Source organism: Arachis hypogaea, chromosome 4 (assembly GCF_003086295.3).
Source record: "Arachis hypogaea cultivar Tifrunner chromosome 4, arahy.Tifrunner.gnm2.J5K5, whole genome shotgun sequence".
NCBI lineage: Eukaryota > Viridiplantae > Streptophyta > Magnoliopsida > Fabales > Fabaceae > Arachis > Arachis hypogaea.
In genome coordinates this window covers 51,401,803-51,473,891 of record NC_092039.1, presented here as the reverse complement: position 1 = coordinate 51,473,891, position 72,089 = coordinate 51,401,803, and the positions used below count along the sequence as shown (strand labels likewise).

The window sequence follows — 72,089 nt, the reverse complement described above, 5'->3', positions numbered from 1 at the left end:
TTCTTCCAAGCCGAGTTTGTCGAAAGCAGTTTTGAATAAGATATCGGCGGAGCTCCCCTGGTCTATCAACGTGCGGTAAAGATTTTCGTTTGCCAGTATAATAGTGATGACCATGGGATCGTCATGCCCTGATGCGACGCCGAATCTTCCTTGGTAAAAGTGATCGCCGGGATGTCGGGTGCTTCCTCCTGTCCTACGACGTGATATACGTCTTTGAGATGTCTTTTGTGAGATGATTTGGAGATTCCTCCCCCGACAAATCTGCCGTGTGTCATGTGGACATGTCTTTCTGGCGTTCGAGATGATCGCGCGGTTGGTCCGACATCTTCTGCTCTTCTTCTTTTTCTTTGTTCATCATCATGGGTGGCCAGATATCGATCTAGCTTTCCTTCTTGTACGAGCTTTTCTATGACTTTTTTAAGTCGAAACACCCATTGGTGGAGTGTCCACAGATCCGATGGTATTCGCAATATTCAGCCCGGATTCCTCCTTTTTTGCCTTTGAGTGGCCGAGCTGGTGGTATTTTTTCCGTGTTGCAAACCTCTCTGTATACATCCACAAGAGACACACGAAGAGGGGTGTAATTGTGGTATTTATTTATTTTCTCTCCATGTCGATCTTCTTTCTTTCTGGAATCTTTGTCTTTTTCCCGGGGGGTGAACCCGGCCTTTGAGGTCTCTCCTAATCGGGAGTTTTCCTCCATGTTGATGTACTTTTCCGCTCGTTCCTGCACCTCGTTCAGAGATGTGGGGTACTTCTTTGATATAGATTGACTAAAGGGCCCTTCGCGTAAGCCATTAATGAGGCCCATAATAGCGACTTCTATTGGCAGGTTCTGTATATCCATGCATGTCTTCTTGAATCTTTCCATGTAGTTACGCAGGGTTTCCCGTTCTCATTGTCTAATTTCCAGTAAGCTCGGAGCATGTTTAGCTTTGTCCTTTTGGATGGAGAATCTGGCCAAGAATTTCTAAGCCATGTCGTTGAAACTTGAGATGGACCTAGGAGGGAGGTTGTCGAACCATCTAATTGCTGTTTTTGTTAAAGTAGTTGGAAAGGCTTTGCAACGAACTGCATCTGAGGCGTCTGTGAGATACATTCTGCTTCTGAAGTTGCTGAGATGATGGCCGGGATCTGTAGTGCCGTTGTATAAGGTCATGTCTTGGAGTTTAAAGTCCTTTGGGAATTTTGTCTTCATGATCTCCTTGGAGAATAGGTCTTGCTCCTTGCGGGCGCTATCTTCAGGAGTGGATCGGCTCCCTTTATTCTTGACATCGGCTTCAAGTTTTAGGAGTTTGTTCTCCAATTTCCGGCGTCGCCTTATTTCCCTTTGTAGGTCCTTCTCGGCCTCTCGTTGACGTAGGGCATCTTTTTCAAGTTGTTTTAACCGGTCTTGAAATGCATCCATGGCTCCCTCGTTTGGGGAGTTCTTCTTGTTGTCGATTTGGGAAGTATCTTTTGGTGTCATATCAGCATTTTTATACGATGTTCTTTCCTCTAGATCTGAGGTGTGGTCGTTGTCATGGTCGTCCGCTATGGTGATGGGATGACTTTCAGGTCCCCGGCAACAGCGCCAATGTTCCGAGGGTTACCTGAAACTATAGGTCGATCGCGGATGAGATTTTCTGTAATGGTCAGAGTTGCTATGTTCGACTTGCTGGACTTGGTGGCGGTGCTGATTCCTCCGTCCCCAGAGGGCGGGGGGGTACCTGCAAGGGACTCCGATGCTTAAGTTAGCAAGGGTATTAAACAGGTATTGAGTAGAATCAGAGTATGAGTTATACTTGGGTGCTCCAGTGTATTTATAATGGTGTAGAGTGGCCTTTACAGATAAGCTAAGTTGGTTATCTTATCTTATCTTTATCTTTATCTTTCATGGGAACCGCCCTTATCTCTATAGGCTTGGGCTGCCTTTGGATTGGGGTCGTGTTCCTCTATTTGGACCATTTATTGGGCTTTCCTGTGACTTGGCCGAACTCTTTGAGAAGAGGTCGGGTCATCCTGAGCTGAAGAGGTCGGTCGCTTTGTCTGTAGAACATCCCGGGTCGGACAGCTCGACCCAGGGTATGAACACTATCTTTTCAAAATCTTTTTCAAAAATCAAAACTTTTTCATTTTTCTTCTTATTTTTTGAAAATTTTAAAATTTATTTTCAAAATCTTTTTCTTATCTTTATTTCATGATTTTCGAAAACTTTACAAACAATTAATGTGATTGATTCAAAAATTTGAAGTCTGTTACTTTCTTGTTAAGAAAGGTTCAATCTTTAAATTCTAGAATCATATCTTTTAGTTTCTTGTTAGTCAAGTAATCAATTTTAATTTTATAAATCAAATCTTTTTAATTTCTTTTTCAAATCTTTTTCAAAATAAATTTCAATCATATCTTTTTAATCATATCTTTTTCAAAATCAATTTAAAAAATCTTTTCTAACTTCTTATCTTTTCAAAAATTGATTTTCAAATCTTTTTCAACTAACTAATTAACTCTTTGTTTATTTCTTATCTTTTTCAGAACCACCTAACCACTTTTCTGTTTCTAATTTTCGAAAATCACCTCCCTCTTTTTCAAAATTCTTTTTAATTAACTAATTGTTTCAAATTTTAATTTTGATTTAATTTTCGAAAATCACTAACCATTTTTCAAAAAAAAATTTAGAAAACTCCTATCTCTCACCTCCTTCTATTTATTTATTCATTTACTAACTCTTCTCTTCATCTAAAAATTCGAACCCTCTCTTCTCCTCTATGTTTGAATTTTTCTCATCCTTCTTCTATTCTTTTCTTCTTCTACTCACATAAAAGAATCTCTATACTGTAACATAGAGGATTTCTCTTCCTTTTCTGTTCTCTTCTTTTTCATATGAGCAGGAGCAAGGACAAGGACATTCTTGTTGAATCAGATCCTGAACCTAAAAGGACTCTGAAGAAGAAACTAAGAGAAGCTAAAGCACAACAATCCAGAGAAAACCTTACAGAGAATCTCGAAAAAGAAAGAGACATGGCCGAACCTAATAACAATGGTGGAGGCACAAGGAGGATGCTTAGTGATTATACTACACACACTTCCAATTTTTATGGAAGAAGTATCTCAATCCCTGCCATTGGAGCAAACAATTTTGAGCTGAAGCCTCAACTAGTTGCTCTAATGCAACAGAACTGCAAGTTTCATGGACTTCCATCAGAAGATCCCTATCAGTTTTTAACTGAATTCTTGTAGATCTGTGATATTGTTAAGTCTAATGGAGTAGATCTTGAAATCTACAGGCTCATGCTTTTTCCTTTTGCTGTAAGAGACAGAGCTAGAACATGGTTAGACTCACAACCTAAAGATAGCCAGGACTCTTGGGATAAGCTGGTCACGGCCTTCTTGGCCAAGTTCTTTCCTTCTCAAAAGCTGAGCAAGCTTAGAGTGGATGTTCAGACCTTCAAGCAAAAAGATGGCGAATCCCTCTATGAAGCTTGGGAAAGATACAAGTAGTTAACCAAAAAGTGTCCTTCTGACATGCTTTCAGAGTGGACATTTTGGATATATTATACGATGGTCTATCTGAGTTCTCTAAGATGTCATTGGACCATTCTGCAGGTGGATCCATTCACCTAAAGAAAACACCTGCAGAAGCTCAAGAACTCATTGACATGGTTGCAAATAACCAATTCATGTACACCTCTGAGAGGAATCCTGTGAGTAATGGGACACTTCAGAGGAAGGAAGTTCTTGAAATTGATGCTCTGAATGCCATATTGGCTCAGAACAAAATGTTGACTCAGCAAGTTAACATGATTTCTCAGAGTCTGAATGGATTGAAAAATGCATCCAACAGTACTAAAGAAGCATCTTCTGAAGAAGAAACTTATGATCCTGAGAACCCTGCAATGGCAGAGGTGAATTACATGGGTGAAGCCTATGGAAACACCTATAATTCCTCATGGAGAAATCATTCAAATTTCTCATGGAAGGATCAACAAAAGCCCCAACAAGGCTTTAATAATGGTGGAAGAAACAGGTTTAGCAATAGCAAGCCTTTTCCATCATCTTCTCAGCAACAGACAGAGAATTCTGAGCAGAGCCCCTCTAGCTTAGAAAATATAGTCTCTGATCTATCTAAGGACACTTTAAGTTTCATGAATGAAACAAGGTCCTCCATTAGAAACTTGGAGGCACAAGTGGGTCAGGTGAGTAAGAAAATCACTGAAACTCCTCCTAGTACTCTCCCAAGTAATACATAAGAGAATCCAAAAAGAGAGTGCAAGGCCCTTGATATAATCAAAATGGCCGAATCCAAAGAGGAAGGGGAGGACGTGAATCCCAATAAGGAAGACCTCATGGGACGTCCTCCAGACAGAAAGGAGTTCCCTATTGAAAACCTAAAGGAATCTGAGGTCATATAGAGACCATAGAGATTCCATTAAACTTCCTTCTGCCATTCATGAGCTCTGAGAACTATTCTTCCTCTGAAGAGGATGAAGATGTAACTGAAGAGCAAGTTGCTCAATATCTAGGAGCTATCATGAAGCTGAATGCCAAGTTGTTTGATAATGAGACTTGGAAAGATGAACCTCCCTTGCTCATTAGTGAACTAAATACATGGGTTTAGCAAACTTTACCTCAAAGGAAACAAGATCCTGGTAAATTCTTAATACCATGTACCATAGGCACCATGACCTTTGAGAAGGCTTTGTGTGACCTGGGGTCAGGTATAAATATTATGCCACTCTCTGTAATGGAGAAACTAGGGATCTTTGAGGTACAAGCTGCAAGAATCTTATTAGAGATGGCAGACAAGTCAATAAAACAAGCTTATGGATTGGTAGAGGACGTGTTAGTAAAGGTTAAAGGCCTTTACATCCCTGCTGATTTCATAATCTTGGACACTGGAAAGGATGAGAATGAATCCATCATTCTTGGAAGACCCTTCCTAGCCACAGCAGGAGCTGTGATTGATGTTGACAGAGGAGAGCTAGTCCTTCAATTGAATTGGGGCTACCTTATGTTTAAAGCTCAAGGATCTTCCTCTGCAACCATAAAAAAGAGGCACGATAAGCTTCTCTCAATACAAAGTCAAACAAAACCCCCACAATCAAACTCTAAGTTTGGTGTTGGGAGGCCACAACCAAACTCTAAGTTTGGTGTTGAACCCCCACATTCAAACTCTAAGTTTGGTGTTGGGAGGTCCCAACAATGCTCTGAACATCTGTGAAGCTCCATGAGAGCTCACTGTCAAGCTATTGACATTAAAGAAGCGCTTATTGGGAGGCAACCCAATTTTTATTTATCTATATTTCTATTGTTCTTTTATGTTTAATTAGGTTTATGATCATGTGGAGTCACAAAATAATTACAAAAATTAAAAACAGAATAAACAAACAGCAGAAGAAAAAGCACACCCTGGAGGAAGAGATGTCTGGCGTTTAAACGCCAAAAACAAGCATCTATCTGGCGTTTAATGCCAGAACAAGCACCAAGCTGGCGTTAAACGCCAGAAACATGATACATTTTGGCGTTTAACGCCAGAAACAAGCTGCAATCTGGCATTAAATGCCAGGATTGCATACAGAGGGCGTTTTACACGCCTAAAAGGTGTAGGGATGAGAAATCCTTGACACCTCAAGATCTGTAGACCCCACAGGATCACCTCAGGATCTGCGGACCCCACAAGATCCCCACCTACCCCATTTCTCTCTTCTTCACACAATCCAATAACACTATACCCTTCACCAATCAACTCAATCTCTATTCCCCATTACTCCTTCACCAATCACATCCACCACTCTTCCCCATAAACCCCACCTACCTTTAAAATTCAAAATCTCTTTCCCACCCAAACCCATCCTAAATAGCCAAAACCAAACCCCTCTCCCTCCACTATATAAACCCCTCCATCCTTCTTCATTTTCACAAAACACTACCCTCTCTTCTCAATGGTGCCAACAACTTGGTACGCACAATTGTAATATCACTCTTCACAACTTCGCACAACTAACCAGCAAGTGCACTGGGTCGTCCAAGTAATACCTTACGTGAGTAAGGGTCAATCCCACGGAGATTGTCGGTATAAAGCAAGCTATGGTTGATGACAGGTCATCATATACCCATTTTTCAAGCTAATTTCACTTGTTTCATTAGTCTTTATGCACTTTCTTGCATCCTAAGTAAGTAATTTGGAATGAAAATGCATAACTTCTTTAAATCAAACAACCACCATTAAATTGAGGCTAAATCATGAGGTTTGGGCAAAAATTAATTGATTTTTAATGAATTATAAACCTTATGAGTTTAGAGATACTTTGATTGGTTGTTTTGGTTTCTTGAAGGTGAAGAAAGGAAGAAAAGAAGTCAAACGTGGCTTAAGAAACCGTGGCCCAAGGAAAAAAGAATGTGGCGCATGGAAGGGAGGAAGCTACACTGCCCTCCAGGAGTACACACTGCCCTCCAGGAGAGCAGCATATTGAACCAAGCCTTGAAAAGCATCACTGCCCTGCCCACAACAAGGGCGGAGCACAATTTGATGCCAAGGACCGAAGGAAGCAAAAACTCTGCACTGCCCTTCTCAAGAGCAATATCGGGCTTCATCCAAGAATAATTCAAAGGAAATTGCTTCCTAGTGCTTCCTATGGGTTTCGAACCCAAGAACAAGGAGGAAAGGAGTAGCGCTCAAGCACAAGGAAAACAAGCAAAAATTGGCTTACTTTCAATCTCCCAGGATCGAACACGGCACCAGGAGGAAGCAAGGAATTAAGCATTACTTTGGTGCCAAGAAAACCAAGGAAAAGGAGCAGCATGTGCCTCCACCGAGTTTCGAACGCGGGACTTCACCATTGGCAACATTGCCCTGCCCTCCACAAGGGCAGGGCAGCATTTTGTGGTGCATGGCCAGCGCACAAAATTGGCACGCATGGGCAGCATCCTGCAGCATCCTAACGCACCAAGCACGCACGCAACGAGGGCTGCACACACCATTTCCTGCTCTGCCCTCCAGAAGGGCAGGGCAGCCTCCTGGAAGCTACTTTCTCATGGGCTGAAAATTGGATTAAAAATCCAATTTAATTCATTTCTTCACCAAATCAAAAGCCCATTCAAATTCCAAAATCCAAGAATAGAAAGTGTATAAATAGGAGATAGTTTGATGTAATTAGGATCTTTTTTTTGGACTTTTTACCCTTCTTTTGATTTTAGAATTTTTACATTTTGAAACTTCATTTTCTCTGAGAGCTTTGAACTGAGAATTGAGAGAATTGGGAAGGAGAATTGATCTCTCTTCTTCCTCGTTCTTGCTTGAGCATTTTTACTTTTCTTGTTTGAGTCTTGGGTGTGAAGAATTGAGGAATTTCTGTCTCAATCTTCATTCAAGATCTCTTTAATTTCTCTTCTGCATAATTGAGTTCAATTTCATTTCCTTTACTGCTTCTTCTTTAATTTCTTGTTAATTGCTTTGTGAGTTTGGATCTGGGAAGGCAATTGAGATCTAGACTTTGCTATCTAGTCTCTGGAGTCCTGAGATCCCATTCCCCCTTTTGGTTCTTCTGTGAACCCCTGCTGCAATTTAATTTCCCTTTCTGTTTGAGATCTAACCGAATTCAAATCATCTCTTGCTTTGATAATTGTTGCAACTTAATTTCCCTTGCTTGAATTCTGAAAACCCAGTCCTTAAATCCCTTTTCCATTCAAGCAATTTATATTTCTTGCACTTTAAGTTACTGCAATTTACATTTCTTGCACTTTAAGTTTCAGTCATTTAATTTCTTGTTCTTTAAGATTTAGCTCTTTTACTTTCAGTTCTTTTTAATTTCTGCAATTCACCCCTCTCCCTTTACATTTTCTGCTATTTACTTACTGTTGGATACAACATCACTCAACCAATACTTGATTCGCTTGACTAAATCAACCACCGAACTAAAATTTCTCAATCCTTCAATCCCTGTGGGATCGACCTCACTCCCGTGAGTTTTATTACTTGATGCGGCCTGGTACACTTGCCAGTGAGTTTTGTGTTGGATCGTTTTCCACACATCAATGGTCATCCTGTAAATCTTAGTCAGGCGGATTCAAATGGTTATAATGGTTTTCAAATATAATGATAAATAAAGCATAAAATAGAGATAAAGATACTTCTGTAATTCATTGGTTGGAATTTCAGATAAGTGCATGAAGATATTGTGTTCCTTCTAAATCTCTGATTTCCTATTGCTTTCATCCAATCATTCTTACTCCTTTTTATTGCAAGCTGTATGTTCAGGTTTTACCAGCGTCAATGGTTACCTCCCATCCTCTGAGTAAAAATGGTCCAAATGCTCTGTCACAGCACGGCTAATCATCTGTCGGTTCTCGATCATATTGGAATAGAATCCAGTGATTCTTTTGCGTCTGTCACTATGCCCAACACTCGCGAGTTTGAAGCTCGTCACAGTCATCCCATATCAGATCCTACTCAGAAAACCACAGACAAGGTTTAGACTTTCTGGATCTTAGGAATGGCCGCTAATAATTCTAGTTTATACCACGAAGACTCCAATCTTTCGGAATAGAGGCTAAGAGATAGGCGCTCGATCTAAGGTAGAACGGAAGTGGTTGTCAGGCACGCGTTCATAGGTGAGAATGATGATGAGTGTCACGGATCATCACATTCATCATGTTGAAGTGCAGTGGATATCTTAGAATAAGAATAAGTTGAATTGAATAGAAGAACAATAGTAATTGCATTAATACTCGAGGGACAGCAGAGCTCCACACCTTAATCTATGGTGTGTAGAAACTCCACCATTAAAAATACATAAGTGATAAAGGTCGAGGCATGGCCGAATGGGCAGCCCCCAAAGTCTAAGAACTAAACGTCCAAATATAGATACCAAGATGTCTAATACAATAGTAAAATGTTCTATTTATATTAAAATAGTTACTAGGGTTTACAGAAATAAGTCTTAGTACAGAAATCCACTTCTGGGGCCCACTTTGGTGTGTGATTGGGATGAGCTTGAGCTTTACACGTGCAGAGGCTTCTCTTGGGGTTAAACACCAAGTTGTAACATGTTTTTGGCGTTTAACTCTGGTTTGTGACGTGTTTCTGGCGTTTTACTCCAGAATGCAGCATGGAACTGGCGTTGAACGCTAGTTTGGTTTCAGCCATTTAGGGTGGGTTTGGGTGGGAAAGAAATTTAGATTTTGAAGGTAGATGGGGTTTATGGGGAAGAGTGGATGGATGTGATTGGTGAAAGGGGTAATGGGGATGAGATATTGAGGTGATTGGTGAAGGGTATAGTGTTATTGGATTGTGTGAAGAAGAGAGAAGTGGGGTAGGTGGGGATCCTGTGGGGTCCACAGATCCTGAGGTGATCCTGTGGGATACATAGATCTTGAGGTGTCAAGGATTTCTCAACCCTGCACCTTTTAGGCGTGTAAAACGCCCTCTGTATGCAATCCTGGCGTTTAACGCTAGACTACAACTTGTTTCTGGCGTTAAACGCCCAAATGTAGCCTATTTCTGGTGTTTAACGCCAGCTTGGTACTTGTTTCTGGCGTTAAACGCCAGACAGATGCTTGTTTCTGGCGTTTAAATGCCAGACATCTCTACCAATCCCTAAGCTTATTTTATTGACTTGTCTGCCATCTCTAATGAGATTCTTGCAGCTTGTACATCAAAGATCCCCAGTTTCTCCATTACAGAGAGTGGCATAAGATTTATACATGACCCCAGGTCACACAGAGCCTTCTCAAAGGTCATGGTGCCTATGGTACAGGGTATTAAGAATTTACCAGGATCTTGTTTCTTTTGAGGTAAAGTTTGCTGAACCCATGTATTTAGTTCACTAATGAGCAAGGGACGTTCATCTTCCCAAGTCTCATTACAAAACAACTTGGCATTCAGCTTTATGATAGCTCCTAGATATTGAGCAACTTGCTCTTCATTTACATCTTCATCCTCTTCAAAGAAAGCATAGTTCTCAGAGCTCATGAATGGCAGAAGGGAGTTTAATGGAATCTCTATGGTCTCTATATGAGCCTCAGATTCCTTTAGGTCCTCAATAGGGAACTCCTTTCTGTCTGGAAGACGTACCATGAGGTCTTCCTCATTGGGATTCACGTCCTCCCCTTCCTCTTTGGATTCGGCCATTTTAATTATATCAATGGCCTTGCACTCTCTTTTTGTATTCTCTTATGTATACTCTGCTCACCCACTTGTGCCTACAAGTTTCTAATGGAGGACCTTGTTTCATTCATGAAACTTAAAGTGGCCTTAGATAGATCAGAGACTATGTTTGCTAAGCTAGAAGGGCTCTGCTCAGAATTCTCTGTTTGTTGCTGAGAAGATGATGGAAAAGGCTTGCTATTGCTAAACCTGTTTCTTCCACCATTATTAAAGCCTTGTTGGGGCTTTTGTTGATCCTTCCATGAGAAATTTAGATGATTTCTCCATGAGGGATTATAGGTTTTTCCATAGGCTTCACCCTTGTAATTCACCTCTGCCATTGCAGGGTTCTCAGGATCATAAGCTTCTTCTTCAGAAGATGCTTCTTTAGTACTATTGGATGCATTTTGCAATCCATTCAGACTCTGAGAAATCATGTTGACTTGCTGAGTCAACATTTTGTTCTGAGCCAACATGGCATTCAGAGCATTAATTTCAAGAACTTCCTTCCTCTGAGGCATCCCATTACTCACAGGATTCCTCTCAGAGGTGTACATGAATTAGTTATTTGCAACCATGTCAATGAGTTCTTGAGCTTCTGCAGGCATTTTCTTTAGCTGAATGGATCCACCTATAGAATGGTCCAGTGACATCTTAGAGAACTTAGATAGACCATCATAGAATATATCCAAAATGGTCCACTCTGAAAGCATGTCAGAAGGACATTTTTTGGTCAACTGCTTGTATCTTTCCCAAGCTTCATAGAGGGATTCACCATCTTTTTGCTTGAAGGTCTGAACATCCACTCTAAGCTTGCTCAGCTTTTGAGGAGGAAAAAACTTGGCCAAGAAGGCCGTGACCAGCTTATCCCAAGAGTCCAGGCTATCTTTAAGTTGTGAGTCCAACCATGTTCTAGCTCTGTCTCTTACAGCGAAAGGAAAAGCATGAGCCTGTAGACTTTAGGATCTACTCCATTAGTCTTAACAGTATCACAGATTTGCGAGAATTCAGTTAAAAACTGATAGGGATCTTCTGATGGAAGTCCATGAAACTTGCAGTTCTGTTGCATTAGAGCAACTAGTTGAGGCTTCAGCTCAAAATTGTTTGCTCCAATGGCAGGGATTGAGATGCTTCTTCCATAAAAATTAGAAGTAGGTGTAGTATAATCACCAAGCATCCTCCTTGCGCCTCCACCATTGTTATTAGGTTCGGCCATGTCTCTTTCTTTTTCGAGATTCTCTGTAAGGTTTTCTCTGGATTGTTGTGCTTTAGCTTCTCTTAGTTTCTTCTTCAGAGTCCTTTCAGGTTCAAGATCTGCTTCAATAAGAATGTCCTTGTCCTTGCTCCTACTCATATGAAAAAGAAGAGAACAGAAAAGGAAGACGAATCCTCTATGTCACAGTATAGAGATTCCTTTATGTGAGTAGAAGAAGAAAAGAATAGAAGAAGGATGAGAAAAATTTGAACATAGAGGAGAAGAGAGGGTTCAAATTTTTAGATGAAGAGAATAGTTAGTAAATGAATAAATAAATAGAAGGAGGTGAGAGAGAGGAGTTTTCGAAAATTGTTTTTGAAAAATGGTTAGTGATTTTCAAAAATTAAATCAAAATTAAAATTTGAAACAATTAGTTAATTAAAAAGAATTTTGTAAAAGATGGATGGTGATTTTCGAAAATTAGAAAGAGAAAAGTGGTTAGGTGGTTTTGAAAAAGTTAAGAAATAAAAAAGAGTTAATTAGTTAGTTGAAAAAGATTTGAAAATCAATTTTTGAAAAGATAAGAAGTTAGAAAATATTTTTGAAATTGATTTTGAAAAAGATATGATTTGAAAAAGATATGATTAAAAAGATATGATTGAAATTTATTTTGAAAAAGATTTGAAAAATAAATTAAAAAGATTTGATTTTTAAAATTAAAATTGATTACTTGACTAACAAGAAACTAAAAGATATGATTCTAGAATTTAAAGATTAAACCTTTCTTAACAAGAAAGTAACAAACTTCAAATTTTTGAATCAATCACATTAATTGTTAGTAAAGTTTTCGAAAATCATGAAATAAAGATAAGAAAAAGATTTTGAAAATCAATTTTAAAATTTTTGAAAAATAAGAAGAAAAATGAAAAAGATTTGATTTTTGAAAAAGATTTTGAAAAGATAGGATTTTTAAAAATTGAAATCTTGACTTGACTTACAAGAAACAACTTATTTTAAAAATTTTTGACTAAGTCAACCCAAAGAGTTCGAAATTTATGAGAGATATAAGTAAAAGATATTTTTTTGAATTTTTAATGATGAGAAAGAAAAACACAAAAATTGACTCACAACATGAAAATTATGAATCAAAACACATGATGCATGCAAGAACACTATGAATGTCAAGATGAACACCAAGAACACTTTGAAGATCATGATGAACATCAAGAACTTATTTTTGAAAATTTTCAAGAAAAGAAAAACATGCAAGACACCAAACTTAGAAATTTTTCATGTTTAGACACTATGAATACAAAAAATGCATATGAAAAACAACAAAAAAAAACACAAAACAAGAAAATATGAAGATCAAACAAGAAGACTTGTCAAGAACAACTTGAAGATCATGAAGAACATCATGCATGAAATTTTCGAAAAAATGCACAATTTTTTTAAAACATGCAATTGACACCAAACTTAAAAATTGACACTAGACTCAAACAAGAAACATAAAATATTTTTGATTTTTATGATTTTATTATATATATATATATATATATTGGTTTTTTCAAAAATTTCTTTTTTTGGAAAAACGATAATAAAATAAAAATTTTTGAAAGATTTTTTTGAAAACTTTTTGAAAAGAAAATTACCTAATTTGAGCAACAAGATGAACCGTCAGTTGTCCAAACTCGAACAATCCCCGGCAACGGCGCCATAAACTTGGTGCAAGAAATTGTGATCTCAATGGCGCCAACAACTTGGTACGCACAATTGTAATATCACTCCTTACAACTTCGCACAACTAACCAGCAAGTGAACTGGGTCGTCCAATTAATACCTTACGTGAGTAAGGGTCGATCCCACGGAGATTGTCGGTATAAAGCAAGCTATGGTCATCTTGTAAGTCTCAGTCAGGCAGATTCAAATGGTTATAATGGTTTTCGATTATAAAGATAAATAAAGCATAAAATAGAGATAAAGATACTTATTTAATTCATTGGTGGGAATTTCAGATAAGCGCATGAAGATACTGTGTTCTTGCTGAATCTCTGCTTTCCTACTGCTTTCATCCAATCATTCTTACTCCTTTCTATGGAAAAGCTGTATGTTTGGGTTTCATCAGCGTCAATGGCTAACTCCCATCCTCTCAGTGAAAATGGTCCAAATGCTCTGTCACAGCATGGCTAACCATCTGTCGGTTCTCGATCATATTGGAATAGAATCCAGTGATTCTTTTGCGTATGTCACTACGCCCAACACTCGCGAGTTAGAAGCTCATCACAGTCATCCCATCTCAGATTCTACTCGGAATACCACAGACAAAGTTTAGACTTTCTGGATCTTAGGAATGGCCGCCAATAATTCTAGCTTATACCACGAAGTCTCCGATCTTTCGGAATGGAGGCTAAGAGATACGCACTCGATCTAAGGTAGAACGGAAGTGGTTGTCAGGCACGCGTTCATAGGTGAGAATGATGATGAGTGTCACGGATCATCACATTAATCATGTTGAAGTCTAGCGGATATCTTAGAATAAGAATAAGTTGAATTGAACAGAAGAACAATAGTAATTACATTAATACTCGAGGGACAGCAGAGCTCCACACCTTAATCTATGGTGTGTAGAAACTCCACCGTTGAAAATACATAAGTGATAAAGGTCCAGGCATGGCCGAATGGCCAGTCCCCAAAGTCTAAGAACTAAACGTCCAAATATAGATTCCAAGATGTCTAATACAATAGTAAAAAGTTCTATTTATATTAAACTAGTTAATAGGCTTTACAGAAATAAGTCTTAGTGCAGAAATCCACTTCCGGGGCCTACTTTGGTGTGTGCTTGGGCTTAGCTTCAGCTTTACACGTGCAGAGACTTCTCTTGCGATTAAACACCAAGTTGTAACATGTTTTTGGCGTTTAACTCTGGTTTGTGATGTGTTTCTGGCGTTTTACTCCAGAATGCAGCATGGAACTGGCGTTGAACGCCAGTTTGTGTCGTCTAAACTCGAATAAAGTATGGACTATTATATATTGCTGGAAAGCCCTGGATGTATACTTTCCAAAGCAGTTGAGAGGGCGCCATTTGAAGTTTTGTCACTCCAGAAAATCCGTTTCGAGTGCAGGGAGGTCAGAATCCAACAGCATCAATAGTCCTTTTTTAGCCTGAATCAGATTTTTGCTCAGGTCCCTCAATTTCAGCCAGAAAATGCTTGAAATCACAGAAAAACACACAAACTCATAGTAAAGTCCAAAAATGTGTATTTTGCATAAAAACTAATAAAAACCTCCCTAAAAGTAGCTAGATCCTACTAAAAACTACCTAAAAATAATGCCAAAAAGCGTATATATTATCCGCTCATCACAACACCAAACTTAAATTGTTGCTTGTCCCCAAGCAACTGAAAATCAAATAAGATAAAAAGAAGAGAATATACTATAAATCTCAAAATATCAATGAATATTAGTTCTAATTAGATGAGCCGAACTTGTAGCTTTTTGCTTCTGAACAGTTTTAGCATCTCACTTTATCCTTAGAAGTTTAGAATGATTGGCATCCATAGGAACTCAGAGTTCAGATAGTGTTATTGATTCTCCTAGTTAAGTATGTTGATTCTTGAAGACAACTAGGTGAATTTTTAGATGAAGAGAAGTGTTAGTAAATAAATAAATAAATAGAATGAGGTGAGAGAGATGAGTTTTCGAAAATTGTTTTGAAAAAATGGTTAGTGATTTTCGAAAATTAAGAGAAGAAATAAAATTAAAATTAAAATTTGGAACAATTAGTTAATTAAAAAGAATTTTGAAAAAGAGTGAGGAATTTTCGAAAATTAGAAAGAGAAAAGTGGTTAGGTGGTTTTGAAAAAGATAAGAAATAAATAAAAAGTTAATTAGTTAGTTGAAAAAGATTTGAAAATCAATTTTGAAAAGATAAGGAGTTAGAAAAGATTTTTGAAATTGATTTTGAAAAAGATATGATTTGAAAAAGATATGTTTGAAAAAGATTTGATTTTTTTTAAAATTAAAATTGATTACTTGACTAACAAGAAACTTAAAGATATGATTCTAGAATTTAAAGATTGAACCTTTCTTAACAAGAAAGTAACAAACTTCAAATTTTTGAATCAATCACATTAATTGTTAGTAAGGTTTTCGAAATTTTGAAATGAAATTAAGAAAAATATTTTGAAATCACTTTTTAAAATTTTCGAAAAATAATAAGAAAAATGAAAAAGATTTGATTTTTGAAAAAGATTTTGAAAAGATAGGATTTTTAAAATTGAAATTTTGACTTGACTAACAAGAAACAACTTATTTTAAAATTTTTTGACTAAGTCAACCCAAAGATTTCGAAATTTATGAGTAAAATAAGAGAAAGATAATTTTTTTATTTTAGAATTTTTAATGAGGAGAGAGAAAAACACAAAAATGACTCACAACATGAAAATTATAAATCAAAACACATGATGCATGCAAGAACACTATGAATGTCAAGATGAACACCAAGAACACTTTGAAGATCAAGATGAACATCAAGACTTATCTTTGAAAAATTTTCAAGACAAGAAAAACATGCAAGACACCAAACTTAGAAATTTTTAATGTTTAGACTCTAAGAATTCAAAAATGCATATGAAAAACAACAAAAGACACAAAACAAAAAAATATGAAGATCAAACAAGAAGACTTACCAAGAACAACTTGAAGATCATGAAGAACACCATGCATGAATTTTTCAAAAAAAAATGCATAAATTTTAAAAACATGCAATTGACACCAAACTTAAAAATTGACTCAAGACTCAAACATGAAACACAAAATATTTTTGGTTTTTATGATTTTATTAATTTTTTTGGGTTTTTCGAATATTTCTTTTTGGAAAAACGAAAACAAATAAAAATTTTTGAAAGATTTTTGAAAACTTTTTGAAAAGAGAATTACCTAATGTGATCAACAAGATGAACCGTCAGTTGTCCAAACTCGAACAATCCCCGGCAATGGCACCATAAACTTGGTGCACGAAATTGTGATCTCAATGGCGACAACAACTTGGTACGCACAATTGTAATATCACTCTTCACAACTTCGCACAACTAACCAGCAAGTGCACTGGGTCGTCCAAGTAATACATTACGTGAGTAAGGGTCGATCCCACGAAGATTGTCGGTATGAAGCAAGCTATGGTCATCTTATAAATCTCAGTCAGGCGGATTCAAATGCTTATAACGGTTTTCGAATATAGAGATAAATAAAACATAAAATAGAGATAAAGATACTTATGTAATTTATTGGTGGGAATTTTAGATAAAGGTCCAGGCATGGCCGAGTGGCCAACCCCAAAGTCTAAGAACTAAATGTCCAAAGATAGATACCAAGATGTCTAATACAATAGTAAAAAGTTCTATTTATATTAAACTGGTTACTAGGGTTTACAGAAATAAGTCTTAGTGTAGAAATCCACTTCCGGGGCCTACTTTGGTGTGTGTTTAGGCTGAGCTTAAGCTTTACACGTGTAGAGGCTTCTCTTGGGGTTAAACGCCAAGTTGTAACATCTTTTTGGCATTTAACTCTGGTTTGTGACGTGTTTTTGGCGTTTTACTCTAGAATACAGCATGGAACTGGCGTTGAACGCCAGTTTGCGTTGTCTAAACTCGAATAAAGTATGGACTATTATATGTTGCTGGAAAGCCCTAGATGTCTACTTTTCCAACGCAGTTAAGAGCGCACCATTTGGAGTTTTGTAGATCCAGAAAATCGATTTTTAGTGCAGGGAGGTCAGAATCCAACAGCATCAGCAGTCTTTTTTCAGCCTGAATCAGATTTTTGCTCAGGTCCCTCAATTTCAGCCAGAAAACACATGAAATCACAGAAAAACACACAAACTCATAGTAAAGTCCAGAAATGTGAATTTTGCATAAAAACTAATAAAAACATTCCTAAAAGTAGCTAGATCCTATTAAAAACTACCTAAAAACAACGCCAAAAAGCGTATAAATTATCCGCTCATTAGTGACCCACGTATTTTAACATTTTCACTCACCCACTCATATGTACTATCCTTTACAAATGACTGCACTTTTTCTTTCTTTTTCATTACCCATTTCTTTCTCAGAACAGAAAACAAGAGTAGAAGAAGAAAGCGAAATAAGGTAAACCAAATAGCAGGAAACACTTACCACTCTTACTCATGACTTTAACAGTATCATTTCCAACACGTTTTGGTAGAAGGGAAGCAAAATTTATGAAAATTATTTATATTCCAAAACAAAAACCACTTGCAAGTTAAAGAAACTGTTTCAGTTCCATACCAGAGATCCCCAGCATTAAATCCCATCAGAACAACGGTCCAGATGGCATTGATAGGTGGGAAAGGTAAAGCACCCTATTTAATGATGTCACCAATTCTCTCTCACTATGTATTTATTCAACTCATTAAATCACTTTGTTTGGATTTTTCTTTTGCTTTCCATTTTAATAAAGTATCTTGACCTGGGGGCCCCAGACCTATTACGTATAAGCTGAGTTATACATCGTCATTTTAAAGCTCAACCTACTTTATTAAAATCTCACTAGGCTCATCTTGGGGCTATGATATGACCGTTATAAGTCGATTATGAAAAGCTCGGCATATATGTTATAGGTCGGTTATTAAAATCACAACGACAAATCAAAACGTTATGATCTACATACGTTACCACCATAATTCGATAACAAACAAACTCGGAACATAAACTACCAATATAAAAGAGAAGGAGGAACTCATTTGGGGGGTAAGTTGAATATTTCTTAAAAATAAAATTACAAAAAAATGACTTGAGCATCAGAGTGCCTTTTGCAGGTACTTTCCCCTATTTTTTGTTTTCTCTTCGTCAAGGTGTGCCTCTCTTGGAAGAGAAGAAGCTTGGAACAGAGATAAAGAAGCTCGAAGTAAAAACTCAACAAGGGCGAGTTATACCTCAACCATCAAGTAAGAATCATAATCAATATAAAGTAGTATAAATTAATTTAATTGGTGGAAATTAAATTGTTAGGTTTTATGTGTCGTGCAAAAATTTGGCACGAAAAATTGAGTTATAAAGAGACTTAAAATAATCAATAAAATCAATTACTATGAATATATGATAGAACAAAGAAAGTCTCAAAAGTATAAGGTAACATCGATGTTTGGATCAAAGATGTGTGCATGTGAAGTAAAGGTAGGTAGTGGGTAAATTAAAAATCTAAGTATATTTGTGTTGTACATATTTTTTGCAATTAAAAGAAATGATCAATCATAAACCATAAGAATAGTTTGAATTTTAATATCTCATAGTGAAACTTACTCCATTTTGTGGATATCAATTTTATAGGCATCAAAATCTTTTATTTTGTCAATACATATTGATGGACGGAAAATCGTATCCGCACAAACTACCGACTACTATATCGGGTCGCATCAAGTAGTAAAACTCACGAGAGTGAGGTCGATCCCACGAGGATTGATGGATCAATCAACTTTAGTTGAGTGATGAGTCTAGTCAAACTAATAGTGAAAAGAGTTTGGTGAAATTGAATCAGCAAGGGATTTAAAGTACTGAAAGTAAATTGATAGAATCTTAAATAGCAAGAAAAGTAAAGAGTTGAATCTTAAAAAGCAAGAAATTAAAAGAGCTAAATGTAAATGACAACAGAATGTGAATTGCATCAAATGTAAAGGGGCTGAATCTTAAATTGCAAGAAAGTAAAAGTACAGAATCTGAATGGCATGAAACTTAAATTACAGGAATTGTAAATGGAAATTGGGTGCTGGGAATTAAGAAAGCAGTGAACACTTGCAATTAAGGTAGATTCAGAGTGATTTAAATTGAAGAAAATCAAAGAGAAAGATTCATCAGGGATTGGAGATATCATAATCCATCATGAACCAAATGGGTCTCAACTCCTTTCTCAATCATATGAGTAGACCTATGGCGGATTGAAATTGATTGGATCCCAATTCCTTGGCGAACCAATCAATCTAATCACAATCAATCTTGCCAATTCCTTGATCTAATTGTCATGAGAAGAGTTAGAGCACATTCTCTTATCCATAAGCCACACAAACTCTCAAAACCTCAATTCCTCCCAAATGGTGTTGGTTAAGACAATTGTGAAGGATAGAGCTCTAATTCTAATGTAAGTGATTCCCTTTCAGAGGCTCACACAAGCATTCAATTGAATTAAACCCCCTTCCAGAGTGAATAATTCACAATCAAAACAGAAGATATCCTATAGCTACCCAACGATGCTGTTTTTGTGGAGAAACAAATTTCCAAACACATAGATCTAACCGGCAAGTGTACCGGGTCGCATCAAGTAGTAATAACTCACAAGAGTGAGGTCGATCCCACAGGGATTGATGAAGCAAGCAACTTTAGTGGGTGATTAGTTTAGTCAAGCTAACATTGAAGTGAAATATGTGAAATGTAGCCAACAGAAAGTAAACAGCAAGAAAAATTAAAGTGCATAAAGTAAAATTGCAGAAACTTAAAGTGCAAGAAAGTAAAATGGCTGAAACTTAAATTGCAAGAAAAGTAAATTGCATGAGAAGTAGAGGGGGGCTGGGTGCTGGAAATTAAAGAAAGCAATGAAGCAAGTAATCAAAGAGATCTTGAGAACAAGTGACAGGGAAATTAAAGTGCAGGAAAATTAAATTCATATCACAGTAGCTCAAATGTAAAGTGTAGAGGAACTAAAGTGCAGGAAAGTAAATTGGGAGCTGGGATTCAAAGTTAAACAAGAAAATTCAGGATGCATTCAATCAGAGAAGTAGCAGATGGAATAAAATGTAGCATATCTAAACAGCAAAGCAAAATTGCTTCAAGAAGCAAACAGCAGATGAACCAAACTTAAATTGCAGACTCTCACCAAAAAAGTAAATATCTCAAGGGTCAAGAGACTAGAAAACAAGTCTAGATCTCAATTCCTTCCTTGATCTAACAGCAAATAGATTGAAGAAGAAAGAAAAATGGAAGTAGCAAATGAAAACTCAAATTCAATCCTTAATTCACTGAATTATGCAGCAAGTAAAAAAAAAGAAATCTCAGAGGGGGAATGAAACAGAATTCCTTCAATTCTCCACCCAAGATTCAAACTCAGAAAAGAAAAACTAAAGAGAGAGCTCTCTACTACTCCTAATGCTCCCTAGTGGAGCTAGCCTTTTCTAATGAGATGGAATTGATACCTTTATATAGGCTTTACAAAGTGAAAATGAAAATGATATTAAAATAAATTACAATTAAAATGAAAATCCTAATCTAATTGATCCATGTGCCTTTGAGTGATGATGTGGGCTTTTCTTGCTTTGGATTTCAGGAAAAATGGGTTTGGTTGGCCTTGATTCAATTTGGAGAGGAATTGAATTTAAATGGATTTTTGGTTGAATTTTGGCCCTTGGATGACACTCCCAGGAGGATGCTCTGCTCTTGTGGAGAGCGGAGCATTGGTGCCTTTGGTGTGTCTTGTGCACGCAAAGCTCCTTGACCGTGCCAAATTGTGCGTGACATGCTTCCCTGGGCCGTGTCAAGTTGTGCCTCAAGCACCAAGGAATAAGGGAAGTAGCGCTCTGCTCTTGTGGGGAGCGGAGCATTGCTTTTGCTTGGGTGAGGTTCCAGGTTCAAGCCTTGGTGAAAGCATTTGGGGAGAGATTTTCCTTGAATTTTCATGAAGAGAGCACGACAATGCTCTCTCCAAGAGCAGAGCATTATGTTTTGGAGTGAGGCTCCAGCTTCGAACCTTGGTGGAAGCATTAGCTGATTTTTTTGCTTATTTTTTGTCCTTAAATATGTCTTTCATTCGTGCCTCAATTTTACGCCAAATATGAATTTCTATATATCGTTGGAAAGCTCTGAATGTCAGCTTTCCAACGCAACTTAAAGCACATCAATCGGACATATTTAGCTCAAGTTATAGCCCTTTGAAGGAGGCATGGTCATGCTGTGAGCGCCCAGGTTTTAACTTAGCGAAAATTTGCTTCCAACCTCACTTTGTTTGCATCACGATAATGCTCTGCTCGAGCGGAGCATTGTGTGTGCTGGTTGCTTCCTTCTTTGATTTGGTCATGGGCCATGCTTTTAAAAGCGTGGCCTAAGTCTCCAAAGTGTGCTCCAACTTTAAAGTGTACCCCAAAGCTCTTTTTTTCTCCTTTTTAGCTTATTTTGTGCTTCTTTGCTTCTTTTTCTTCTTATTTCCTACAAGATTTATAAAATTAAAAGATCAAGAAAATATTCCAATTAAGCACAAAAGAATGCAATATTTAAGCACTAATCATCAATTTCTTGTATGAAAAAGCATAGAAAAACATGACATGGTGACATGTCATTACAACACCAAACTTAAACCTTGCTTGTCCCCAACAAGAAAAGCATCATGCAATAAAAATTGACAATCCAAGGTAAGAAGAATAGCAACTCAATGTTCATGGTAGGCTAGTTTTCTATGCATGCTATAATCATAAAAGAAATGTAAATGTTTGATGCTTCTATCTAGCTCATTTTATGAAATCTTTTCCTTGTAATTCTTCCTTGAAACAAGCTTTTGATTTTTTTCTTATTAGCTTCTCCTTTTGGGTGCTTTGCCCCATGAGTTAATAACTAAGCTACGACTTCTAAATGCTTTGTTTTCAAGTATTACCACTTGATACATAAGCACCACAAGCATTTAATTAGAGGACTTCATTAAGCTCACTTGTTTCTTTTCTTAACTCTCTAATCATTGATGCTCAGAGCCTTGAGCTTTGAAGGAGTGCTTTTGCACTTGAGCCTAGCCTTCACTTCTAAGTGTTTTGTTTTCAAGCATTTGGCTTGATACATAAACACCACAAGCACTTAACAAATAAATTGCCATTGATACTCAGAGCCTTCAGCTTTCCCATTCTTTCCCTTTTTCTTTTCCTGCCCTTTTTTGCATTTTTTTTCAAGGTTTTCATGATTTCAAAAGATTTCACAAAATGTTCTAGATGAAAACTTCAATTAAATAAAATCTAATGCAATTGAGCAACAATTAATCATACTAGTTTTTCAATACTTGTATGCACATGCTAAACTCTTCTTTAATGCCTTGTTTGTTTATGATCATGATACTTTACTGCTTTTGAATTCACAAAACTCAAGTTGGTAGTCATAATGCCACAGCAACATGTTACAAATCAAGATTCAAACTATACTTATTCATACCACACATGTAAACAGAGAAGATAATAAGACAATCATGCAATTTAAGTGCTGGAAACAAATTAGAAGAAAAGGAACTCTACAACCTTGTAGTTTATCTTCATTATTGTTGTCCTTTTTATCCAATTCTTCCCTTTCCCTTGCCAAAATTAGAATGCTTGCTCATCTTCAAGCAACAATTAGAACAATGGCTATGGGGCTAAGATGGATCATAAATGTCTTACACAATGAAATGTTAGTAGCACATGTGTTTTAAGCAAGCAAAATGAAAGATAACAATCAAGGCACCAGAGACAGAGACATTTTGATTGTAAACATAAGAAGGTCAGCACAATACATTGCATAAAAGATAAGTGGCACACCAAACTTAGTGTGACACTTTCACTTGAAATTAATGCAAGTATCTAGTAAGCATTGGAACCAAATTTTGTTGCATAGCAACACCAAACTTAGAATGCAACCATATGTCAATTTATTTGAACTAAAACTAAACAAAAGAAACTGCTATTTGTTAAATACAATCACCAAATGAAGAGTCTGTCATGAATAAGGATGTCTTGGTGATGTATTAACAAAAATAGTTAATAAGCAAACTAAATGAAAGCATTTAAAAACAGAAAAATGACTAAAGCCAGTAAAATGAGAAAGTGTCAAATTAAAAGAGAAAAATAAAACTGCAGAGGCATTATGATTATGCAGACAAGTAGTGTTGCTTGAATGATTTGCATAGAAAATAAGTGGCACACCAAACTTAGAATCTTGGTGTGTCACTTTCATTTTTGATTTGATGCAATCATCCAAAAAGATTGAATATAATTTGTTGCAAGGCAACACCAAACATAGAATGTAATCATATGCCAATTTATTGAAAATTAAACAAAGCATGGAGAAGAAATGTACCTACTGTCTACCTGTTCTTCACTTTCTTCCTCTTCTTCCAGTTTGTTAAGAGGAATGACCTCAAAGGAGGAGAAGTTTCAGCTATTGTCCCCTGTCTTTGTCTCCTTTCAGCAAGCTTTCTTTTGAAATTGGCTTGATTGAGCTTGCTTGCTTTATCAGGGGGAGGATTGTTGCAGTTGACCTTTTCTTGAATGTTGTCCTTGATATCTTGGTCACAATCCTCTTCTTGGTGCTTTTGTCAATTTCCTTCACTTCTTTGGATTCAAGACTTGGTTGCTGTGTGATTATTTGAATTTTGTCTTCATTAAGAGCCTCTTGAATTGGTGGTTCCTTGAGCCCTTCCTCTTTGCACTTCTCTGCTTCACTTGAGTGTGACTCCTCTTGAGTGTCTTTCTCACTTTCTTGCTCCTCCACTTCCTCCCTTGCACTCAACATTTGACTTAATAGTTTTTTCAATGAGGAGGTTTGTTGATCTTTGATAAACCACTATTTTATGGTTCACAATGTGTTTAATTGTGTGGTTTTATCATGGTCTTTACCCACTTATTCATATAATTAGCATGCATTTATATTTCCTTCCTAAAATTATTACATGATTGAAAACATACTTCTTTGGTCTTAATTTAGATCTTAATCCTCTCTTATTACCATTCGATGCCTTGATCTGTGTGTTAAGTGTTTCAGGCTTTCTAGGGCATGAATGAGTGAGAGATTGGGAAGGAAGATTGCAAAAATGGAAGGAACACAAGAAATTGAGGAGATGACCAGCGAGAAGTGATGCGTACGCGTCAGTGATGCGACTGCGCGGAAGAAAGGAATCCGCATTGATGCGGTCGCATGGCTCACGCAACCGCGCAGATTGGGAAAGCACAAGTGACGCGGAAGCGTGAACGATGCGAACGCGTGGCAGGGAAAAACGCGAATGACGCGTCCGCATGGATGACGCGATCGCGTGACGTGTGCGTTCTGCAGAATTACAAAAGTCGCTGGCAGATATTCTGGGCCACATTTCAACCCAATTTTCGGCCCAGAAACACAGATTAAAGTCAGGGAACTTGCAGAGACTCATCATGCTTTTCATAATTCATAATTTTAGTTTTAGATGTAGTTTTTAGAGAGAGAGGCTCTCTCATCTCTCTTAGGATTTAGGTAGGATTTTTAGAAATTAGGATTTAATTTGACTCTTCATCAGGTTCAATATTTCCTTTACTTTATATTTATCTCTTATCTTAGATAATTTAATGCTTTTATTGGTATTTGATTTGTGTTGCCCAATTGGCTTATGAACTTTTCATGTTAGGATTATACATTATTGAGATGTTTTTAGATTTATGATTTCAATTCAGCTTTCCACCTTTTTGGTCTTGGTTAAGAAATCAGTAACTCAGGAGTTATCTTAGCTCAACATAATTGATAACTGTTATCTTTGCTAATTGAATTGAACTTCAATAATCCCAACCTTTTCTTAGGAAATAAATAGGATTCGAAGGTCAAACTAATTAGTCCATTGACTTTCCTTTTCTTTAGCAAGGGTTAACTAAGTGGAATTAAGATTCAACTTTCATTATTATTGATAAGAATAACTAAGTCTGGACTTCCAATTTCTCATACCTTGCCAAAGGGTTTGCTTTACAGTCAATTATTTATTTTACTTGTCATTCATCATAATTATTCCTCATTCTTAAAACCCCTAATTTACAAACTCATAACCAATAATAAGAACATACCTCCCTGCAATTCCTTGAGAAGACGACCCGAGGTTTAAATACTTCGGTTATCAATTTATTTAGGGGTTTGTTACTTGTGACAACCAAAACTTTTGTACGAAGGGATTTCTGTTAGTTTAGAAGCTATATCTACAACGCGAATATTTTTATAAATTCTTTACTAGCAAAAATCCTAACGTCAATCTTCCCAACATTTCTTCATCTCCTCTTCATATCTTTCAATCACAGATTCTAGGGAAGTTTGTGAGGGTTGTGAATTTTCAGGTTCCTTTGTCTCCTCAAGTGCAGTTTTATTTTCAAATATCTTCACCACCTCATTCTCCATTGGAGTTTCACTTGATACAGTAGCCTCCTTGTCTTGCTCTTCCACTTTCTCCTTCAAATCCATCAATTGGTCTTCATTTTCCTTGCTTAGTAGTTCTAAGCGTTTCTCTGTGTCCTCCAATTGCTCATCTGTCTCCTGAAAAAGGATTTCTCGTTCTCTCCAGGCTTGTTATTGTTCCTCCACAATTCTGTTGAACATGGACTCAAGCTCTGAGAATCTTTGGCTCATGGAAGTTTGTGCTGAGACATATTTAGGTGATGAAGAATTGTCAAATGTAGAACTGGAAGGTGAGGTCGGACACTCTCTTATGTGACTTGACTGCTCAGAATTTGCAGTTTCTTGGTAATACTTCCAGCCACCATTAGAATAATGACTTGAATCATTTTGTGGTGGTGAGAAATATCCCATATGATTCTCTTGCTCATCTTGTGGTTCTGAAGCATTTCTCCATGGATTGGAGTGCTCAGAATTTGTGATTTCATGGTGATATTCCCAACCACCATCAGAGGTTTGTGATGGTGGGTAATATCCCATAAAATTTTGTTTGACCATAAGATGAGTTGAACTCCATTTATATTTTGTAAGATGCAACATCAATGAAAATTGAAATTCATGTCTCAGATGAGATTTGCTTAGTGAGGCGAAAACACAAACACCTTGGTTTCAACTTAGAACAGAGAACAAAAACAAAAAAAATGCTTGATCTAGACTTCTCACCCACTTAATCATTGTTGATCTAATCAATCCCCGGCAACGGCGCCAAAAACTTGATGGTGTTTTTGTGGAAAAATGAATTTCCAAACACATAGATCTAACTGGCAAGTGTACCGGGTCGCATCAAGTAGTAATAACTCACAAGAGTGAGGTCGATCCCATAGGGATTGATGGATCAAGCAACTTTAGTGGGTGATTAGTTTAGTCAAGCTAACATTGAAGTGAAATATATGAAATGTAGCCAACAGAAAGTAAATAGCAAGGAAAATTAAAGTGCAGAAAGTAAAATTGTAGAAACTTAAAGTGCAAGAAAGTAAAATAGTTGAAACTTAAATTGAAAGAAAAGTAAATTGTATGAGAAGTAGAGGGGGTTGGGTGCTGCAAATTAAAGAAAGCAATGAAGCAAGTAATCAAAGAGATCTTGAGAACAAGTGACAGGGAAATTAAAGTGTAGGAAAATTAAATTCATATCACAGTAGCTCAAATGTAAAGTGCAGAGGAACTAAAGTGCAGGAAAGTAAATTGGGAGCTGAGATTCAAAGTTAAACAGGAAAATTCAGGATGCATTCAATCAGAGAAGTAGCAGATGGAATAAAATGTAGCAGATCTAAACAGCAAAGCAAAATTACTTCAAGAAGCAAACAGTAGATGAACCCAAACTTAAATTGCATACTCTCACCAAAAGAGTAAAGATCTCAGGGGTCAAGAGACTAGAAAACAAGTCTAGATCTCAATTCCTTCCTTGATCTAACAGCAAATAGATTGAAGAAGAAAGAAAAATGGAAGCAGCAAATGAAAACTCAAATTCAATCCTTAATTCACTGAATTATACAACAAGTAAAAAAAAAAAGAAATCTCAGAGGGGGAATGAAACAGAATTCCTTCAATTCTCCACCCAAGATTCAAACTCAGAAAAGAAAAACTAAAGAGAGAGCTCTTTACTACTCCTAATGCTCCCTAGTGGAGCTAGCCTTTTTTAATGAGATGGAATTGATGCCTTTATATAGGCTTTACAAAGTGAAAATGAAAATGAAATTAAAATAAATTACAATTAAAATGAAAATCCTAATCTAATTGATCCATGTGCCTTTGAGTGATGATGTGGGCTTTGCTTGCTTTGGATTTCAGGAAAAATGGGTTTGGTTGGCCTTAATTCAATTTGGAGAGGAATTGAATTTAAATAGATTTTTGGTTGAATTTTGGCCCTTGGATGACACTCCCAGGAGGATGCTCTGCTCTTGTGGAGAGCGGAGCATTGGTGCCTTTGGTGTGTCTTGTGCGCGCAAAGCTCCTTGACCGTGCCAAATTGTGCGTGACATGCTTCCCTGGGCCGTGTCAAGTTGTGCCTCAAGCACCAAGGAATAAGGGAAGTAACGCTCTACTCTTGTGGGGAGTAGAGCATTGCTTTTGCTTGGGTGAGGTTCCAGGTTCAAGCCTTGGTGAAAGCATTTGGGGAGATATTTTCCTTGAATTTTCATGAAGAGATCACGACAATGCTCTCTCCAAGAGCAGAGCATTATGCTTTGGAATGAGGCTCCAGCTTCGAACCTTGGTGGAAGCATTAGCTGATTTTTTTGCTTATTTTTTTTCCTTAAAGATGCCTTTCACTCGTGCCTCAATTTTATGCCAAATATTGATTGCTATATATCGTTGAAAAGCTCTGAATGTGAGCTTTCCAACGCAACTTAAAGCACATCAATCGGACATATGTAGCTCAAGTTATAGCCCTTTGAAGGAGGCATGGTCATGCTGTGAGCGCCCAGGTTTTAACTTAGCGAAAATTTGCTTCCAACCTCACTTTGTTTACATCACGATAATGCTCTGCTCTTGGCAAGAGCGGAGCATTGTGTGTGCTGGTTGCTTCCTTCTTTGATTTGGTCATGGGCCACGCTTTTAAAAGCATGGCCTAAGCCTCCAAAGTGTGCTCCAACTTCAAAGTGTACCCCAAAGCTCTTTTTTTCTCCTTTTTAGCTTATTTTGTGCTTCTTTGCTTCTTTTTCTTCTTATTTCCTACAAGATTTATAAAATTAAAAGATCAAGAAAATATTCCAATTAAGCACAAAAGAATGCAATATTTAAGCACTAATCATCAATTTCTTGTATGAAAAAGCATAGAAAAACATGACATGGTGACATGTCATCACACAAGTGGATTGAGAATAAGAAGAATTTCATTGATTCATTATGATTACAATAGAGCTCCTCCACCTAATGAAAATGGGGTTTAGCTCATCATTCCTCAATCAAAACCAACAGAAAGAAAGTGCAGAAAAGTAAAGAAAGAGATCACCGTTGTTAGAGATCTTTGCCCATTCAAACCTTTCATTAGTTTTCTGTGAGCTATGAGTCACTAACCTCCTAGGTTAAGGTTAGGAGCTTTGCTGACTCTTATGGATTAATAATATCATTGTTCTATTTTAATCTATGCTTGATCCATTCTAAGATGTATCTTCGTTCTTCATCCTAATGAATTAGGAGTGTAACTTGACCATCATTGAGGAACTGAAGATTGATGGTTTAGAAGTTATAGTAAAATCTTGTTGTAAGTATAGTTACTAAACCAAGCAATCAACCTTTCTTACAAACGTTTTTGTTGTCACAAGTAACAAACCCCTAAATAAATTGATAACCGAAGTATTTAAACCTCGGGTCGTCTTCTCAAGGAATTGCAGGGACGTATGTTCTTATTATTGGTTATGAGTTTGTAAATTGGGGGTTTTAAGAATGAGGGGCAATTATGATAAATGACGAATAAAATAAATAAATGACTGTAAAATAAACTCTTGGCAAGGTATGAGAAATTAGAAGTCCTATCCTAGTTATCTTTATCAATTGTGATGAGAATTCGATTTTTCTCCCACTATGTTAACCTCTAACTATGAAGGTAAGTTAAGTGGATGAATTAATTCGAATCCTCAAATTCCAGTATTTCCTTGGGAAAAGTTAGAATTATTGGATCTCGAATTAATCCTTGAAGAATTCCAATTTTTAGTCAACAATGAGTTTGACAACTCAAGAGTTACCAATTAATCAACCAAAGCCAAGAATGTAGAAAGCTAAATTAAAATCATATATATGAAAACATCTCAGTAATGTATATTAAATAAGAAAATCAATCCTAACATGAAAAGTTTATAAGCCAATTGGGCAACACAAACCAGATACAAATGAAAGCATCAGAGTAAATGGAAGTAAAAGAGAAACAAAAATTATTGAACCTGGTATGAAGAAACAATCCTAATCCTGATAGAAATCCTAATCCTAAATCCTAAGAGAGAAGAGAGAACCTCTCTCTCTAAAAACTACATCTAAAACCTCAAATTATGAATTATGAAAGCATAATGAGTCTCTGCATGTTCCCTGACTTTAATCTGTATTTCTGGGCCAAAATCTGGGTTAAAATTCAGCCAAGAATCTCTGCCAGCGACTTTTGTAATTCTGCAGATCACGCACGTCACGCGGACGCGTCATTTGGCTTTTTTCTTTTCCATGCGGGCACGTCGTCCATGCCTCCGCGTCGCTTCTACTTTTCCAATCCGCGCGTCCGCGTCACTCATGCGGCTGCATCACTGTGAATTCTTTTCTTCCGCGCGGTTGCGTCACTGACGCGTACTCGTCACTTCTCGCTGGTCATCTCCTCAATTTCTTGTGTTCCTTCCATTTTTGCAAGCTTCCTTCCCAATCTCTCACTCATTCATGCCCTATTAAGCCTGAAACACTTAACACACAGATCAAGGCATCGAATGGTAATAAGAGATGATTAAGATTAGCTAAATTGAGACCAAAGAAGCATGTTTTCAATCATGTAATAATTTTAGAAAGGAAATATAAATGCATGCTAATTATATGAATAAGTGGGTAAAAAGACCATGATAAAACCATACAATTAAACACATTGTAAACCATAAAATAGTGGTTTATCAACCTCCCCACACTTAAACATTAGCATGTCGTCATGCTAGACTCAAGGAGATCAAATAAATGAGTAGGAACATGTAAAACTCATGCAATGCAAAGCAACCTATGAATGTGAATGCAACTACATGCAAAGATGATTATACCTACTTAGTGAAAAGTAAATAAATCTTTCAAGAACAAATATGAACTGGATTTCACTAATTCAAATCACAAAATACAATATGAATAACCTGCAAGAAGAAGACAGCTCATGAAAGCAGGGAACATAGAATTAAGCACTGAACCCTCACTCGTGGTGTATATCACTCTAATCTCTCAGGTGTATAGGGTCAATTCTCTCAATTCTCTACTAATCTTGCTTTCTATAGCTTGCTCTTCATTTAATAATCAACAAAAATTTAATGCACCAATACACAAATCAAGAGGTCTTTTAAGGGTTGTAATGGGGTTAGGGTCAATGTAGGATTGTATTTGGCCAAGTGGACTAAAATCTAAATCCTTAATTAACATAAACTTTCCACCTAACTCAAGACAATTCATTTAATTAAAATACAAAACTTAACTTCCCATTAACTGTGTTTACCGCATATTTATGCATTCCAAGTTTTGAGTACAGCTCATATGCATTGATTTCACTATTTATTTTGGGGCATTTTGTCCCCTTTTATTAATTGCTCTTTTCTTTTTCCTTTTCACTTTCTTTTTTTTTTCTCAATGGATATGATTAAAGTATTGAATGCAATAACATGTGCTCAACCATTATTTTGCACATTTTCACTAAAATCTACAACACCCAATTATTCAAACCAAATATTTTCAAACCCAACTTTCCCACACTTAAATCATGAGCACTTTTACTAGTCTAAGCTAACCAAGGATTCAAATTAAGGACATTATTATTTTCCGCTTAGAGTTAGTAATGAGCTAGAGTAAAGAACAAATAGGTATATTAGGCTCAAATTGGTTTGCAAAGGATAATGAAAGGGTAAGGCCATATGGGTATGTAAGCTTAGTGAAACAAGGGCCTCAATCATATCAGTGCATGCATACATCAAACAATGGAAATATAGAATTAAGCAAGACAAAGAACACAATTTTAGAGAGAAAAACACACATCAAAAATAAAATATTGGTTGATAAAATGCAACCAATCAAATAGGCTCAAAATCTCACTGGTTTTATGTGTTCGAGCTTTAAACCATGTTCCAAAATAAGATTTCTTCAAACAAGATTTTCAAAAAGTTTTATTCAAATTAGTGAAATACTATAAAAAAATTTCTTGAAGAAGAAAATATTACTTTAACCAAGGGGTAAAATATGCACAAAAAATAAACATGCAATCAAACATGCAAATGCAACAATGAATAAACAAAGAAAAAAGCAATGGTGTTGAAAAGAAGAAAATAGCTAACCCATGGAGATCGGTATCGACCTCCCCACACTTAAAGATTGCACCGTCCTTGGTGCATGCTAAGATGTGCAGGTGGACGGGTTGTTCCAACTGATGCTTCTCTCCAAAGATTGTGTAGATGGACTTGTCTTGTCTTCCCATGTAAACGTCTTCCGGTTCCCCTCCGGGTGGCCATCCTGAAAGAAAAAGGGAAGAAAAGTAACCCAGAAATAAAGATAAGAAAATAAATGAAGTATGGATGGGTTAATGCCAAATGATAAGGGTCTCGTTTACATGGAAGCTTCAACATGTACGTGAGAAAATAATAGAAGCCATGGCATGCCAGTGGTACAAAATGTACAACAATGGGGAGGAGAGTGGGTAATGAAAGACAATGTAAGTTCATGTCAATGCAAAAGGAATACACGTATCCTAAAAGATTGACATTGACAGAAAAATAGCATCACCCAACATTGTAAAACAAGTCACTAAAAATTATACCAGAAAAGATGCAACAGTTAAATAAGAAAATCAACACCAAAGGAAAAAATAATAAATTTAGAAAAAAAAGAAAAATATGCACTAAATTAAAATACAATGAATGAAATATGCAAATAAATAAAATGAAAGATAAGAAGAATGAGAAGGGAAAGAAGTGAGTAAGAAAGGAGGGAAGGAAAATTAGGATTGGGGAAGAAAAGATAAGATATTTGGCAAATTAGGATAAGCTATGCGGCGCAAGCGACGCGGACATGTGGGACACGAGGTCGCGTGACTTGCGTTTGAAGTTAATCGACGCGGTCGCGTCGGTCATGCGGTCGCATGACACGTTTTATGCTACTGGCGCGAGGTCAGTCTCGCACTCGCACAACTCTCTGTTCAGAATCTTATTTTGCCAAATTTTGGGTGACGCGATCGCGTGGTCGTCGCGATCACGTGAGTGGCCAATATGGGGATATGACGCGGACGTGTGAGCCATGCGTCCGCATGGTAAGGTTGTGCTTTCAGCACCAGTCCAGCACCACTCCAGCATAACTTTTGGCTATGCACCCTTTTCACGTCGATTTTCATGGCACGCGGCCGCGTGGGTTACGCGGTCGCGTGGGAGGCCAAAGTTCCCACATGACGCAGTCGCGTGAGCGACGCGGTCGCGTGGGGTCAAATTATGCTAAAGGCGCGCCTCCGGCCACGATCTCGCGTGACTCTCTGTTCAATTCTTTTCTACCCAACGCACTAGTGACGCGGACGCATCAGCAATGCTGTCGCGTCGCGTGCGTGTTTTCCCTTTTTTTATGCAGTATGCACAATGCAAAATGCAATGAATGTCATGTAGAAATTGCAGGTTCAATAAAAATTCAAAAACAGACTAAAATTAAACTAAAAAAAGAACGATCATACCATGGTGGCTTGTCTCCCACCTAGCACTTTTGGTTAAAGTCCTTAAGTTGGACATTGGATGAGCTTCCTGTTATGGCGGCTTATGTTTAAATTCATCCAAAAATCTCCACCAATGCTTGGAATGCCAATCGCCTCCGGGGTCCCAAACTAGACAGGTAAAGCTTCTGAGCAGCTTCAAACAGATTCTCAGGCTCCCGGGGTGACGAATGTCAGCATAGAATCCATGATCCCAAGCTTTGCTTTTAAATCCACCTCCGTCTTGATCTACATGTTTCCATTCGGGCGGTTTAAAAAGTAGATTCTCACCATTGTGACCAAACGTTCTACGTGATCCATTCAATTGAGCATGATACCAAACTGTGCACTTCGAGTTGAAGTGTGGAACCTTATTAAACCTTGTGCACCAGCTCTGAGTACGAGCCATTTCCCTCTTACTTTTAAAGCCACAGAGAGCTCTAAGCTGGCCATCTGTTTCAAGCAAACCATATTCAAGTGGAAAAATAAAGCTAAGGGTTAAGGATTGTACCCACTTGAAGCTTGTATTGAGTGGTAGTGGCCTCGGGATAGGTGGTTCCAGTGGTTCTGTAAGTTTTACTCCCTTGTGGTCTTCAGTGAATTCCTCCACCTCTTTGTAAATTTCTTCAACTTCACCCATGTCTTGATCAAAGTCATTGATATCTTCATCATCACTTGAGTCATAAACAGGAGGTTGACAAAAGTCGACCTCTGCATCATCTTCATATTCACTTAGGGAAGATTCTTCTGTCTCAAAGAATTCACTTGCGGATGCAAGTTCATTACTAGGAGGACTTGACGGGTGACTATCATCATCAAGAAAACATGTGTCTTGGGTAATTCCGTCTAGTTCCCCATAAGATATCTAGCATCAGAGTAAATGGAAGTAAAAGAGAAACATAAATTATTGAACCTAGTATGAAGAAACAATCATAATCCTAATAGAAATCCTAATCCTAAATCCTAAGAGAAAGGAGAGAACCTCTCTCTCTAAAAACTACATCTAAAACCTCAAATAATGAATTATGAAAGCATAATGAGTCTCTGCATGTTCCCTGACTTTAATCTGTGTTTTTGGGTCGAAAACTGGGTTGAAATCCGGGCCAGAATCTCTGCCAGCGACTTTTGTAATTCTGCAGATCGCGGACGCGTCATTCACGCGGATGCGTCATTTGGCGTTTTTCTTTTCCATGCTGGCGCGTCGTCCGTTCCTCCGCGTCGCTTCTGCTTTTCTAATCCACGCGTCTGCGTCACTCATGCGGCCGCATCACTGCGAATTCCTTTCTTCCGCGCAGTCGCGTCGCTGACGTGTACGCGTCACTTCTCGCTGGTCATCTCCTCAATTTCTTGTGTTCCTTCCATTTTTGCGAGCTTCCTTCCCAATCTCTCACTCATTCATGCCCTATAAAGCCTGAAACACTTAACACACAAATCAAGGCATCAAATGGTAATAAGAGAGGATTAAGATTAGCTAAATTAAGACCAAAGAAGCATATTTTCAATCATGTAATAATTTTAGGAAGGAAATATAAATGCATGCTAATTATATGAATAAGTGGGTAAAGACCATGATAAAACCACACAATTAAACACATTGTAAACCATAAAATAGTGGTTTATCAGTCATCCCTATTCTACATGGGTTCTTGCGAGTCTTTGACGGGATAGTATTGAACCATAAGCTTGATTATACATCTCTTAGACGGCTAATCCACGACTTCGTTGGGGACTTGGAGACATCAGTTCAGCCGAGGTACGGGGCAATTAGGGGCTTTGTGGTATAGGCTAGAGTCAAGAAGCAGCATTCTCTAATCTAGAAGATCCAAACTTATCAGTGGTGTTTTGAGTAGCATCACCAAGGGAATGGACTATAGGAGCTTCACCACCATTCAGATTGGATGACCACTGACCTGGCGTTTGATCTGAAGCAAAGGAGATTAATGAGTCATGAGAAGTTGAAGTAGATGGTGAGAAAAGTTGATCCAGAAGGAGGAAGCATCTCCAAAGCCTCAACCATTCTCTTATCATTGATTTCACACCAATCCAGTAATACTTTCTTGATTTTGTTTTTATGCTTTTTTTCACAAAAACTATCTTTTCTATCCGTCTGACTAAGATCTACAAGATAGTCATTGCTTGTTCAATCCGACAATCTCCGTGGGATCGACCCTCACTCACCTAAGGTATTACTTAGATGACTCGGTGCACTTTTCGATCTATCTGTGCAAATATTGCGGAGTCAATTTTGTACACCAAAGAACTACTTTTATTAATATTATCAGCCAAAACAGCTATTGAATTATTTTGAGTACAAAATGCTTGAAATGTGTCGACAAAAGATCGACGGACAACATAGACCCTATCAGAACTGACCAAACCTGAAATCCTAGGACTAGAAGGAAAAGTACATGCTGAAGAAAATAAATCCCTACGTGGACCGTCTTCATCAGCTAAATCCAAACTAGAAAGTGAAATACATGTTGCAGAGTGTAAAACCTTATTTGGTTCGACTTGATCAGAAGAACCACTACAAGAAAGGAAAGTACATGCTGCAGAATTGAAACTAACTACATAATTATATAAAGAAATTCAATATCTCGAAACAACTTCTTCATCAGACATTTGTAGAATTTGTTGATCGAAACTCTTTTTCTCCTTTTTTTACTGCTCCTAACTAGTCGAAGTATATTTGAGCTTTTGGTGCCTAAGCTTTACGCTAAGCCCATTAGTAGTTAGAAAATAGCCCTCGTAGTTGTAATAACTAAGGTTCCTATCAACATCAAGAGATTTAAGCTTGTCATTATAAACCTTGAAGTCAACATGCATTTGTTTGGCATAAAGGCTATCATCAGCACTGACCACTTCAGTCTTTTCTTCATCAGTCCAAAGGAGAAGACTTTGATGCACGATTGAGGGCATGACTCCTACGCTATAAATCTAGCCACGTCCTAGTAAAGCGTTATAACTTGCTCTGAAGGTGACAACCACAAACACAATTCTCCCTGTTAACAATCCTACTTTAACCATAAAAGTGACTAGATCTTTTGTTGGCATCGAAACACCGTAATCTATTATTGAAATGTTTGTTGGTACCAGGTCATCAAAATATTTTCCAACCTTTAGTAGCATTCTCTCAGGCAAAAGACTGATAACACAACACCGCCATCAATGAAGACTTTGTTGATTAAAATGCTACTTAGTGTTGCTTTATATGTAGCAATCGAAGGTGTCCATTTTGTTTCTCAATCAGTTTATTAAAACACCCTACCTCTTCAATTTCAAAAGTAAAGGAAAACACGTCCTTGTTGTTTGAGTCATCATTGTAATCCCCACTATGATTACCTTCATGCTGCCCAATGAATTCAGAAGGTATGATAGAAATAGTATTAGTCATTTCTTTATCCTCTTCCTCAAAATAATCCTCATCGAGATCGGGATCATCAGCATTAGTTGGATTTGCTTTGGGCAATGAAGCTTCAATATTTTTACCTTTCTCTTCGATGATCACTTGCTCCTTTCCTTTTGCAAATGTTTCACATTGAGAAAATAATATGATCCAAAGCAAATGGCTTTTCCCCGATCTGTCGAGGTAGAAGGAACACTAGTAAACTCGACGGAATCATCGACCACCTTGATTTCTAGTGCACGAAATTACAATCACACTTTTGCAATTCCGCACAACTAACCAGCAAGTGCACTGGGTCGTCCAAGTAATACCTTACGTGAGTAAGGGTCGATCCCACGGAGATTGTCGACTTGAAGCAATCTATGGTTATCTTGTAAACCTTAGTCAGGAGATTAATAATGAAAAGAGTTTTGTTTGTAAAAAGTAAGAGAACATGAAATGAATAATACTTGTTATGCAGTAACGGAGAACAGGTTGAGGTTTTGGAGATGCTCTGACTTCTGAATCTCTGCTTTCCTACTGTTGTCTTCTTCATGCACGCAAGGCTCCTTCCATGGCAAGCTGTATGTTGGTGGATCACCGATGTCAATGGCTACCATCCGTCTTCTCAGTGAAAATGGTCCAACTACGGGTTCCGTAGGGCTAATCATCTGTCGGTTGTCACTCATGCTGGAATAGGATCCATTGATCCTTTTGCACACTGTCACTGCGCCCAACATTTGTAAGTTTGAAGCTCGTCACAGTCACCCCTTCCTAGATCCGACTCGGAATACCACAAACAAGATTTAGACATTCTGGATCTCAAGAGTGCTGCCAATTGATGCTAGCTTATACTACAAAGACTCTGGTTGCACGGATTTGAACACTCTGTTGTCAGGAGAGTCAATCAAACTCGTGAACCAGGAATCCAAGAGATACACACTCAATCTAAAGTAGAATGGGAGTGGTTGTCAAGCACACGTTCATAAGTTGAGAATTGGTGATGAGTGTCACAAATCATCACATTCATCATGTTGAAGTGCGAATGAATATCTTAGAATAGAAACAAGCATGATTGAATAGAAAACAGAAATAATTGCATTAATCCAACGAGACACAGCAGAGTTCCTCACCCCCAACCATAGGGTTTAGAGACTCATGCCGTAGAAGATACAAATTCAGATGTGAAATGTCATGAGGTACAAAATAAATCTCTAAAAGTAGTTTTTATACTAAACTAGAAACCTAGGTATACAGAAAATGGGTAAACTAAGATAGATAGTGCAGAAATCCACTTTCGGGGCCCACTTGGTGTATGTTTGGGCTGAGCATTGAAGCTTTCACATGCATAGGCTATTCTTGAGTTAAACGCCAGGTTTGGTGCCAGTTTGGGTGTTTAACTCCAACTTCTATGCCAGTTCTGGCGTTTAATGCCAGAAAAGGGTAAAAAACTGGCATTTAAACGCCACTTTGCGCTATCAAATCTCGGGCAAAGTATAAACTATTATACATTGCTGGATAACCCAAGATGTCTACTTTCCAAATCAATTGAGAGCACGCCAATTGGACTTCTGTATCTCCAGAAAATCCATTTCGTGTGCAGGAGGGTCAGAATCCAACAGCATCTGCAGTCCTTTTTTAGCCTCTGAATCAGATTTTTGCTCAAGTCCCTCAATTTCAGCTAGAAAATATCTGAAATCACAGAAAAACACACAAACTCATTGTAAAGTCCAAAAATGTGATTTTTGCATAAAAACTAATAAAAATATACTAAAAAATAACTAAAGCACACAAAAAACTACACGAAAATACCACCAAAAAGCGTATAAAATATCCGCTCATCACACCACCAAACTTAAACTGTTGCTTGTCCCCAAGCAACTAGATAAATAAAATAGGATAGAAAGAAAATCAAGAGGTAATACATCTCAGAGTTTTAAGTGAAGCTCAGATTCTAATTAGATGAGTTGGGCTAGTAGCTTTTTGCTCCTGAACAGTTTTGGCATCTCAATTTATCCTTTGAAGCTCAGAATGATTGGCATCCATAGGAACTCAGAATTAAGATAGTGTTATTGATTCTCCTAGTTTAATATGTTGATTCTTGAACACAACTACTTTATGAGTCTTGGCTGTGACTCCAAGCATCTTGTTTTCCAGTAATATCACATGATACATAAATGCCACAGACACATAACTGGGTGAACCTTTCAGATTATGACTCAGCTTTGCTAGAGTCCCCAGTTAGAGGTGCCCAGAGTTCTTAGGCACACTCTTTTGCTTTGGATCATGACTTTAACCAGTCAATCTCAAGTGTTTCACTTGGACCTTCATGACACAAGCACATGGTTAGGGACAGTTTGATTTAGCCACTTAGGCTAGGATTTTATACCTTTGGGCCCTCCTATCCATTAATGCTCAAAGCCTTAGATCCTTTTTACCCTTGCCTTTTGGTTTAAAGGGCTATTGGCTTTTTCTGCTTGCTTTTTCTTTATTTTTTGTTTTTTTTTGCAAGCTTTGTATTTTTCATTACTTTTTCTTGCTTCAAGAATCAATTTTATTATTTTTCAGATTATCAAAACATTTCTCTTTCTTTTCATCATTCTTTCAAGAGCCAACAATTTTAACATTCATAAACTTCACTATCAAAAATATGCACTATTCAAGCATTCATTCAGAAGACAAAAAGTGTTGTCACCATATAAAAATAATTAGAATTTTTCTTATTGAAAACATGAAATAATTGCCTCCTTATTCTAAAAAAAATCTACTATTTTATTCATGTTTAGTGATGAAGAGAAAAATAAATTATAGCTTACTTGGAGATAATAAAAATAAAGACCATAATTACTAATACTCATGTAATTCTTAAGATAGGTTTCTAATAATAAAAGTTATCACAGGTTTAAGATTAGGACTCAACAACCTTTATCTTGGGAGATGGATGCTCCTTCAATCTGTGGGATGTCTGGTCCCTCAAGGGAGAGCTTCTGGCGCTTCAGCTCCTATAGCTCACGCCCTTGCTTTTCTTGTTCCTTAAGCAGTTTGCAGAGCATGCTATTTTGATTTTGTTGTTCTTTTTTAAATTGATCCATAGCTTCTTGCAGGTTGGTGACAGCTGCTTCTAGGCGGGCCCAGTAGTCAATTTGATGGATTTCTGGGAGGAATTCCTGCGCCCTCCTCTTAATGGAGTTTTCGTTCACTTGTTGTCCCTCCATTGACTTTTTGGTAATTGGATGCCCGACTGAGATAAACTCATCCACTCCCATCTTTACCCCCAGCATCTTTACATAGCAGAGAGATTAAGCTTGGGTAGGCCAATTTGGCTTCAGTGGAGTTCTTATTTGCAATTGTGTAAATCTCACAAGAAATCAGATGATGAATCTCCACTTCGTTTCCCAGCATAATGCAATGAATTATCACTGCTCTTTTGACAGTGACCTCAGAGCGGTTGCTAGTGGGCAGTATAGAATGCCCAATGAAGTCCAACCAACCCCTCGCGACTGGTTTGAAATCTCCTCTCTTGAGTTGGTTTGGGACACCTTTTGAGTTGGTTATCCACTTAGTTCCAGGGAGTCAAATGTCCTCTAGAACTTGGTCCAAACGCTTATCTACTCTCACCATTCTCCTGTTAAAGGTTTCTGAATCATCTTGTAGCTGAGGCAGTTTGAAGACCTCTGATGAGTGGATAATTTATACGCTTTTTGGCATTGTTTTTAGGTAGTTTTTAGTAAGTTCAAGCTACTTTTAGGGATGTTTTTATTAGTTTTTATGTTAAATTCATATTTCTGTATACTTTACTATGTGTTTGTGTGTTTTTCTGTGATTTCAGGTAATTTCTGGCTGAAATTGAGGGACTTAAGCAAAACTCTGAAAAAGGCTGACAAAAGGACTGCTGATGCTGTTGGAATCTGACCTCCTTGCACTCAAAATAGATTTTCTGGAGCTACAGAACTCCAAATGGAGCGCTCTCAACGGCGTTGGAAAGTAGACATTCATAGCTTTCCAACAATATATAATAGTTCATACTTTATTCGGGAATTGACGACGTAAAGTGGCGTTCAACGCCAAGTACATGCTGTTGTCTGGAGTTAAACGCCAGAAACACGTCATGACCCGGAGTTGAACGCCCAAAACACGTTATAACTTCGCGTTCAACTCCAAGAGGAGCCTCAGCTCGTGGATAGATCAATCTCATCCCAAGCACACACCAAGTGGGCCCCGGAAGTGGATTTATGCATCAATTACTTACTCACGTAAATCCTAGTAGCTAGTCTAGTATAAATAGGATAAGTTACTATTGTATTAGACATCTTTGGTCTCAGTTTTGTTTTATTCTTCATCTTAAGAGGCTATTGATCACGTTTTAGGGGGCTGGCCATTTGGCCATGCCTGAACCTTTCACTTATGTATTTTCAACGGTGGAGTTTCTACACACCATAGATTAAGGGTGTGGAGCTCTGCTGTACCTCAAGTTTCAATACAATTACTATTATCTTCTATTCAATTCTCTTTTTTTCTTGTTCCAAGATATATGTTGCACTTCAACTTGATGAATGTGATGATCCGTGACACTCATCATCATTCTCACCTATGAACGCACGTGACTGACAACCACTTCCGTTCTACCTTAGGCCGGGCGCATATCTCTTAGATTCCCCAACAGAATCTTCGTGGTATAAGCTAGATAGATGGCGGCATTCATGGGAATCCGGAAAGTCTAACCTTGTCTGTGGTATTCCGAGTAGGATTCCGGGAATCTGGAAAGTCTAACCTTGTCTGTGGTATTCCGAGTAAGATTCCGGTATTGAATGACTGTGACGAGCTTCAAACTCCTGAAGGCTGGGCGTCAGTGACAGATGCAAAAGAATCAAGGGATTCTCTTCCAACCTGATTGAGAACCGACAGATGATTAGCCGTGCTGTGACAGAGCATTTGGACCATTTTCACTGAGAGGATGGGATGTAGAAATCGGCAAGGGTGATGCCCCCAGACGATTAGCCATGCAGTGACAACGCATAGGACCATTTTCCCGAGAGGATTAAAAGTAGCCATTGACGACGGTGATGCCCTACATACAACTGATGAATGGATTTTTGACGGTTTAGAATTTCACAAATGAATTCTCGTTGCAAGTATAGTTTCTAAACCAACAATAATCCTTTCATACAAAAGATTGTTTGTCACAAGTACAAACCCCTAATATCTATAAACCGAAGTATTTAAACCTCGGGTCGTCTCTCAAAGGACTTGCAGGGTAGTGTTCTTGTTATTGGTTATGGCCTTGTTTATTTTGGGGTTTTGGATGAGAAATATGAATAGTAAATGGTAAGAAAACTTTATTAACAAAATGGTCTTGGAAAGGTTTGGTTGTCAAGGGTCTTCATCATTATCGCTAGCCACAAGTATGGTAGTTGCAAGGATTAATCCCACTTAGTCATCCTTAAATCAATTAACAAAGGAAAGTCAAGTGAGTTATATCAATCCTAGTCCATAAATCCTAGCTTTCCACTAATTGGATTAATGAAGGCTAGAGTTAATGGCTATCAACTATCAATCAATTGGACACTAGTGACTCAAGAAATCCTAAGTCACCTTCTCAAGCCAAGAACATAGAATTCTACTCTAACATCCTCTCAAGCATTTCATCAAACACTTGGAGGGTAATGGAAGAAAGCATTTTTATTTGTAAGAATAAAAGGAATCAACAACTAACAATTACAAAGAATTAACAAAACAACAATCAACAACATCACAATCATATGAATTATCTCAAATTGCATTATTAAAAGAAAACAAAAGAACAAAAATATCTCAATTACAAAACCTAGAAACAAAATAAGAGAAATTAGAACAAGAGGATAGGGATAGAAAGAAGAACCAAAGTGTTGCAATCATCAAGTGAAGGTAGAAGTAGAAGGAGACTTGAATTAAACCTAGAACTATGAGATCCTAATCTAACCCTAATTTCTAATCCTAATTCTAGAGAGAAGTGAGAGCTTCTCTCTCTAAAAACTAGTTCTAACTACTTCTAAAACTAAACTATGACTAATGATGAAAAGTATGAAAAGTATGAAAAGTATCTTCATTCCTCCTTCAATCCTTGGCTTAAATAGCATCAGAAATGAGTTGGATTGGGCCCACAAGGCTTCTAAAATTGCTGGCCACGTGTTGCATTAAGTGGGTCATGTGCCACCATCGGCGCGTCCGCATACCGTGCGCGTGCGCGCTCTTATGCGCGATGCAACTATGGCAAATCGTATATCGTTTCGAAGCCCCGAATGTTAGCTTTCCAAACCAACTGGAACCGCATCGTTTGGACCTCTGTAGCTCAAGTTATGGTGGTTTAAGTGTGAAGAGGTCGGCTTGACAGCTTTCCGGTTCTTTCATTTCTTCATGAGTTCTCCAACTTTTCATGCTTTCTTTCTTCATTCCCTTGATCCAATCTTTGCCTCCTAAACCTTAAATCACTTGAAAAATATATCAAGGCATCTAATGGAATCAAGGTGAATTAAATTTATTTATTTTAAGACCTAAAAAGCATGTTTTCGCTCTTAAGCACAATTAAAGGAGAATATACAAAACCATGCTAATTCATTGGGTAAATGTGAGAAAAGGTCTACAAAATACTCTAAATTCAATACAAGATAAACCGTCAAATTGGGGTTTATCAACCTCCCCACACTTAAACCTTAGCATGTCCTCATGCTAAACCAAGAATGAAATAAGGGATATGACACTTATTCAAAGCAAAGAAACTATATGCGTGCAACTAAATGCAAAATGATTCTACCTACTTGGTTAAAAAAAATCAATCTCCAAGACATACATGCACAAGTAGGGCTTAAGATCATATAACATTTCATGAGTCCTACCAATTTAAATATAAAAGTGAAGTTCAAGAAGACTTGCAAGAATAATGCTCATGAAAGCCGGGAATCAAGGAATTAAGCATCGAACCCTCACCGGAAGTGTTTGCACTCTATTCGCTCGGTGTTTGGGGTTGATTCACTCAATTCTCCCCATTTTGATGAATGGATTTTTGACGGTTTAGAATTTCACAAATGAATTCTCGTTGCAAGTATAGTTTCTAAACCAACAATAATCCTTTCATACAAAAGATTGTTTGTCACAAGTACAAACCCCTAATATCTATAAACCGAAGTATTTAAACCTCGGGTTGTCTCTCAAAGGACTTGCAGGGTAGTGTTCTTGTTATTGGTTATGGCCTTGTTTATTTTGGGGTTTTGGATAAGAAATATGAATAGTAAATGGTAAGAAAACTTTATTAACAAAATGGTCTTGGCAAGGTTTAGTTGTCAAGGGTCTTCATCATTATCGCTAGCCACAAGTATGGTAGTTGCAAGGATTAATCCCACTTAGTCATCCTTAAATCAATTAACAAAGGAAAGTCAAGTGAGTTATATCAATCCTAGTCCATAAATCCTAGCTTTCCACTAATTGGATTAATGAAGGCTAGAGTTAATGGCTATCAACTATCAATCAATTGGACACTAGTGACTCAAGAAATCCTAAGTCACCTTCTCAAGCCAAGAACATAGAATTCTACTCTAACATCCTCTCAAGCATTTCATCAAACACTTGGAGGGTAATGAAAGAAAGCATTTTTATTTGTAAGAATAAAAAGAATCAACAACTAACAATTACAAAGAATTAACAAAACAACAATCAACAACATCACAATCATATGAATTATCTCAAATTGCATTATTAAAAGAAAACAAAAGAACAAAAATATCTCAATTACAAAACCTAGAAACAAAATAAGAGAAATTACAACAAGAGGATAGGGATAGAAAGAAGAACCAAAGTGTAGCAATCATCAAGTGAAGGTAGAAGTAGAAGGAGACTTGAATTAAACCTAGAACTATGAGATCCTAATCTAACCCTAATTCCTAATCCTAATTCTAGAGAGAAGTGAGAGCTTCTGTCTCTAAAAACTAGTTCTAACTACTTCTAAAACTAAACTATGACTAATGATTAAAAGTATGAAAAGTATGAAAAGTATGAAAAGTATGAAAAGTATCTTCATTCCCCCTTCAATCCTTGGCTTAAATAGCATCAAAAATGAGTTGGATTGGGCCCACAAGGCTTCTAAAATCGCTGGCCACGTGTTGCATTAAGTGGGTCATGTGCCACCATCGGCGTGTCCGCGTACCGTGCGCATCCGCGCCCCTATGCGCAATGCAACTATGGCAAATCTTATATCGTTTCGAAGCCCCAGATGTTAGCTTTCCAACCCAACTGAAACTGCATCATTTGGACCTCTGTAGCTCAAGTTATGGTCGTTTAAGTGTGAAGAGGTTGGCTTGACAGCTTTCCGGTTCTTTCATTTCTTCATGAGTCCTCCAACTTTTCATGCTTTCTTTCTTCATTCCCTTGATCCAATCTTTGCCTCCTAAACCTTAAATCACTTGAAAAACATATCAAGGCATCTAATGGAATCAAGGTGAATTAAATTTATTTATTTTAAGACCTAAAAAGCATGTTTTCACTCTTAAGCACAATTAAAGGAGAATATACAAAACCATGCTAATTCATTGGGTAAATGTGAGAAAAGGTCTACAAAATACTCTAAATTCAAAACAAGATAAACTGTCAAATTGGGGTTTATCAACAGCTTACCATGGAAAGGAGTAAGAAGAATTGGATGAATGTGATAAGAAAGTAGAGATTCAAGAGGAGCACAGCACCTCCACATGCCTATCTGAAATTTCCACTATTGATTTACATAAGTATTTCTATCCTATTTTATTTTCTATTTATTATTAATTTTCGAACTCATCATAAACCATTTAATCTGCCTAACTGAGATTTACAAGGTGACCATAGCTTGCTTCATACCAACAATCTCTGTGGGATCGACCCTTACTCACGTAAGGTATTACTTGGATGACCCAGTACACTTGCTGGTTAAGTTGAACGGAGTTGTGTCCACACATAGCCAAGAGCCACAATAATGATTCCATACAATAACAAAGAGTACTACATTGATGTGATCATAATTTCGTCCACCAAGTTTTTGGCGCCGTTGCCGGGGATTGTTCGAGTATGGATAACTGAAGGTTCATCTTGTTGCTCAGATTAGGTAATTTTCTTTTCAAAAATTTTTTCAAAATTTTTCTTTTCTTTTTCGTTTTTCCAAAAATATTTTCGAAAAAAAATTAATAAAAATCCAAAAAAATTAATAAAATCATAAAAACTAAAAATATTTTGTGTTTCTTGTTCGAGTCTTGAGTCAATTTTTAAGTTTGGTGTCAGTTGCATGCTTTAAAAATTTTTCTTGCATTTTTCGAAAATTCCATGCATTCATAGTGTTCTTCATGATCTTCAAGTTGTTCTTGACAAGTCTTCTTGTTTGATCTTGATGATTTCTTGTTTTGTGTTGTTTGTTGTTTTTCATGTGCATCTTTGCATTCATATTTTCCAAGCATTAAAAATTTCTAAGTTTGGTGTCTTGCATGTTTTCTTTGCATCAAAAATTTTTCAAAATTATGTTCTTGATGTTCATCATGATCTTCAAAGTGTTCTTGGTGTTCATCTTGACATTCATAATGTTCTTGCATGCATTAAGTGTTTTGATCCAAAATTTTCATGTTTTGGGTCATATTTGTGTTTTTCTCTCTCATAATTAAAAATTCAAAAAAATCAAAAATATATCTTTTCCTTTTTTCTCATAATTTTCGAAAATTTGAGTTGACTTAGTCAAAAATTTTCAAAATTAGTTGTTTCTTACAAGTCAAGTCAAATTTTCAATTTTAAAAATCTTATCGTTTCAAAATCTTTTTCAAAAATCATATCTTTTTCATTTTTTTTCTATTTTTCGAAAATTCTAAAAATCTTTTCTAAAATTATTTACAAAATCTTTTCCTTATCTTTATATCAAATTTTCAAAAACTCACTAACAATTAATGTGATTGATTCAAAAATTTGAAGTTTGTTACTTTCTTGTTAAGAAAGGTTCAATATTTAAGTTCTAGAATCTTATCTTGTAGTTTCTTGTTAGTGAAGTAAGTAATTTTAAAATTTTTGAATTAAATATTTTTATCTTTTATCTTATCTTTTTCAAAATTTTATCTTTTTCAAAATTTGATTTCAAAATATCTTATCTAACTTCTTATCTTCTCATCTTTTCAAATTTAATTTTAATATCTTTTTTTTAACTAACTATTTGACTTTTTGTTTGTTTCTTATCTTTTTCAAAACCAACTAACTACCTATCCCTCTCTAATTTTCGAAAATACCTCTCTCTTTTTCAAAAATTCTTTTTAATTGTTTTAAATTTTAATTTTAATCATATCTTATCTTTAATTTTCGAAAATCACCAACCACTTTTTCAAAATTATTTTCGAAATTCTCTATCTCATTTCTTATTCTATTTAATTTTTTTATTTACTAACACTTCTCTTCACCTCTCTTCATCTAGAAATCCGAACCCAATCTATCCCTTGTGTTTGGATTCTTCACTTTTCTTTCTTCTATCCCCTTCTTTTTCTACTAACATAAAGGAATCTCTATACTGTGACATAGAGGATTCCTCTTTCTTTTCTTGTTTTCTTCTATTTCATATGAGCAGGAACAAGAAAAAAGGCACTCTTGTTGAAATTGATTCTGAACCTGAAAGGACTTTGAAGAGGAAACTAAGAGAAGATAAATTACAACAATCCAGAAGTAACCTTTCAGAAAATTTCGAACAAGAGAAGGAGATGGAAGCCGAACCCAATAATGATAATGCAAGAAGGATGCTTGGTGACTTTACCAAACCCACGTCCAAATTTGATGGAAGAAGCATCTCCATTGCTGCCATTGGAGCAAACAATTTTGAGCTGAAACCTCAGCTAGTTGCCTTAATGCAACAAAACTGCAAGTTTTATGGACTTCCATCTGAAGATCCTTATCAGTTTTTAACTGAATTCTTGCAGATCTGTGAGACTGTTAAGACGAATGAAGTAGATCCTGAAGTCTACAGGCTCATGCTTTTTCCTTTTGCTGTAAGAGACAGAGCTAGAATATGGTTGGACTCACAACCTAAGGATAGCCTGGACTCCTGGGAGAAGCTGGTCACGGCCTTCTTGGATAAATTCTTTCCTCCTCAAAAGCTGAGCAAGCTTAGAGTGGATGTTCAAACCTTCAAACAAAAAGATGGTGAATCCCTCTGTGAAGCTTGGGAAAGATACAAGCAGCTGACCAAAAGGTGTCCATCTGACATGTTTTCAGAATGGACCATATTAGATATATTCTATTATGGTCTATCTGAGTTTTTGAAAATGTCATTTGACCATTCTGCAGGTGGATCCATTCACCTAAAGAAAACACCTGCAGAAGCTCAAGAACTCATTGACATGGTTGCAAATAACCAATTCATGTACACTTCTAAGAGGAATTCCGTGAATAATGGGACACCTCAGAGGAAGGGAGTTCTTGAAATTGATGCTCTGAATGCCATATTGGCTCAGAACAAAGTGTTGACTCAGCAAGTCAACATGATCTCTCAAAGTCTGAATGGATGGCAAAATGCATCCAACAGTACTAAAGAGGCAACTTCTGAAGAAGCTTATTATCCTGAGAACCCTGCAATAGCAGAGGTAAATTACATGGGTGAACCTTATGGAAACACCTATAATTCATCATGGAGAAATCATCCAAATTTCTCATGGAAGGATCAACAAAAGCCTCAACAAGGCTTTAACAATGGTGGACGCAATAGGCTGAGCAATAGCAAGCCTTTTCCATCATCTTCTCAGCAACAGACAGAGAATTCTGAACAAAACACTTCTAATTTAGCCAATCTAGTCTCTGATCTGTCAAAGGCCACTTTCAGTTTCATGAGTGAAACAAGATCCTCCATTAGAAATCTATAAGCACAAGTGGGCCAGCTGAGTAAGAAAGTCATTGAAATTCCTCCCAGTATTCTCCCAAGCAATACAGAAGAGAATCCAAAAGGAGAGTGCAAGGCCATTGATGTGATCAATATGGGCGAAAGCACAAGGGAGGAGTAGGACGAAAATCCTAGTGAGGAAGACCTCCTGGGATGTCCCTCAAGCAAGAAAGAGTTTCCTATTAAGGATCCAAAGGAATCTAAGGCTCATATAGAGACCATAGAGATTCCATTAAATCTCCTTCTGCCATTCATGAGCTCTGAAGACTATTCTTCCTCAGAAGAGGATGAAGATGTGACTGGAGAGCAAGTTTCTCAATATTTAGGAGCTATCATGAAGCTGAATGCCAAGTTGTTTGGTAATAAGACTTGGGAAAGTGAACCTCCCTTGCTCATTAATGAACTAGATACCTGGATTCAGCAAATTCTACCTCAAAAGAGACAAGATCCTGGCAAGTTCTTAATACCTTGTACCATAGGGACCATGACCTTTGAAAAAGCTCTATGTGATCTGGGGTCAGGGATAAATCTTATGCCACTCTCTGTAATGGAGAAGCTGGGAATCATTGAGGTACAACCTGCCTTGTTCTCATTACAATTGGCAGACAAGTCATTGAGACAAGCTTATGTAATAGTAGAGGACGTGTTAGTAAAGGTTGAAGGCCTTTACATCCCTGCTGATTTCATAATCTTAGACACTAGGAAGGAAGAGGATGAGTGTATCATCCTTGGAAGACCTTTCCTAGCCACAGCAGGAGCTGTGATAGATGTTGATGAGTGGATAATTTATACGCTTTTTAGCATTGTTTTTAGTATGTTTTTAGTATGTTTTAGTTAGTTTTTAGTATATTTTTATTAGTTTTTAGTTAAAATTCACTTTTCTGGACTTTACTATGAGTTTGTGTATTTTTCTGTGATTTCAGGTATTTTCTGGCTGAAATTGAGGGACTTGAGCAAAAATCTGATTCAGAGGCTGAAAAGGACTGCAGATGCTGTTGGATTCTGACCTCCCTGCACTCGAAGTGGATTTTCTGGAGCTACCGAATCCCAATTGGCGCGCTCTCAACGGCGTTGGAAAGTAGACATTCTGGGCTTTCCATCAATATATAATAGTCCATACTTTGCCCAAGATTTGATGGCCCAAACTGGCATTCCAAATCACCTCAAAACTGCCTGGCGTTAAACGCCGGAACTGGCACAAGAATGGGAGTTAAACGCCCAAACTGGCACAAAGGTTGGTGTTTAACTCCAAGAGAAGTCTCTACACGAAAATGCTTCAATGCTCAGCCCAAGCACACACCAAGTGTGCCTGGAAGTGGATTTTTATGTAATTTACCCATTTCTGTAAATCCTAGGCTACTAGTTCTCTACAAATAGGACCTTTTACTATTGTATTTTCATCTTGAGATCTTTGAATCTTTTGATCACGTTTTGGGGGCTGACCTCTCGGCCATGCCTAGACCTTGTTCTTATGTATTTTCAACGGTGGAGTTTCTACACACCATAGATTAAGGTGTGGAGCTCTGCTGTACCTCAAGTATTAATGCAATTACTATTGTTCTTCTATTCAATTCAGCTTATTCTTGTTCTAAGATATTCATTTGCACCCAAGAATATGATGAATGTGATGATTATGTGACACTCATCATCATTCTCACTTATGAACAAGTGCCTGACAACCACTTCTGTTCTACAAGAAAACAAGGCTTGAATGTTTATCTCTTGGATCCCTTAATCGGAATCTTCGTGGTATAAGCAAGAATTGATGGCGGCATTCGAGAGAATCTGGAAGGTCTAAACCTTGTCTGTGGTATTCTAAGTAGGATTCAATGATTGAATGACTGTGACGAGCTTCAAACTCACGATTGTGGGGCGTTAGTGACAGACGCAAAAGAATCACTAGATTTTATTCCGACATGATCGAGAACTGACAGCTGAATAGCCGTGCCGTGACAGGGTGCGTTGAACATTTTCACTGAGAGGATGGGAGGTAGCCACTGACAACGGTGAAACCCTACATACAGCTTGCCATGGAAAGGAGTAAGAAGAATTGGATGAAGACAGTAGGAAAGCAAAGAGACAGAAGGGACAAAGCATCTCCATTCGCTTATCTGAAATTTTTACCAATGAATTACATAAGTATCTCTATCTTTATCTTTATGTTTTATTCATACATCATTCATAACCATTTGAGTCTGCCTGACTAAGATTTACAAGGTGACCATAGCTTGCTTCATACCAACAATCTCCGTGGGATCGACCCTTACTCACGTAAGGTTTATTACTTGGACGACCCAGTACACTTGCTGGTTAGTTGTGCGAAGTTGTGATAAAGAGTTGGGATTACAATTGTGCGTACCATGTTCATTGCGCCATTGATGATCACAATTTCATGCACCAGATGTCAACAGAGGTGAATTAGTCCTTCAATTGAATGGGGACTACCTTGTGTTTAAGGCACATGGCCATCCCTCTGTGATAAAGGAGAGTAAGCATGTAGAGCTTCTCTCAGTTCAGAGTCAAGAAGAGCCCCCACAGTCAAACTCTAAGTTTGGTGTTGGGAGGCCACAACCAAACACTAAGTTTGGTGTTAAGACCCCATATCCAAACTCTAAGTTTGGTGTTGGGACTATACAACATTGACCTGATCACCTTTGTGGCTCCATGAGAGCACAATGTCAAGCTATTAACATTAAAGAAGTGCTTGTTGGGAGGCAACCCAATTTTATTTATCTAATTTTTATTTTATTTTATTTTATTGTTCTTTTGTGTTTTATTAGGTACATGATCATGAGGAGTCACGAAAAAATCATAAAAATTAAAAATAGAATCAAAAACAGCAGAAAAAAATTCGCACCCTAGAGGAAGGACAGACTGGCGTTCAACACCAGTAAGGAGCATCTGGCTGGCGTTCAATGCTAGAACAGAGCATGAATCTGGTGCTGAACGCCAGAAACAAGCAACATTCTGGCGTTTGAACGCCAGGAATGTGCCTTGAGGAAAGATGGCGCTGAACGCCAGTAACAAGCATGGAACTGGCGTTCAACGCCAGAAACATGCTACACATGGGCGTTGAACACCCAGAACATGCTTCACATGGGCATTGAATGCCCAGAACGTGCATCACCTCGGCGTTTAAATGCCAGAATGGTATGAAAAGGCATTTTACATGCCTATTTGGTGCAGGGATGTAATTCGTTGACACCTCAGGATCTGTGGACCCCACAGGATCACCTCAGGATCTGTGGAACCCACAGGATCCCCACCTAACATATTCCCACCTTACCTCCTAATCCTATTTCACTCTTCCCCATGTCACACTTCCCATCAACTTCAATCTCTCTTCCCAATTACCCCCTTTACCACTCACATCCATCCACTCTTCCCCAAAAACCCCATCTACCTTCAAAATTCAAAAACACTTTCCCACCCAAACCCACCCTAAATGGCTGAACCTACCCTCTCCCATTTTCCTATATATACCCTTCCATTCTACTTCATTTTCACACAACACAAACCCCCTCTTCTATACCTTGGCCGAAACCTACACACCCCCTTCTCCTCCATATTTTCTTCTTCTTCTTCTTTTCTTCTTTCTTCTCTTGCTCGAGGGCGAGCAATATTTTAAGTTTGGTGTGGTAAAAGCATAAGCTTTTTTGTTTTTCCATTACCATCAATGGCACCTAAGGCCAGAGAATCCTCTAGAAAAGGAAAAGGGAAGACAAAAGCTTCCACCTCCGAGTCATGGGAGATGGAAAGATTCATCTCCAAAAGCCATCAAGACCACTTCTATGATGTTGTGGCAAAGAAGAAGGTGATCCCTGAGGTCCCTTTCAAGCTCAAGAAAAATGAGTATCCGGAGATCCGACATGAGATCCGAAGAAGAGGTTGGGAAGTTTTAACCAACCCCATACAACAAGTTGGAATCTTAATGGTTCAAGAGTTCTATGCCAATGCATGGATCTCTAGGAACCATGATCAAAGTATGAACCCGAGTCCAAAGAATTATCTCACAATGGTTCGGGGGAAATACTTAGATTTTAGTCCGGAAAATGTGAGGTTGGCGTTCCACTTGCCCATGATGAAAGGAAATATACGCCCCTACGCTAGAAGGGTCAACTTTAATCAAAGGTTGGACCAAGTCCTAATGGACATATGTGTGGAAGGAGCTCAATGGAAAAGAGACTCCAAAGGCAAGCCAGTTCAACTGAGAAGACTGGATCTCAAGCCTGTGGCTAGAGAATGGTTGGAGTTCATTCAACGCTCCATCATTCCCACTAGCAACCGATCTGAAGTTATTGTGGATCGGGCCATCATGATTCATAGCATCATGATTGGAGAGGAAGTAGAAGTTCATGAAGTCATCTCCAATGAATTCTACAAAATAGCCGAAAAGCCCTCCACCATGGCAAGGCTAGCTTTTCCTCACCTTATTTGCCATCTATGTTACTCAGCTGGAGTTATCATAGAAGGAGACATCCCCATTGAAGAGGATAAGCCCATCACCAAGAAGAGGATGGAGCAAGCAAGAGAGATCCTCCACAGATCTCAAGAGATGCATGAGGAAGCTCATCATCAAGAAATCCCTGAGATGCCTCAAGGGATGCACTTTCCTCCCAACAACTATTGGGAACAACTCAACACTTCCTTAGAAGATTTGAGCCACAATGTGGAACAATTAAGGGTGGAACATCATGAGCACTCCATCATTCTCCATGAAATAAGAGAAGATCAAAGAGCAATGAGGGAGGAGCAACAAAGGTAAGGAAGGGACATAGAAGAGTTTAAGGACATTGTTGGTCCTTCAAGAAGAAGATGCCACTAAGGTAGATTCATTCCTTGTTCTTATTTCTTTCTGCTTTTCGGTTTTTATGTTGTGTTTATCTATGTTTTGTGTCTCTACTTCATGATCATTAGTAGTTAGTAACTATGTCTTAAAGCTATGAATAAATTCCATTAATCCTTCACCTCTCTTAAATTAAAAATGTTTTAATTCAAAAGAACAAGAAGTACATGAATTTCGAATTTATCCTTGAATTTAGTTTAATTATATTGATGTGGTGACAATACTTTTTGTTTTCTGAATGAATGCTTGAACAGTGCATATTTTTTATCTTGTTGTTTGTGAATGTTAAAACTGTTGGCTCTTGAAAGAATGATGAACAAAGGGAAATGTTATTGATGATCTAAAAAATCATGAAATTGATTCTTGAAGCAAGAAAAAGCAGTGAAAAAGCAAAAAGCTTGCGAAAAAAAATAATTGGCGAAAAAAATAGAAAGAAAAAGAAAAAACAAGCAGAAAAAGCCAATAGCCCTTAAAACCAAAAGGCAAGGGTAAAAAGGATCCAAGGCTTTGAGCATCAATGGATAGGAGGGCCCAAGGAAATCAAATCCAGGCCTAAGCGGCTAAATCAAGCTGTCCCTAACCATGTGCTTGTGTCATGAAGGCCCAAGTGAAAAGCTTGAGACTGAGTGATTAAAGTCATGATCCAAAGCAAAAAGAGTGTGCTTAAGAGCTCTGGACACCTCTAACTGGGGACTCTAGCAAAGCTGAGTCACAATCTGAAAAGGTTCACCCAGTCATGTGTCTGTGGCATTTATGTATCCGGTGGTAATACTGGAAAACAAAATGCTTAGGGTCACGGCCAAGACTCATAAGTAGCTGTGTTCAAGAATCAACATACTTTTCTAGGAAAGTCAATAACACTATCCGAAATTCTAAGTTCCTAGAGAAGCCAATCATTCTAAACTTCAAAGGAAAAAAATGAGATGCCAAAACTGTTCAGAAGCAAAAAGCTACAAGTCCCGCTCATCTAATTATAATTAATATTCGTTGATATTTTGGAATTTATAGTATATTCTCTTCTTTTTATCCTAATTGATTTTCAGTTGCTTGGGGACAAGCAACAATTTAAGTTTGGTGTTGTGATGAACGGAAAATTTATACGCTTTTTGGCATTATTTTTAGGTAGTTTTTAGTAAGTTCAAGCTACTTTTAGGGATGTTTTTGTTAGTTTTTATGTTAAATTCACATTTCTGGACATTACTATGTGTTTGTGTGTTTTTCTGTGATTTCAGGTAATTTCTGGCTGAAATTGAGGGACTTGAGCAAAACTCTGAAAAAGGCTGACAAAAGGACTGCTGATGCTATTGGAATCTGACCTCCTTGCACTCAATGGCGTTGGAAATTCGACATCCAGAGCTTTCCAGAAATATATAATAGTCCATACTTTATTCGGGAATTGACGACGTAAAGTGGCGTTCAACGCCAAGTACATGCTGCTGTCTGGAGTTAAACTCCAGAAACACGTCACGACCCGAAGTTGAACGCCCAAAACACGTTATAACTTCGCGTTCAACTCCAAGAGGAGCCTCAGCTCGTGGATAGATCAATCTCAGCACAAGCACACACCAAGTGGGCCCCGGAAGTGGATTTATGCATCAATTACTTACTCATGTAAACCCTAATAGCTAGTCTAGTATAAATAGGATAAGTTACTATTGTATTAGACATCTTTGGTCTCAGTTTTGTTTTATTCTTCATCTTAAGAGGCTATTGATCACGTTTTAGGGGGCTGGCCATTCGGCCATGCCTGAACCTTTCACTTATGTATTTTCAACGGTGGAGTTTCTACACACCATAGATTAAGGGTGTGGAGCTTTGCTGTACCTCAAGTTTCAATACAATTACTATTATCTTCTATTCAATTCTCTTTTATTCTTATTCCAAGATATACGTTGCACTTTAACTTGATGAATGTGATGATCCGTGACACTCATCATCCTTCTCACCTATGAACGCACGTGACTGACAACCACTTCCGTTCTACCTTAGGCCGGGCGCATATCTCTTAGATTCCCCAACAGAATCTTCGTGGTATAAGCTAGATAGATGGCGGTATTCATGGGAATCCGGAAAGTCTAACCTTGTCTGTGGTATTCCGAGTAGGATTCCGGGAATCTGGAAACTCTAACCTTGTCTGTGGTATTCCGAGTAAGATTCCGGTATTGAATGACTGTGACGAGCTTCAAACTCCTGAAGGCTGGGCGTCAGTGACAGACGCAAAAGAATCAAGGGATTCTATTCCAACCTGATTGAGAACCAACAGATGATTAGCCGTGCTGTGACAGAGCATTTGGACCACTTTCACTGAGAGGATGGGATGTAGCCATCGGCAAGGGTGATGCCTCCAGACGATTAGCCATGCAGTGACAGTGCATAGGACCATTTTCCCGAGAGGATTAAAAGTAGCCATTGACGACGGTGATGCCCTACATACAGCTGATGAATGGATTTTTGATGGTTTAGAGTTTCACAAATGAATTCTCGTTACAAGTATAGCTTGGCAATCTTCTGTTATCTGTTTGGATAACTGCTGTTTTATTTGATTCAATTGTTTTTCCATATTATGGTTAGCATCTTTGGTTTCTTGTAGCATTTCTTTGAATTCTGCTAGCTGTTTTGTTAGAAAACATAATTGCTGATTGAGTTCAGCAACTTGTTATGGAGGACTAAGTTCAGTGGATACTGCCTTAGCCTCTTCTTTCATGGAGGACTCACTACTTAAGTACAGATGTTGATTTCTAGCAACTGTATCTATGAGCTCTTGAGCCTCTTCAACTATTTTTCTCATGTGTATAGATCCACCAGCTGAGTGGTCTAGAGATATCTGGGCTTTTTCTATAAGCCCATAGTAGAAGATGTCTAACTGCACCCACTCGGAAAACATTTCAGATGGGCATTTCCTTAGCATCTCTCTATACCTCTCCCGGGCATCATAAAGAGATTCATGATCCTCTTGTTTAAAGCCTTGGATGTCCAGCCTTAGCTGTGTCATCCTTTTTGGAGGGAAAAATTGATTCAGAAATTTGTCTGACAACTGTTTCCATGTTCTTATGCTGGCTTTGGGTTGGTTATTTAACCACCTCTTAGCTTGGTCTTTTACAGCAAATGAAAACAGCAATAATCTGTAGACATCCTGATCCACTTCCTTATCATGTACTGTGTCAACAATTTGTAAGAACTGTGCCAGAAACTCAGTAGGTTCTTCCTGTGGAAGACCGGAATACTGGCAATTTTGCTGTACCATGATAATGAGCTGAGGATTTAGCTCAAAAGTGTTAGCTCTTATGGGGGGTATACAGATACTACTCCCATATGAAGCAGTAGTAGGGTTAGCATATGACCCCAGAGTCCTTCTGGACTGTTCATTTCTACTTAGGTCCATGATGGAGAAAGGGAGATGATGTGGATTGGAGATAGAAATATTATATTTATTATTTAAATTATATATATATATATATATATATATATATATTAGAAAACCGAAAATAAAAGAATATAAAATAAAATAAAATAAATGAAAGATTTTAGGTGAGGATCTTCGAAAAATGAGGAGAGAGAAAGTGGTTAGGAAGTTTTGAGAAAGATATGATCTCAAAATTTTAAAGATTGAAACTTTCTTAACAAGAAAACACCAAACTTAAAATTTTTCAATCAATTTAGTGAACCAAGACAAGAGATTCGAAAAATTGTATGTAAGCAAAAGAAAAAGATTTTAAAAAATTTTATGAAGGATTTTCGAAAAAAATAAAAAAGAAAATTGAAAAAGAGTTTGTTTTAAAAAAGGTTTAAGAAGATAATTTTAAAAACTGAAATTTTGACTTGACTAACAAGAAACTACCAAATTGTGAAAATTTTGACTAAATCAACTCAAAGAATTCGAAAATTATGAGTGAATAAAGGAAAAGATATTTTTTTATTTTTTTGAATTTAATGAGGAAAGAGAAAAACAATAAAAAAGACATAAGACTTAAAATTTTTAGATCTAATGCTCCTTATTTTCGAAAATTTGAAGGGAAAACACTAAGGAACACCAAACTTAAAAAATTTAAGATCAAAACACAAAAAAAAAGACTCAAGAACACTTTGAAGACTCACACGAACAGCAAGAACATAAAAAGAACACCAAAAACACTTTTTGAAAAATTTTTAAGGTAATGACAACACAAGAAACACCAAACTTAAAAATTTTTATACTCTTGACACTAATAATTCAAAATTACACAGGAAAAATAAGGAAAGACACCAAACAAGAAAATTCAAAGATCAAACAAGGAAAAGAAACAAGAACAACTCGAAAAATTGAAAGAAATAACCACATGCAATTGACACCAAATTAAAACATGAAACTAAACTCAAAGAAAATTAAAGATTAATAAAGAGAAATGATATTTTTGAAAAAAAAATGAAAACAAAATAAAAGACTCTAAACCAAAAAGATGAACTGTCAGTTGTCCAAACTCGAACAATCCCCGGCAACGGCGCCAAAAAATTGGTGCACGAAATTACAATCACACTTTTGCATTTCCGCATAACTAACCAGCAAGTGCACTGCGTCGTCCAAGTAATACCTTACGTGAGTAAGGGTCGATCCCATGGAGATTGTCGACTTAAAGCAATCTATGGTTATCTTGTAAACCTTAGTCAGGAGATTAATAATGAAAAGACTTTTGTTTGTAAAAAGTAAGAGAACATGAAATGAATAATACTTGTTATGCAGTAATGGAGAACAGGTTAAGGTTTTGGAGATGCTCTGCCTTCTGAATCTCTGCTTTCCTACTATTGCCTTCTTCACGCACGCAAGGCTCCTTCCATGGCAAGCTGTATGTTGGTGGATCACCGTTGTCAATGGCTACCATCCGTCCTCTCAGTGAAAATGGTCCAACTACGGGTTCCGTAGGACTAATCATCTGTCGGTTCTCACTCGTGCTGGAATAGGATCCATTGATCCTTTTGCACACTGTCACTGCACCCAACATTTGTGAGTTTGAAGCTCGTAACAGTCACCCCTTCCCAGATTCTACTTGGAATACCACAGACAAGGTTTAGACTTTCCAGATCTCAAGAGTGCTGCCAATTGATTCTAGCTTATACCACGAAGAATCTGGTTGCACAGATTTGAACACTCTATTGTCAGGAGAGGCAATCAAACTCGTGAACTAGGAATCCAAGAGATACACACTCAATCTAAGGTAGAACGGGAGTGGTTGTCAGGCACGCGTTCATAAGTTGAGAATGGTGATGAGTGTCACGGATCATCATATTCATCATGTTGAAGTGCAAAAGAATATCTTAGAATAGAAACAAGCGTGATTGAATAGAAAAAAGAAATAATTGCATTAATCCATCGAGACACAGCAGAGCTCTTCACCCCCAACCATGGGGGTTTAGAGACTCATGCCGTAGAAGATACAAATTCAGATGCAAAATTTCATGAGGTACAAAATAAATCTCTAAAAGTAGTTTTTATACTAAATTAGTAACCTAGGTTTACAGAAAATGGGTAAACTAAGATAGATAGTGCAGAAATCCACTTCCGGTGCCCACTTGGTGTGTGTTTGGGCTGAGAATTGAAGCTTTCACATGCATAGGCTATTCCTAGAGTTAAACACCATCTCTGGTGCCAGTTTGGGCGTTTAACTCCAACTTTTATGCCAGTTCTGGCGTTTAACGCCCCTTCTCTGCTCTATTCTGAAGTCAAAATGCCAGAACTGGCATAAAAGTTGGAGTTAAATGCCCAAACTGGCACCAAAGCTAGCGTTTAACTCCAAGAGAAGCCTCTACACGTGTAAAGCTCAAGGCTCACCCCAAGCACATACCAAGTGGGACCAGAAGTAGATTTCTGCATCATTTACCTATTTCTGTAAACCTTAATAGCTAGTTTCATTATAAATAGGACCTTTTACTATTGTATTTTAATCTTGGAATCTTGAGAACCATTGTTCACATTTTGGGAGGCTGGCCACTTGGCCATGCCTATCCTATTTTCACTTATGTATTTTCAACGGTGGAGTTTCTACACACCATAGATTAAGGGTGTAGAGCTCTGCTGTTCCTCGAGTATTAATGCAATTACTACTATTTTCTATTCAATTCATGCTTATTCTTATTCTAAGATATTCGGTGCACTTCAACATGATGAATATGATGATCCATGACACTCATCACTATTCTCAACCTATGAACGCGTGCCTGACAACCACTTCCGTTCTACTTAAGATTGAGCGTGTATCTCTTAGCCTCCATTCCGAAAGATCAGAGTCTTCGTGGTATAAGCTAGAATTATTGGCGGCCATTCCTGAGATTCGAAAATTCTAAACCTTGTCTGTGGTATTCCGAGTAGGATTTGGGAAGGGATGACTGTGACAAGCTTCAAATTCGCGAGTGTTGGGCATAGTGACAGACGCAAAAGGATAGTAAATCCTATTCCAACATGATCGAAAACCGACAGATGATTAGCCGTGCGGTGACAGTGTATTTGGACCTTTTTTACTGAGAGGACGGGAGGTAGCCATTGACGCCGGTAAAACCCAACATACAGCTTGCCATAGAAAGGAGTATGAAGGATTGGATGAAGGCAGTAGGAAAGCAGAGATTCAATAGGAACAAAGCATCTCCATACACTTATCTCTATCTTTACTTTATGTTTTATTTATCTTTTTACTTATTAAAACTCCATAACCCATTTGAATCTGCCTGACTAAGATTTACAAGGTGACCATAGCTTGCTTTAAGCCGACAATCTCTGTGGGATCGAACCTTACTCACGTAAGGTATTACTTGGACGACCCAGTGCACTTGCTGGTTAGTTGTGCAAAGTTGTGACAAAGTGTGATTCACGTTTGAGAGCTCCAAGTCTTTGGCGCCATTGTTGATGATCACAATTTTGTGCACCAGTTATGAGTTTTGCTAAATGAAAGATAAATAAAACGTAAATTAAAATAAAGATACTTATATAATTCATTGGTGGAAATTTCAGATAAACGTTTGGAGATGCTTTGTTGCTTCTGAACCTCTGCTTTCCTATTGTCTTCCTCCAATCATGCGTTCTCCCTTCCATGGCAAGCTGTATGTTGGTGGATCACCGTTGTCAATGGCTACCATCCGTCCTCTCAGTGAAAATAGTCCAGGTACGGTTTCTATACGGCTAATCAACTGTCGGATCTCTCATCTCGGATTAAAAATACCAGGCACAGCTACCACACGGCTAATCATCTGTCAGTTCTCACTTGTGTCGGGATAGGATCTCTCTATCCTTTTGCACACTGTGACTGTGCCCAACATTTGTGAGTTTGAAGCTTGTCAAAGTCATCCCGTCCCAGATCCTACTCGGAATACCACAGACAGGATTTAGACTTTCTGGATCTCAGGAATGCTGCCAATTGGTTCTAGCCTCTACCACGAAAGTTCTAATCTCACGGATTCGAATGCTCTGTTGCCAGGAGAGGCAAGTCAAATCCGTGGATCAGAGACCCAAGAGACTATACTCCAGCTATCGTCCAATGACTATGTTGAACATCATGTAGACCGCTTGTGGTTGTCAGGCACGTGGATCTTGGCTAAGCAAGTAACGAATATAGTGGGTGATTGTCACGGGTCACCCCTTCATTCTGACTTAACTGAATTAAGTACAAGAGTATATCTTGGAGAAGAAGTAAGCGTGAATTGAAAGAGAAATAATAATACTTGCATTAATTCATGAAGAACAGCAGAGCTCCACACCTTAATCTATGAGGTGTAGAAACTCCACCGTTGGAAAATACATAAGAGAAAAAAGTCTAGGCACGGCCGAATGGCCAGCCTTCCAAATGTGAAAAATAAGCATAAGATCTCCCCGAATACATTAGTAAAAAGTGCTATTTATACTAAACTAGTTACTAAGGATTACAGAAAATAAGTAACTAAGTGTAGATAGTGTAGAAATCCACTTCCGGGGCCCACTTGGTGTGTGCTTGGGCTGAGCATTGAGCTTTACACGTGCATAGACCTTTTCTAGAGTTAAATGCCAGCTTGGATGCCATTTTGGGCGTTTAACTCCAGTTTTGGTGCCAATTCCGGCGTTTTACGCGAGAAAAGAGTCTCTGGCTGGCGTTTGAACGCCAGTTTGGGCCATCAAATATCGGGTAAAGTATAAACTATTATACATTTTTGGAAAGCCCAAGATGTTATCTTTCTGACCCAAATGAGAAAGTGTCATTTGGACTTCTGTAGCTCCAGAAAAACGCGTTTGAGAGCAGGGAGGTCAGAATCCAACAACATCTGTAGTCCTTTCTCAGCCTCTGAATCAGATTTTTGCTCAGGTCCCTCAACCTCAGCCAGAAAATACCTGAAATCACAAAAAAACACACACACTCATAGTAAAGCCCAGAAATGTGATTTTTGAAAAATAACTAATAAAAATATAATAAAAAGTAACTAAAACATACTAAAAACTACTTAAAAACAACGCCAAAAAGCGTATAAATTATCCGCTCATCACAATACCAAACTTAAATTGTTGCTTGTCCCCAAGCAACCAAAAACAAAATAAGATAAAAAAGAAGAGAAAATACAATAAATTTCAAAAATATCAATGAGGATTAGTTTTAATTATATGAGCAGGACTGGTAGCTTTTTGCCTCTGAATAGTTTTGGCATCTCTCTATCCATTGGAGTTCAGAATTGTTGGCCTCTTTAGGAACTTAGAAATATAGAAAATGTTATTGATTTTCCTAGTTAAGTTCTTTTTTATTTTTGAACACAGCTACTTTATGAGTCTTGGCCGTGACCCTTAGCATTTTGTTTTCCAGTATTACCACCGGATACATAAATGCCATGGACACAAAACTAGGTGAACCTTTTTAGATTGTGACTCAGCTTTGCTATAGTCCCCAGTTAGAGATGCCAAGAGTTCTTAAGCACACTCTTTTGCTTGGGATCACGACTTTTACCACTCAGTCTCAAGCTTTTCACTTGGACCTTCATGATACAAGCACATGGTTAGGGACAGCTTGATTTAGCCGCTTATGCCAGGATTTTATTCTTTTGGGCCCTTCTATCCATTGATGCTCAAAGTCATGGATCCATTTTACCATTGCCTTTTAGTTTAAAGGGTTACTATCTTTTTCTACTTGCTCCCCTTTTTTTCTCAAGCTTTTGCTTTTCACTGCTTTTTTTGCTTCAAGAATCAGTTTTATGATTTTTCAGATCACCAATAATATGTATCCTTTTTCATTATTCTTTTAAGAGTAAATTTTTCTCAATTCCAATTTTAAACATGCACTGTTTAAGCATAAATTCAGAAAGCAAGAAATATTGCCACCATGATACACCACTATTTTGTGGTACATCTTGTGCTTAATTCAGTGGATTTTATCCACTAATCTCATACTTATTCATGAAAATTGCATGTTTTACATTTTCCTTCCTGATTTTGTGCTATGATTGAAAACATGCTTCTTTGGTCTTAATTTTGCTATGGTTAGTCCTCTCTTATTACCATTCGATTCCTTGATATGTTTGTTAAGTGTTTTCAGAGATCACAGGGCAGAAATGGCTTAGAGGATGGAAAGGAAGCATGCAAAAGTGAAAGGAATACAAGAAGCTGAAGTAATAGCAAAGCTGTCAGCCCTGATCTCTTCACACTCAAACGGTCATAACTTGAGCTACAGAGGTCCAAATGAAGTGGTTTAAGTTGCATTGAAAAGTTAACAGCTAGGGCTTCACAAAGATATATAATATGCCATAGCTTACTGGCTGTTGGGTGACACGCACGCGTGGATCACGCGCACGCATGACCTAGCGAAAGTTCAATCTTCCACGCGTACGCGTCACATGCGCACGTGCTGGACGTATTAGAAATTGTTGAGAGCAATTTTTGAGCTGTTTTGACCCAGTTTTAGGTCCAAAAAACACATATTAGAGGCTACAGAGTGGGAGAATCCATTCAATCACACAACAATTTATTCATACAATTTTCATTCACATAATTTTAGGTTTTAGATGTAGTTTTTAGAGAGAGAGGCTCTCTCCTCTCTCTAGGTTTTAGGATTTAGGATTTCTCTTCTACTCTTATTGATTACTCATTGTTATTATTTTATTTTGTGAACTTTTGATGTTAGATTCAATTTCCATATTAATACAATTGATTGTTTGGATTTTATTATCTCTTATTGCTTTTCTATGTTTTTATGTTATGCCCTCCAAGTACTTGACAAAATGCTTAGAAGGTTGTTAGAGTAGGATTCTATGTTCTTGGCTTGGTTGAGTATTTGGTAACACTTGAGTTATCAAACTCCTTTGTTGATTGATAACTGGAAGTTGCTGAATGATTTGGATTCCACTAAAGCTAGTCTTTCCTTAGGAGTTGACTAGGACTTGAGGAATCAAATTGATTAGTGCACTTGACTTTCTTTCATTTGTTGAGGGTTAACTAAGTGGGAGCAATGAACAGTTCTCATCACAATCGATAAGGATAACTAGGATAGGATTTCCAGTTCTAATACCTTGCTAAGAGCTTTTCCAGTCATTTGATTTTCATTACCATTTACTATTCTTGCTTCTTATCTTAAAAAACCCCAAAACACACTTTTCCATAACCAATTATAAGCATACTTCCCTACAATTCTTTGAGAGATGACCCGAGGTTTAAATACTACGGTTATTATTTATTAGGGGTTTGTACTTGTGACAAACAATCTTTTGTACGAAAGGATTTTAGTTTGTTTAGAAGCTATACCTTCAACGAGCCTTTATTTATGAATTCTAGATCACACAAAAGTCCGTTCGTCACACCACATCAAAATAATTAACTATTCAAGATAAATTTCGAAATTCATGCACTTCTTGTTCTTTTGCAAATAAAAACATTTTTCATTTAAGAAAGGTGCGAGATTCATGGAATCATTCATAGCCTTAAGACATAGACTCTAAACACTATTGATCATGTCATAAAGACAAAAACACAGACAAAACATGAAACATAGAAAACGAAAAATAGAAAAATAAGAACAAGGGAATTAAAGAATGGGTCCACCTTAGTGACGGCGGCTAGTTCTTCCTCTTGAAGATCATATGGAGTACTTGAGCTCCTCGATATCTCTTCCTTGCCTTTGTTGCTCTTCCCTCATGCCTCTTTGCTCCATCCTTAGTTGCTCTATGTTGGAACTCAAATCTCCTAAAGAGGTGTTGAGTTGCTCCCAATAGCTTTGTGGAGGAAAGTGTATCCCTTGAGGCATCTGGTGCACGAAATTGTGATCATCAATGGCGCCATCAACATGATACGCTCAATTGCAATCTCAACTCTTTGTCATAATTTCGCACAACTAACCAGCAAGTGCACTGGGTCGTCCAAGTAATAAACCTTACGCGAGTAAGGGTCAATCCCACGGAGATTGTTGGTATGAAGCAAGCTATGGTCATCTTGTAAATCTCAGTCAGGTGGATTCAAATGGTTATGGAAGATTAATAATTAAAAGATGAATAAAACATAAAATAAAGATAGAGATACTTATGTAATTCATTGGTGAGAATTTCAGATTAGCATATGGAGATGCTTTGTCCCTTCCGTCTCTCTGCTTTCCTACTGTCTTCATCCAATCCCTCTTACTCCTTTCCATGGCAAGCTGTATGTTGGGCATCACCGTTGTCAATGGCTATAGTCTCGTCCTCTCAGTAAAAATATTCAACGCGCTCTGTCATAGCACGGCTATTCATCTGTCGGTTCTCGATCATGTCGGAATAGAATCCAGTGATTCTTTTGCGTCTGTCACTAACGCCCCACAATCGCGAGTTTGAAGCTCGTCACAGTTATTCAATCCTTGAATCCTACTCAAAATACCACAGACAAGGTTTAAACCTTCCGAATTCTCAAGAATGCCGCCATCAATTCTAGCTTATACCACGAAGATTCTGATTAAGGAATCCAAGAGATATCCACTCAATCTAAGGTAGATCGGAGGTGGTTGTCAGGCACACGTTCATAGGTGAGAATGATGATGAGTGTTACGGATCATCACATTCATCAAGTTGAGGAACAAGTGATATCTTAGAACAAGAATAAGCTGAATTGAATAGAAGAACAATAGTAATTGCATTAATACTCAAGGTACAGCAGAGCTCCACACCTTAATCTATGGTGTGTAGAAACTCCACCGTTGAAAATACATAAGAACAAGGTCTAGGCATGGCTGAATGGCCAGCCTCCCATCATCTAAGAACTAGACGTCCAAAGATGATCCTAAGATCTAAAGTGATGCAAAGATGATAATACAATAGCAAAAGGTCCTATTTATAGAGAACTAGTAGCTTAGGGTTTACAAATATGAGTAAATGACGTAAAAATCCACTTCCGGGCCCACTTGGTGTGTGCTTGGGCTGAGCATTGAAGCTTCTATGTGTAGAGACTTTTCTTGGAGTTAAACGCCAGCTTTTGTGCCAGTTTGGGCGTTTAACTCCCACTTTTGTACCAGTTCCGGCGTTTAACGCCGGACAGTCTTGAGCTGATTTGGAACGCCGGTTTGGGCCATCAAATCTCGAGCAAAGTATGAACTATTATATAATTCTGGAAAGCCCAGGATGTCTACTTTCCAACGCAATTAAGAGAGCGCCAATTGGGCTTCTGTAGCTCCAGAAAATCCACTTCAAATGCAGGAAGGTCAGAATCCAACAGCATCTGCAGTCCTTTTCAGCCTCTAAATCAGATTTTTGCTCAGGTCCCTCAATTTCAGCCAGAAAATACCTGAAATCACAGAAAAACACACAAACTCATAGTAAAGTCCAGAAAAGTGAATTTTAAATAAAAACTACTAAAAATATAATAAAAACTAACTAAAACATACTAAAAACATACTAAAAATAATGCCAAAAAGCGTATAAATTATCCGCTCATCACAACACTGGTGGACGAAATTGTGATCACTACAACTTCACACAACTAACCAGCAAGTGTACTGGGTCGTCCAAGTAATAAACCTTATGCGAGTAAGGGTCGATCCCACAGAGATTGTTGGTATGAAGCAAGCTATGGTCACCTTGTAAATCTTAGTCAGGCAAACTCAAATGGTGATGGATGATGAATAAAACATAAAGATAGAGATAGAGATACTTATGTAATTCATTGGTGGGAATTTCAGATAAGCGTATGAAGATGCTTGGTCCCTTTCATCTCTCTGCTTTCCTACTGTCTTCATCCAATCCTTCTTACTCCTTTCCATAGCAAGCTGTATGCAAGGGTTTCACCGTTGTCAGTGGCTACCTCCCATCCTCTCAGTGGAAATGTTCAACGCACCCTGTCACGGCACGGCTATCCAGCTGTCGGTTCTCGATCATGTCGGAATAGAATCCAGTGATTCTTTTGCGTCTGTCACTAACGCCCCACAATCGCAAGTTTGAAGCTTGTCACAGTCATTCAATCATTGAATCCTACTCAGAATACCACAGACAAGGTTTAGACCTTCTGGATTCTCTTGAATGCCGCCATCAGTTCTAGCTTATACCACGAAGATTTCGGTTAAAGAATCCAAGAGATATCCACCCAATCTAAGGTAGAACGGAGGTGGTTGTCAGGCAAACGTTCATAGGTGAGAATGATGATGAGTGTCATGGATCATCACATTCATCAAGTTGAAGAACAAGTGATATCTTGGAACAAGAACAAGCGGAATTGAATAGAAGAACAATAGTAATTGCATTAATACTCGAGGTATAGCAGAGCTCCACACCTTAATCTATGGTGTGTAGAAACTCCACCGTTGAAAATACATAAGAACAAAAGTGATCATTGGCTTCGGCCCCAGAGAGGGAACCAGAAGAACCAAGATCTGATCTAAGATTTAAAGTGATCAAAAGATTCCAAAGATCAGAAGATGAAAATACAATAGTAAAAGGTCCTACTTATAGAGAACTAGTAGCCTAGGGTTTACAGAGATGAGTAAATGACATAAAAATCCACTTCCGGGCCCACTTGGTGTGTGCTTGGGCTGAGCATTGAAGCATTTTCGTGTAGAGACTCTTCTTGGAGTTAAACGCCAGCTTTCATGCCAGTTTGGGCGTTTAACTCCCATCCTTGTGCCAGTTCCGGCGTTTAACGCTGGGAATTCTGATGGTGACTTTGAACGCCGGTTTGGGCCATCAAATCTTGGGCAAAGTATAGACTGTCATATATTACTGGAAAGCCCAGGATAGCTACTTTCCAACTCCGTTGAGATCGCGCTAATTCAGCTTCTGTAGCTCCAGAAAATCCACTTCGAGTGTAGGGAGGTCAGAATCCAACAGCATCTGCAGTCCTTTTTAGTCTCTGAATCAAATTTTTGCTCAGGTCCTCAATTTCAGCCAGAAAATACCTGAAATCACAGAAAAACACACAAACTCATAGTAAAGTCTAGAAAAGTGAATTTTAACTAAAAACTAATAAAAATATACTAAAAACTAACTAGATCATACTAAAAATATACTAAAAACAATGCCAAAAAGCGTACAAATTATCCGCTCATCACAACACCAAACTTAAATTGTTGTTTGTCCTCAAGCAATTGAAAATCAAATAAGATAAAAAGAAGAGAATATGCAATGAATTCCAAAAAACATCTATGAAGATCAGTATTAATTAGATGAGCGGGGCTTTTAGCTTTTTGCCTCTGAACAGTTTTGGCATCTCACTCTATCCTTTGAAATTCAGAATGATTGGCTTCTTTAGGAACTCAGAATCCAGATAGTGTCACTGATTCTCCTAGTTAAGTATGATGATTTTTGAACACAGCTACTTATTGAGTCTTGGCCGTGGCCCAAAGCACTCTGTCTTCCAGTATTACCACCGGATACATACATGCCACAGACACATAATTGGGTGAACCTTTTCAGATTGTGACTCAGCTTTGCTAGAGTCCCCAATTAGAGGTGTCCAGGGTTCTTAAGCACACTCTTTTTGCCTTGGATCACAACTTTGTTTCTTTCTCTCTTTTTTTTCGTTTTCTTCTTCTCCCTTTTTTCATTTTTTCTCTTTTCCTTTTTTTTTTGTATTCACTGCTTTTTCTTGCTTCAAGAATCATTTTAATGATTTTTCAGATCCTCAGTAACATGTCTCCTTTTTCATCATTCTTTCAAGAGCCAACATTCATGAACCACAAATTCAAGATACATATGCACTGTTTAAGCATACATTCAGAAAACAAAAAATATTGCCACCACATCAAAATAATTAAACTGTTATAAAATTCAAAATTCATGCAATTCTTTTCTTTTTCAATTAAGAACATTTTTCATTCAAGCGAGGTGATAGATTCATAGGACATTCATAACTTTAAGGCATAGACACTAAGACACTAATGATCACAAGACACAAACATGGATAAACATAAGCACTAAAATTCGAAAAACAGGAAAATAAAGAACAAGAAAATTAAAGAACGGGTCCACCTTAGTGATGGCGGCTTGTTCTTCCTCTTGAAGATCCCATGGAGTGCTTGAGCTCCTCAATGTCTCTTCCTTGCCTTTGTTGCTCCTCTCTCATGATTCTTTGATCTTCTCTAATTTCATGGAGGAGGATGGAATGTTCTTGGTGCTCCACCCTTAGTTGTCCCATGTTGGAACTCAATTCTCCTAGGGAGGTGTTTAGTTGCTCCCAATAGTTTTGTGGAGGACAGTGCATCCCTTGAGGTATCTCAGGGATTTGATGATGAGAGGGGTCTCTTGTTTGCTCCATCCTCTTCTTAGTGATGGGCTTGTCCTCATCAATGGGGATGTCTCCCTCTATGTCAACTCCAACTGAATAACAGAGGTGACAAATGAGATGAGGAAAGGCTAACCTTGCCAAGGTAGAGGACTTGTCTGCCACCTTATAGAGTTCTTGGGATATAACCTCATGAACTTCTATTTCTTCTCCAATCATGATGCTATGAATCATGATAGTCCGGTCTATAGTAACTTCGGACCGGTTGCTAGTGGGAATGATTGAGCGTTGGATAAACTCCAACCATCCTCTAGCCACGGGCTTGAGGTCATGCCTTCTCAATTGAACCAGCTTTCCTCTTGAATCTCTCTTCTATTGGGCGCCCTCTTCACAAATAACTGTGAGGACTTGTTCCAACCTTTGATCAAAGTTGACCCTTCTAGTGTAAGGATGTTCATCTCCTTGCATCATGGGCAAGTTGAATGCCAACCTTACATTTTCCGGACTAAAATCCAAGTATTTCCCCCGAACCATAGTAAGCCAATTCTTTGGGTCCGGGTTCACACTTTGATCATGGTTCTTGGTGATCCATGCATTGGCATAGAACTCTTGAACCATTAAGATTCCGACTGGTTGAATGGGGTTGGTAAGAACTTCCCAACCTCTTCTTCGGATCTCATGTCGGATCTCCGGATATTCACTCTTTTTGAGTTTGAAAGGGACCTCGGGGATCACCTTCTTCAAGGCCACAACTTCATAGAAGTGGTCTTGATGCACCCTTGAGATGAATCTCTCCATCTCCCATGACTCGGAGGTGGAAGCTTTTGCCTTCCCTTTCCTCTTTCTAGAGGTTTCTCCGGCCTTGGATGCCATAAATGGTTATGGAAAAACAAAAAGCAATGCTTTTACCACACCAAACTTAAAAGGTTTGCTCCTCCTCGAGCAAAAGAAGAAAGAAGAGAGTAGAAGAAGAAGAAAGGAAGGAGATGGAGATGGCTTTGTGGTTCGGCCAAAGGGGGAGAAGTAGTGTTTAGGTTGTGTGAAAATGAAGGAGTGAAGATGGGTTTATATAGGGGTGGGGGGTTATGGTACGGCTATGGGAGGGTGGGTTTGGGTGGGAAAGTGGTTTGAATTTGAATGGTGAGGTAGGTGGGGTTTTATGAAGGAAGGATGTGAATGGTGAAGAGAAAGATGAGATTTGATAGGTGAAGGGTTTTTGGGGAAGAGGTGTTGAGGTGATTGGTGAATGGGTGAAGAAGAGAGAGAGTGGTGGGGTAGGTGGGGATCCTGTGGGGTCCACAGATCCTGAGGTGTCAAGGAAAAGTCATCCCTGCACCAAGTGGCGAGCAAAAATGCCCTTTGTGCCAATTCTGGCGTTAAACGCCGGGCTGGTGCCCATTTCTGGCATTTAACGCCAAGTTCTTGCCCTTCTCTGGCGTTTAACGCCAGTCTGGTGCCCCTTTCTGGCGTTAAACGCCCAGAATGGTGCCAGACTGGGCGTTAAACGCCCATCTGCTAGCCTTACTGGCGTTTAAACGCTAGCAGGTTCTTCCTCCAGGGTGTGCTATTTTTCTTTCTGTTTTTCATTCTGTTTTTGCTTTTTCCATTGAATTTGTGACTTTTCATGATCATCAACCTACAGAAAACATAAAATAACAAAGGAAAAATATAACATTGGGTTGCCTCCCAACAAGCGCTTCTTTAATGTCAGTAGCTTGACAGTGGGCTCTCATGGAGCCTCATAGATATTCAGAGCAATGTTGGAACCTCACAACACCAAACTTAGAGTTTGAATGTGGGGGTTCAACACCAAACTTAGAAGTTGGTTGTGGCCTCCCAACACCAAACTTAGAGTTTGACTGTGGGGGCTCTGTTTGACTCTGTTTTGAGAGAAGCTCTTCATGCTTCCTCTCCATGGTGACAGAGGGATATCCTTGAGCCTTAAACACAAAGGATTCTTTATTCACTTGAATGATTAATTCTCCTCTATCAACATCAATCACAGCCTTTGCTGTGGCTAGGAAGGGTCTGCCAAGGATGATGGATTCATCCATGCACTTCCCAGTCTCAAGGATTATGAAATCATCAGGGATGTAATGGTCTTCAACCTTTACCAGAACATCCTCTACAAGTCCATAAGCTTATTTTCTTGAGTTGTCTGCCATCTCTAGTGAGATTTTTGCAGCTTGCACCTCAAAGATCCCTAGCTTCTCCATTACAGAGAGAGGCATGAGGTTTACACTTGACCCTAAGTCACACAAGGCCTTCTTGAAGGTCATGGTGCCTATGGTACAAGGTATTGAAAACTTCCCAGGATCCTGTCTCTTTTGAGGTAATTTCTGCCTAGACAAGTCATCCAGTTCTTTGGTGAGCAAAGGAGGTTCATCATCCCAAGTCTCATTTCCAAATAACTTGTCATTTAGCTTCATGATTGCTCCAAGGTATTTAGCAACTTGCTCTTCAGTGACATACTCATCCTCTTCAGAGGAAGAGTACTCATCAGGGCTCATGAATGGCAGAAGTAAGTCCAATGGAATCTCTATGGTCTCATTTTGAGCCTCAGATTCCCATGGTTCCTCATTGGGGAACTCATTGGAGGCCAGTGGACGTCCATGGAGGTCTTCCTCAGTGGCGTTCACTGCCTCTTCCTCCTCTCCAAATTCGGCCATGTTGATGGCCTTGCACTCCCCTTTTGGATTTTCTTCTGTATTGCTTGGAAGAGTACTAGGAGGGAGTTCAGTAATTTTCTTACTCAGCTGACCCACTTGTGCCTCCAAATTTCTAATGGAGGACCTTGTTTCAGTCATGAAACTTTGAGTGGTTTTGATTAGATCAGAGACCATGGTTGCTAAGTCAGAGGTGTTCTGCTTAGAACTCTCTGTCTGTTGCTGAGAAGATGATGGAAAAGGCTTGCCATTGCTAAACCTGTTTCTTCCACCATTATTATTGTTGAAACCTTGTTGAGGTCTCTGTTGATCCTTCCATGAGAGATTTGGATGATTTCTCCATGAAGGATTATAGGTGTTTCCATAGGGTTCTCCCATGTAATTCACCTCTTCCATTGAAGGGTTCTCAGGATCATAAGCTTCTTCTTCAGACGAAGCTTCCTTAGTACTACCTGGTGCATTTTGCATTCCAGACAGACTTTGAGCAATCAAATTGACTTGTTGAGTCAATATCTTGTTCTGAGTCAATATGGCATTCAGAGTATCAATCTCAATAACTCCTTTCTTCTGATTAGTCCCATTGTTCACAGGATTCCTTTCAGAAGTGTACATGAATTGGTTATTTGCAACCATTTCAATTAGTTCTTGAGCTTCTGTAGGCGTCTTCTTCAGATGAAGAGATCCTCCTGCAGAGCTATCCAAAGACATCTTGGACAGTTCAGACAGACCATCATAGAAAATACCTATGATGCTCCATTCAGA

At 38.0% G+C, this 72,089-nt stretch overlaps 3 non-coding genes across 3 annotated transcripts; 1 reads left to right on the top strand and 2 right to left on the bottom strand.

The window, feature by feature from the left end:
- Window positions 1-3,402: 3,402 nt before the first annotated feature.
- On the bottom strand, window positions 3,403-3,510 carry LOC112799537 (small nucleolar RNA R71). Its single transcript, XR_003201112.1, has one exon. It is a non-coding gene; the product is annotated as a small nucleolar RNA R71 (small nucleolar RNA).
- Window positions 3,511-10,830: 7,320 nt separating this feature from the next.
- Window positions 10,831-10,938, top strand: LOC112799048 (small nucleolar RNA R71). Its single transcript, XR_003200636.1, has one exon. It is a non-coding gene; the product is annotated as a small nucleolar RNA R71 (small nucleolar RNA).
- A 36,461-nt stretch (window positions 10,939-47,399) lies between these two features.
- LOC112798794 (small nucleolar RNA R71) lies at window positions 47,400-47,503 on the bottom strand. The gene has a single exon (XR_003200391.1). It is a non-coding gene; the product is annotated as a small nucleolar RNA R71 (small nucleolar RNA).
- Between the last annotated feature and the right edge of the window lie 24,586 nt (window positions 47,504-72,089).